At 42.7% G+C, this 71,025-nt stretch overlaps 3 protein-coding genes across 3 annotated transcripts; 2 read left to right on the forward strand and 1 right to left on the reverse strand.

Annotated features, from left to right (window-relative positions):
* The first annotated feature begins 15,128 nt into the window (after positions 1–15,128).
* On the forward strand, positions 15,129–33,772 carry UBE2L3 (ubiquitin conjugating enzyme E2 L3). Its single transcript, XM_082491593.1, has 4 exons — positions 15,129–15,191; positions 23,881–23,976; positions 27,971–28,157; positions 31,621–33,772. The coding sequence occupies exons 1-4, from the start codon at positions 15,165–15,167 to the stop codon at positions 31,773–31,775; spliced, it is 465 nt and encodes a 154-aa protein (XP_082347719.1). The 5' UTR covers positions 15,129–15,164; the 3' UTR covers positions 31,776–33,772.
* Positions 33,773–33,853: 81 nt separating this feature from the next.
* Positions 33,854–51,622, reverse strand: YDJC (YdjC chitooligosaccharide deacetylase homolog; the record flags this gene model as incomplete). Its single annotated transcript, XM_082491592.1, has 6 exons — positions 33,854–34,195; positions 36,736–37,066; positions 39,278–39,455; positions 40,418–40,517; positions 41,265–41,424; positions 51,465–51,622. The coding sequence occupies 5 exons, from the start codon at positions 51,620–51,622 to the stop codon at positions 36,736–36,738; spliced, it is 927 nt and encodes a 308-aa protein (XP_082347718.1). The 3' UTR covers positions 33,854–34,195.
* A 10,830-nt stretch (positions 51,623–62,452) lies between these two features.
* Positions 62,453–66,902, forward strand: SDF2L1 (stromal cell derived factor 2 like 1). Its single transcript, XM_082491411.1, has 3 exons — positions 62,453–62,637; positions 63,446–63,642; positions 65,538–66,902. Exons 1-3 carry the CDS (start codon positions 62,469–62,471, stop codon positions 65,814–65,816), a joined length of 645 nt encoding a protein of 214 aa, XP_082347537.1. The 5' UTR covers positions 62,453–62,468; the 3' UTR covers positions 65,817–66,902.
* The last annotated feature ends 4,123 nt before the right edge of the window (positions 66,903–71,025 follow it).

Here is a 71,025-nt window from a genome sequence, read left to right on the forward strand (position 1 = left end):
TTTCCAGCAGGTCAGACCCTAACCTGTACTGGTGCATGGGGTTATTCCTCGCTAGGTGCAGGACCTTGTTGAACTTCACTAGATTCCACTCTGCCCAACTCTCTAGCCTGTCCACAGCACAGCAAGAAACAATTCCAAAGTGTCCAAATTCCAGTGAGAAATGTTTCAGGTTATTTCCTCTTTGGTAAACAAATAGTAATACTCTGAATCTACCATGAATAACAGTTAAACTAATTTTTACTTTTTGGCTCTCAGGTTTTTTAATTTGGTTCTCTGGATTATTTTCAGTTTACACGCGTAGGGCTTGATACCCAGAAAAGTTGAGCATCACCAGCAGAGCACGGGATATGAAGCACTTCACAGTTTTCATCTTTGTTTACTTTTGGATGGCGCCATCTTTCCATTTCACTTAAGATGGCATCCAGCAGAATACATGTTCTTTTAGGGGTTTTGAAAAGTTTGCTGATGCTCCAGTATCCTGTTTTCTAACATTATAAATTAAGCCTGTTGTGAAAACTCCAAAGCAATGAGACAGTTGATGTTCAGAATTGTGCTTAGAAAAAGACATTTAGAGACACGTGTCACCCTCAAAACCACAGCGAGCAATGCTTTGTCTGCAGCTGGCAGAAAAATGACATTATTTTATATGACTGTCAGTGTTATGCCACTCACTTCTAGATGCAGTCACATATCTATTGGCTTGGCTGATCTGTTCTGATTGTGCCCTATCAGAATAATAAAGATACTATATTTACAACATGTGCATGTCAACACTCGAAAGTATACACACTGGTGTTGGGAATAATGTAGAAAATGGTTATTGCCATAAAATTGAGCTTATTCCCACTCATCAATAACAAACATAGTCATAGAAAGTACTTTCAAAAAGTAATCTATCAATCAGCTCTACTTTCACAGTGGCTCTGAACATTTGGAGTCAGTAATTGAAGTAAAAATGAAATTTCTTACAGAATTTACTTTACAAATGAAGTTTAGCATTTTCATTCGGAGTATCTTTGATTGCCAGAGCTATCTTTATTAAAAGCCATTCAGACAAATGCCAAAAGCCTAACATTTCAGGATAAATCATATTGGGCACAGATGAGTAAAGCATGAGGATTAAAACAAATTTGCCACTGTTCCAAGCTCTGAGGATGAATCCTGGTCTGACTGAACTTGCAAGTAACAGGCCCCTGGGTTTCAATGAGATAATAATTTGATCCATGCGATTGCTTCTGTCTCTTTCTTTGATATTGCTGTAATTGCCTCTTCTTCTTTAATCCAAAACAACTGAGATAGAAAGGAAAAGCCACATATGTTTTTATACGAAAAGGGCTATACATAATGTTAAAAAAATGTTTCATCAAAGGTGCAACCATTTAAAATGCAAAACAGATACTAGAGAGGTGACAAACTCAAGTTCTTAGTGGTTTTATTTAAGATCTTTCAAGTATTCATTTGCCAGGAATGCTTGTTTAAATTTTTTAATGTATTCAGTTAGTTATATTCAGTTCTCTTTTATGTCCACTTCTCATGAATCACTTGATAGATGGACTTCTACAAGCACATCCCTCTGGGGAAAGTAAATTTTAAGTCATAATAAGAACATAAGACCTGCCATACTGGATCAGAGTAAAGGTCTATCTAGTCCATACCCTGATTCTGGCAGTAGCCAAGAGCTGTATATTAGATTTTAATGGTAATGGCTTTGATCTTTCAGTGAGTATTAAGTTGGTGACTAAGCAGAAAATGAAAAGAAATCCCAAGAGCAGAGTATTCCAAAACTCAGAAGAAACACCCGGTGAAACCATTTCCCCCTGTGCCTCAATCCCAGCTCCAGGCCTCTGTCTCACAAGAAATAGGTATTGGGCTGATCAACCGCAGCAAAGGGACTACCCTCACAGGGAGCACCGGAGTCACTGAAACTTAAACACAGTGTTGTGTACCAACGGCATTTATTTGTTTTGTTCTCTTGCCCAGCTAGATACAACTGCTTTGGGGCCCTATGCTCGGGTTTTGTGTTGCAAAATGAAGTATGTAATTAAACTCTAGCAACGCGAATGAAACAAGGAGGGAAAAGAAATGGCTGGAGGAGGGAAGAATGCAGAGCGGCCACCAGGAGGTCAGTGCAGATGCAGTTTGAAGGCTAGCAGCGGTGAGTAGTTCTGCCAAAAGGGATGGTTTGGGTTTAGGAATTTGGGCTTGCACATAGTACATTGACAATATCTAAAACCTGTTCTGCTCTCATTTCCAGAGTAAGAGCTCCATTTGTTCCATGGAGATTGTAGTTAAAAGTTCTCAGGGTTTAGCTCATCTTTTTAATTGCTGATGTCCCAATTAAATTGCATCTGTGATAACAACAGCCCTCCTGGAGACCCAACAGGAACTTGAACACATTGTGAGTAAATTAAATAATTGTGTAAATTATAAAGTTTACATGTACTGATTATTGCATAAAAAACTGCATATAGAGCACATACTTGTTGTAACCTTCCTGCTTTAGGAAATCTTAGAAAAAAGGCGTTTAGCCTGCCAAAAATCTACAAGGATCACTGATAATTTGTTGATCAGCGTTAGGTTCATTAAATCTATGCACTTCATTATCTGATTAATTCAGAGGCAGGTTTGTAATCAGTGATGAAATGTTTAAGATTCTTCTGCTCTGGCCTCCACAACCTCCTGCAGCTCATTAGAAAAGCTAATCAGATTGAATTTTCCACCATGCTGTTTATTGTAACCCTAACGGTAGACAATCACTTTAAAATTACACACTTGGCAGGTAATTTCTAAAAGCCCTAAGCCATAGAAGCTCTGTTCTCCCTGGGCTCTTTGTCTTTCTTTACTAGGGTAAGGTAAGTAATGGTGATTTCTGTTAGAATTTGGAGGGCTATGTTGCAATATAGAACACAATGTAAATGCTGCTGAAAAAATATTTTTTCTTTACCATGTTTTTTGGTCACCTGGGGACCCTTTCAGACACTGTCAGTAATGTGTGATGAGTTTGTTTTAAAAATCAGATGGCATTCCTACTGTGTGATTTGATTATTCAAAGCATTAAGAACTTTCTTCACATGCTCTTATCTTGGGATGAATAGCATTAGTAAAAAAACTAGCACAATGTTTTGGCCCTCGTGTTTCACAGATCAGTTATAAACCCTGTTGTGCTGGAGCTTTCTCAACTAAGTTACTAGTATGATCTGAAGGAAAATTATGACAACATTTAGTGATGAAGAACCAGAAATTAAGGTGACCTAAAATATAAGTATTCTGAAATTTATAGTAATTGAAATTCTATGAATTACAAGATGAAGGGATAGCAGAAGTTGATAGTTATCTTTTGCACTAGCAATACTCTGTTTTTCTGAAGGGCAGCTGAATTGGGGAATGCAGCAGGGATTGTCAACAACTGAATGAGAAACTGTTATTCCACCTATTTTAGAAAAGATCCTTTCAGTCAAGTGAGTGTGAAGAACCACGAACTGGGAGCCGGATCCAAGGTGGCAGAGCAGTTCCTCTGGCCCGCTCTACTGCTTCCTCCATCACGTGGACAAAAGTCTGCTTGTGGTTCAACTGTCATATCTGTTAATCTCTTCTCTTAATACACGAAAGGATGGGCTCTCCTGTGACTGGACAGGCACCCATGGGCTGAAACCTTGGGCTGAAAAGGCATTTGTCCTCTACCATGTAACCAGAACTGATCCTGTTATATGATGGAGGGTGCCAGCATTTTGGCTGGGGACATGCTTTTGATCATATGGTGGGGGAATAAGTGACAAAAGAAATTATTTCCTTTAGTGATTTATCGTAAGAAGATCCCAGTCTAAACCTTCCCTGCTAAATGATGTTCATTGCATCTTTACCTACAAGCAATAAGAGCTGAAGGCATAGCCATAGAACACGATGAAGTAGGTGCACAGTTAGTAGAGATTAATCTCTTTGTCGGCCAGGATGCTGTAAATGTGCCAGGCTCAAGGGCTGGATCCTACTTTTGGGATCGGTCTTCTTGTCATAGGCCTGACTCTGTGAATAAGCAGCAAGTTGCAAATGCCAGCCCTACTGTCTCCTTCTACATGGATGTGACAGCTTGAATAGCAAGCACCAGTTGTGCTTGGGTCATAAGAATGAAATATGCTGTGCAGGAAAGGTCAGGGTAAAGGTCATAGCAAAATATATCCCTTTCAATGGATGACACTCCTGCTTTTCATTGGTTAGAATAATATTAGGGTTTTTGAAATACTGAAATCTAAAAAAAACTAGACTTGGCTTAATGTGATGTTACTCCACAGAGTCTGCTCCATCAAATGTGTACAGAGGTAACTGAACTAAGAATAGAGGAGTATTGTATGCCTTGCTTGGGAAGGGCACCTCTCAGTGCATCTCCAGCCTGGTCAGCTTTGCTCTAACAGAGTATTTCTTGGAGTGAGGCAAGCACAAGTGTTCTGGCTCCATTTTACCGGGTTACCTTGTGGACCACCCTGTGGACTGCTGTGTGTGTGTCTGGCAGAGCCACTCATCCAGCAGTCACGTTTCACACCTGCATGCTCAAAGGGCTGAATTTCACCCATGCCTGAGCCCATGCCCAGAAGCTCACAGCCTGAACGGTAAGGGCACAGGTATAGGCAAAGCCTCAGCTGAGGAGTCTGGACCGTTTTCTCTGGTTTTGTGCAGGAAGCGTGGCTCCTGAGAGATGATGCCTTTCTTCAAAGTTGATTTATTAAAAACTACATTCAGCATTCTGGTTCATACTATTACCCCTCAATAGTTCGAATTAAAATCTAGGTGTGAATGAAATATGCCTTTAATGTAAAGTTGGGGGTTTATGGGCCTGTTTAAACATAGAAATTAGACAGGAAAATAATAATCAGTCATCTAATGCCATCCCCCTGTGAAGATGCAGTTGCTTTTGTAGTATTTTGAGTCCTTTTGGGTAGTCTGGCTTTGTGCATTTTGAGAAAATTTCAGTTGTTTTAATTAAAAGCAACACCTCCTGGGGTGTAAGACCTGCCAGTTATCCTTTCAACACCCTTGAAGTCCATTGCTAAATGATATCATCTCTGTCCTTCATCTGCCTAATCTTTCAGCCAATTTGCAGGCCACGTGTGGATGGTGATATCCAAGACAACTGTACTTTGTGGTATTTGTGATGCCACAGCAAAATCCAGTGTTACCTTTATTACTGTATTACTTTGTTTCAGCCTGGCTCAGCACCGCTCTGTGTGATCCCCATCTAATGAGCCAGGATGTGTCCTCCACAACGGCGGGCAGCGCACATCGTAGCTAATACTCAACAGAACAGAGCCCAGCTCACTTCTCACTAGTTGCTGCAAGTTGGCGTCTGACCTGATTTGTGGCTGATGATCCAGAAGGTCATGGCTGAGCCAGGCTTTTGGCAACTGTACAATGCCCTCCCTCCTTCCCAGTGGGTGCTGCTAAACATGTCCTCTCCTACCATCCCTGTGGCTTCCCCACAAATGACACAGAAGCCACCTCCAAGCTGTCCCTGATACTGCCCCCCCTTTTCTTCACCCCTGACTTCACCAAGCCCTTCTTCAGGACCCTTGCTAGCTCTAGACCACTAGATTATTCCTCTATCTTTTGTTTCCCAAACTTCTACCTATACAACTAGAGAAACAGCCTTTTGAGAGTTCCCTCAACCCTTTCCATATTGCTTGAGTTCACACCATCTTTAGTAAAGCTGTTTGTGGTAAAAGATTACTTCCGCACACGTCTTTTTTTCAATTAGGGCAGTGAGATACAAACTTTTTTCAGTCATAATGAAACATACTTTTACAGTTGCAGGGGGAAGTATAAAAGTATTTTAAGGATTGGAAACAATCTCTCAGTAGTTTATATGCTGTAAAAAGAGCTTCACTTTTGCTTTTAAGTGCCTGGAGTCTTGTAATCTGGTCCCTTCCGTTATGTTCAAGTTTAGATATTTCTTTGTAACATTGCAAGCATTAAAAACAAAGCAAAACAAAAATCCAAACAAAAAAAAAAACACTGCAGTGAAACAAACAAACAAAAAATCCCAAGTCAAAAACAAAATAAAATGAACCTTTTAAGTACAGTAACATTTCTGTAATGAAGTATTCCTAATAAACTTGTCTGAGGAATGAATGCTAGAAAGTCAAGTTTGGTTTAAAATTGAGGCTTGCTTTTAAACAAGCTTTTCCAAAGTGGAGGCAGACATAAAGATGTGCAGAAACTAGAAGAGAAAGAAAAATCACTTCTCATAAAATAGAGATCTGATTACTGTTCAGATTATTGCAGCTGCGAGAAATACAAAAAGTGATGTAACACATAGATGAAGAGTATGTGTTTTGATGAGAGGTCTTTTTAAAATACGCTGAAATCAACGCAAGAGCCATTTCGGACAGAAGTGATTATTTAGAGCAAAGACGGCCTTCGGGTAATGCTGCCAGTCGAGTAAGTACTCGTTTCGTGGGCTCTGCTGCCATCTCATGGTTTTAGCTACATTTCTGAAGTCAGGCAGTCACTGAATTGTTTGCTTTCTGCTTGGGCAGCACTACTTTAATAGCAAGTGGTTTTTTTCTTTTCTTTCCTTTCCTTTGTTTTTTATTTTTTTTCTTATTAAAGAGGTCTAGAAAATACCGTTTCTTCTAATCACAGAGCAGATCATTTATGTTAGAGCACAGGGTTATGGACTATTTCTAAGACACCTAGCAATAAGTAAGAAAAGCATCTTATGCCAGTAGTAAGCTTAAGTTTTCTATAGTCTACACCTCCTTGTAAAAGTACCTACGGCTGACAAATTTAAAAGATTTAAAAAATCATATTCTAAATTACTGATGGGTCTTTAGGTATTTGTACAGGGCAGGACAAAAGTCAGAACAGTTCCTGGGACAGTGTTAATGTATACGATGTAATCGGCCCACAGAACTGTCCAGCATCTGGGAGGTACAGACTGGGTTTTCCACAGAAATCAGTAGAACCCACATTAGACCTGTCACCTTACACCTGCAAAATCCCCTTCTCATCAAAAAGATTCATTTATGAGTTAACTGTAGAACTAAATACAATGCAAGGGCAAAATAACTTCAATAAGGTTTTACAATTTTATCCTTCACTAAATGGTGGTTTTAAAAGCAAATGCTGAAAAAACCAAGAAATAGGTTGTTTTAAGCACTCCTTTATTAGAATAAAGCAATCTCCAACATCCGTGTTTTCAAAAACCAAAAACTAAACAAATTTGTATCTTAAGACAAACGATGGGATAGGTACAGAGACCAACAACGCTTTAAAAAACAGTAAACCTTCCACTGGTCTAAACAAATTACCATTCTAAAGGATTATATTTAAATTTAAATATTTACATATTTGAAAATAATTCACATATAATTTAGCAGTGAGTCACTCTTTACAGCATTTATAGTCAGAGCCAATCACACTAGAAATAAGGCAAGTATTTATATATGAAAAAAAACCACGAAAGTTAACGAGTAAAACAGTGTAACATTTCAAGCAAACAAATCTGTACAAGGAAAAGTATTTAATCAGTTACAGAAAACAAAAACATTTTTATTATAAAGTGCACAAAAGGTGACTGATTCTGGATGTAATTTGAGGTAGGGGAACTTCCACATATGGGTGGAATTGCTGCAAAACTGGATCCTAAGTGCTAGCTGAGCAGAATCCTTTCTTTTAAAATCTGTGCTAAAGAAAGTTTTACATTGAGTATATGTAGTCCTTATAGTGTGCAAAGTTGTATTCTGCTAAGATATACATTAAATGTTTTTGGCAGTCACTCATCTGTGTATTATCAATTAAGACATACGTATTTATGGATCAAATGTCTGTATTGATATAGAGACAGAAAAGAATTGGTACATTAATCCCACACTTTAGGAGTCAATGAAAAAACTACTGAATTCAATTGGAACAGGAAATGGTGCACCTTTTTGGTTTTCGAAATACAGAAATACACTATATGCACATCTAATGGGGGAAGAGACATTTGTGTGTTAACCATTAAAGTCAAAGAAAGTTTAGTGTTGTGGGGTTTAGTTTTTTTCATTAAATACAAATTTCCTAAGTTTTATCCAGATAAAATGAAATGTAGTGAGAACAACTATGTGAGCTTTTGGTTGAAGAAAGGAGTGTCTTCCAAAATATTAAGATCTCAGATAAACCACCAGGGCAATTTCAGTGTTGGAGATTAAACTTCTGTCTCTCTTTGTCCACCGATTTACACAGCAGTTGTATTCCTTTGGAAGATCCTCCAGCATTGACTATCCCTGATTGTCAGCTGCTAAGCAAAACATCCACTGATGGGCCAGGCTCCGCCTGAACATCAAGTGGAGCATGAAATAGTTGTGTGGCTAGAGTAACAAATCTCGTTGTTGCTGAATTTTTCTTCTGCTTCTCGTGGTTGATGCGCCATTTCATGTCTTTAGGCCACGCTTTCACTTTTGCTTCTTGCTGAGTGTCACGTTGCAAGCTTTGTAAAGTCGACCAGTAGACCTCTGCCTTTGCCACACGAGTCTCTTTCATTAAGGTACGCAGGTACAAATAACTGCTGCTTGGCATCCGAGTGGCCTCTGTTGAAATAGGAATGATGCTCCTAAGTTACAAACATTTTGGAGCTATTTGGCAGTCCATCACGACTGGGATAGTGTGCTGCCTCTTATTCGAGTTTCCTTTTTCTATTATGCTTCAAACCAGAATTTGGTAGGTCTGATTTTTAAAAAAAAATCCAAGTCTTCAATCACTGCTTGAGTCTCTGAGCTAAATCTCACATTCTGGCTATATAAACGACATTTGGTATCTACATAAATGTTACAGTTCTGCACCTCCTCCCACACAACTAGCACAAGCAGAGGCTCCCGGCCAATAATAATACTTCTTGCAAATTGTTTGATTAGAGTGAGATTTCTCAGATAAGGTACTGCTGCATGATTAAGAGGAATCTCTGTGTCTCCTAGTCCATCAGCCAACGCAATGACACAGATTTCTTTGTCAAGACCATCCCTTTTTCCTCCATTGCTAATACTTCTGCTGCAAAATCTCTTTGTGACCTGCATTCTGCAGGAGATCATTTGGCTCTGGAGGCTCAGTTGCCATCATGTTATCCTTTGAAAATTCTGTCACATTAGAGGAGACCTGTCCTCCTCTGCCATCAGTCAGCTCTCCATCAAAGAAACCATGCTCATCCATGCCTCAGAAGATAGAAACCCTATTCTCCAGTAGTTAGAGGAAGCTCTACTTCAGGGTGCTTATTAGGACCATCAAAAGGGTCATAGCTATGTCAAGCTAAGAACACTAAATTTCGCAGGTTGTTGTCTTGGAGACTCTAGGATTAAGGAAGTCCATTACTGATTTCTCTGTCTCATTCAGTGTCCTCATCTGAAAGAAGGCAAGACTTGACCACCTTGAAAAGTGGTCTCTTGTAGTTGCTTGGATCTTTCTTCCAGTTGCTTGGTAGTGGAAGTGGTTTAGCATTCTTCTGCTTGAGCTGCTTTGCCTCCTGCCGTGCTGCCAGAGAGTTTCCCTTCCTCAGAAGGCAGTTCTTACTCTGAAGGACATTGCATAGTCTCTCCAGGCCCTTTAGGGCGCTCTGGGGGTGGCTGTCCCTACTGCCCGGCAGCCATCCTCTTGCTGCCCTCCCGCCTGCATACTGCTCTCCCCCCCAGACCCGCCCCTGCCCACCCTCCCTTCTGGCAGGGGGTCCGAGCCGTGCAGCACCATGTCTTCACCCACAGGCTCTGGCACAAACTCCATGCTGTTCCCTTCCTCCTGGAGGTGAGCACCTTTTAAACCCTTGCAGGCTTCCCAGAGCCAGGGGAAGGCAATATTTTCTGTAGCGCTGACTGGGAAGACTGGCTGCTGGCTAGATATTTATTTTTTGCTTCATCTTTCCTTTGCTTATTGAAGTCTCTTTATCTTGACCCATGAGCTTTCTCACTTTCGCTCTTCCTATTCTCTCCCCCATCCTGCTGGGGATGCAACGCTGCTCTCAGGCCCTGTGCCCACGGGGAGAGGTCGGGCAGGGAAGGAGAGCAGAGGTGGGATGTGGTGGCTCGTTAACAAGTCCAGGTAGTGCTGGGTAGTACATGGGCACGGGAGTCTCTGTGCGCCTGGGTATTGTTTAGCCCCGTATTGGTGAACTACTGCACTGGCTGTTTCAGTATGGATAACTGTTCTACTGATTGGTATTTGTTACTGTGCCGTTATTTAGACATAAACAATTTATCTGTGAAGCTGTTGGTCTGTTGTTTGTTACCATATCCTGAACTGTAACTCAGCAGGGCCACCTAAACCCCTCAGGTCAGGACAGCCCTCCCACCCCTGAACTACGGCAGCTCCTCAGGCGCTGGGACCTGCCTGGCCTCGGCGTTCAGAGCAAGCCTCAAGATATCTGCCATTCCGTGCAATTAAACGGTCTTCCAAGAAATGGCACGCATTATTTATCACCTGTCCTATCGCCTGGGTTATTTGCAGAGGGATGCACCACTGGCTTCTCAGGTTTTTTCAGTGAGAGACAGTCTTTTTCTTAATGCGATATTCAGAGTTTCTAGCACTGTGGGACCTGATAGAAGCTAACACAGCATGAATAGAAAACTCACATACTTGCAGCATAAGTTCATAGTATAGTTGCTGTAATACTTCGTACATTCCCCTCGCCATCTGTATCCGTTTCCAGCAGCACACTTGAACAGTTGCTGTTGCAACACACTGTATTTTGGCAAAGATTTTATTAAAGCTATTTTTAAATGTTTTTCTACCAAAATTTTGTCAGCACAGTTATGAAGTTATGAGAGAATGTTTTTCGAAGTGTTTCACAGCGCTGGGGAGCTGTGGGGATGCTGGGCCCAGGTGAGGTTCGACCTGAGCTCTCACCCGCTGAGCAATTCTCTGTATTTTCTCTGCTTCGTGCCTGTTTGTGCAGTGCTGACCAGGGCCTGGGCGCGGGCTCACCCTTTCTTTCATGCTGCCGTGTTTCATTAAAAGGCAGCTAAAAACATAGTGATATGCGTGACTTTTCTACATAAGCAAATTCCTACAATAGTCTGTTGGGTGTTATGTGATCACAGATGGAAGGGGAAGCAATTCACAAAGTTAAGAATGAAAGAAATCAGTCGTGACCTGGGATATATCCACAGTATTAAGAAAGCTCGAGAATCTGCTAGGGCTTGTGCAGTGTTAACCTGCGCTGGAGTCTGTTGTATTTTTACTGTTAGTACAAAGGAAATCAACAGAACACCCTTTTTTCTTTTTTCTTTTTCTTGGAGGCAAAGGGGACTTAATGTATTTAGTTTTTCATAAACAGTAAAGAAATATTGCATTCAAGAGGAAAGGGGTCTGTACAGGACAGAATCACTGTAATAAAGTACGTGACATACAAAATGCAGGAGGAAGAAAATGAGTTTACAGTTCTGTCCTGGATACTTACCAGACAGAAGAAATGTCAGATAACAATCATTATAAGTAATTAATTGCTTTAAAACACTTATCATTAGAGATCTAAGAAACTGAAGGAACAAGAAAACCTATGTAAAAACTTTATAATTTGCTGGCAATTTTACAGGCATATAGGATGAAGGATTGTCAACAAAAAAAAAAAAAACAAACTAAGCACATCTTTAATTATTTTTTTATCCATTTTAGCTTTAACAATTCCAATGGAGAGACATATACTGATTTAAGGCACTAATTAATTTTTATAATTTTTTATCTCAGTTGCCCCTGGAGATGAGCTTTGCCCTTGTGGATTACAGGTAGATCCCTTTAATGTGTTTTGAATGAATTAGAATCAATTTGAAATCTGAATTCTGTCTATATTCTGCAAACCAGCATATGCAAGGAATCTTGAGCGTAAGGAGCGTCCTGTTGGACCAGAGCAGAGGTCCATCTAGCCCACTGCTCTCTTGCTGTCCATGGCAGTACAGGATGCTGTATTTAGGGACCAGCATGTAAGCCCATGGTCTGTTCATCTCATACCCCCAAGCATCCATAATTACGACTAGGCATCAATTAGAGATGTTAGATGATGATTCCGTGCCTATTCTCTTTTTTTATCTGTTTATAGAGCTGTTACCCAGTTTGACTAGTTTGTTTTTGAACCTGCTGACTAGTGCCTTTACTACAGTCTGTGGTAGGGAGTTCCAGACGTTAATTACGTGCTGTGAAAAAAGGTACCGTCTTTCAGCTGTTAGTAATGCCTGATTAGTCTCACTGTGTGCACCTTCGTTCTAATATTGTAAGATCTGATAAATAACAACTTTGTGTTCACCTTAGCCACTGCCTTTATGATCAAGGCTTACAAAATCATATCTTTCCTCAGCCTTCTCCTCTGCAGGTGGAAGAGCCCCAGCCATTTTAGTCTCTCTTAATATGGCACTATTCCACCCTCTTGATCAATGGGTCTGCCCTTCTTTTTACCTTCCCTACTTCTGTTGTATTCTGCTTGAGGTCTATAGATCTATCCCTCTTGTAAGCAAAATGTGGGGGTACCAAGGTTTCATACGGCAACAAAATTATTCTTGCCCTTTCCTCCTCCCCTTCAGTTATCATGAGTCTTTTTGTTTCCTTTCAGATGGCCATTTCATAACAGTAAATAAGCAAGGAGATATTTTTCTTCCTAAAGTTTTCAAGGCCTGGGCTGTGTTGTGGCTCACCTGTTCAGAAAGTCTGTTCACACAATTTCTTTTCTTGAAGTTGAACAGTTATTTTCCTTAAACCAGTGGAAATTCGATAGAAAGTTATCTTTGGGAGTGGGCAGGCATAAATGTAGTATTCAGTCCCTTGAAGATATTGCAGGATAAGCACTGGACACTCTTAATTGTCAAATAAAATAATGGATACAACCTGGAAACCACACCAAAAAACACATTAAAAAATGCAGAACCATCTGCAAAACTCAGTATAACTAATGGCCCATGTCTTGCTCCTAACAGGAAAGTAAGAGGTATAATTGATAAAATTCTGTCTGAAAGGAAAGCTCCTGCTGCTTCTTCAAGGCTGTACAACAGCATGTCCTGACTGCCAGTAACTGGCACCCAGGCGAGATCCAGCGATGAGTATGGCTGCACAGCCCTTGCTCATAAACAAGATATGCATCAGTGCTGGCATCGCAAGCTCTGCTTTGTACCCCATCTGAAACAAGACACTGAAAGGATCCGGGATACTGGCAGCAGGTAGTGAAATATGCCTACTTCTGTGTAAACTTCTCAAACACCCTGCTGTAATAAAGGATTTCAGCATTAAGTGGCAATTTGTGAGGACAGCTACACTCAGCAACAATTTCTTAAGAACTGGCTGGGCTATTGTTAGTTATAGTGTGGGTGGTATTTTTTCTTGTCAAAGGAAATGCGGATTATTTTATAATTATCCCAGATATTTCTGACACTCTCTTACAAGCTACAAATTCATGGATTAAAATTACAGATAGTAAATTCAGAATTCTCCGTGGCGCTTCTAGTATTGTCTCTTGTGTGTGGCAGCAATGTGTCTCAGTGCAGGTATAAGCGAGGGCCTGAATAACTGTATTTTGAGGGAAAAAAAATGGTTAGATAATACTCCAAGGCACATGGTGGTCTTGGAAAAGTGTGCAGTCAAATTCATCTCCAAAAGAGGAGATGAAGATATGAATAGAGTTTTAGCAAATAAAGAAATCGAGTTAGTATCTGAAGCAGCTTGTTTTTCATATTTGTAGACATCTGGATAATAAGTTATAAGAACTGTTCTTCCAAGTTACCATGGTATCAGATTTAGGTATTTCCAAATTTCAGAAGCATATAATCTGAACTAGCGCTTTTATCAGATGTCAGCATTTTTAAATCTTTACCACCAGCGTGCCACTTCAGCAGCACATCACAAATTCTCAGAGTCTCTGCAGCTTCTGTTTCACACAACGCGTACCTGCCTGGCACGCGTGTAACTTCTCCGGCCAGTCAGCACACGCGCTTGCCTTGCGTCTCCCTGCTGCGTCACCGGGATGGTCTGCCTCTTCCATTTTTAGTTTCCGTGAGTGAAATAGACACAATAATATTGAAATGTTTAATAGAATTAAGTTATCATAATATTAAACATGTTTGAAGATCATAATATAATTATTTGCAAACCGTTTAATAATACCCATGTGAAGTAGGTGAGTGCTGTATAGCTTACTTCATTAACAAATGTTAATTGAGATTTTGAGCAATAAGCACTATATTAATGCAAAATATTGATTATCAAATAACTGTTCAGGGAATAATTTTAAGTTGGCATATTAGAATCCTGTGCTTCATAATTAACAACTTTTGTTGCCTTTTTATGAGTTTTTGAAAGTCTCTTATAATAACAGCATTTCCTTTTTCAGGTTATCTGAGTCCGTAAGGCTTATTTTGGAGCTTAGAACTTTTTCAGGTGACAACAACAGCTTTTCCATAGAACAAGTGTCAGATCACGCGAGGACATCAGGAGGGAGAAAGGGGAGATAAGGCCGCAGATCGGCAGAGAGATAGCGGGGCGATTCCGCCGGCTCAACCAATGTGTTAGGGAGCGAGTCAGGTGCTGGGAGACAGACGTCTGGTGGCATTTTAGATGTTATGTAGTCACTTAGTTGCCTGCCGTATCTACTAGCCCTGTGTCTGGCACCCCGGGGCACCCGAAACCACAGCGTGTCCCCGCGGTCGGTCACCCGCACCGCTCGGCCGTGGCCCAGCCGGGGCGGGTCAGCGCTGGGGAGCAGCTACCGTTAGAGCTCCTTTAAGGTGCTAAAAAGCAGATGGCAAATTACAGTCTTGATTAATGCCGACAGGGACCCGATCTCCTCTTCCGCAACTTTCTGTTCCCCGGCGGCTGCGGCAGCACCGCGGGCTGGAGGCTCGGCCGAGGCCGGGCCCGCCGTGGGCCGAGCACTCCCGGGGCAGCGCCCGGCGCTCTCGGGGCGTTGGGACAAACTGAGAACACGAATGTTGCGACGAGCTCCGAACGCAACGGGGTCTTATTTGATAAAACCCGGAACTGCGGGTCGTTGTCTCCTTCCCTACAGAGACGCTGATACCGGACGCGGGGCGGTAGTGGCGGCAGCGGCGGGAGCCGCGCGGAGCAGCGCCACCAGGGGCGCGGCCCGCCCCGCCGCCGCCGCCCCAGGAAGCGCAGGGCTTTAGCGCCCTGCCCGCCGCCGCCATGCATTGTGGGGCGGCAGCAGCAGAGCCAAGATGGCGGCCAGCAGGAGGCTGATGAAGGTAACAGGCAGCGCCGCGCCGGGAAGGGCCGGCGGGCGGGCGCCGGCGGGCACCCCCACACCCGCCCCGGCGCCCCTTCGCGTGCCGAGGGTCGTCTCCCCGGCCGCGGGCCGGCGGAGCGGCCTCCCCCCCTCCCCCCGGTGGCTCCCCGGGCCGGAGCGACCGGAACGGGAGCAGCCGGCACTTAGGCCGCGGCCGTGAGGGGCCTCGCTGTCTCCCCCGTCGCCGCCCGGGGCGCCGGCGGTGCCCCAAGGCCTCCGACCGCCGCCCGGGGCTGGGCGGGGGTTCTCGGTGGGCGCCGGGCGCTGCCCCGTCCCGTCCCCCTCCCCCGTCCCCCTCCCTCGGGGGGCTCCTGCGGTGACTAAGCAAAGAGGAAGGGCCGGGGGGGAAGGAAACGCCGCTGCCGGGACGCCTCGGCCCTCGCCCGGGGTCGGGGCAATCCCCGGGGTGGCGTGAGGGGTCGCCCCGCCGTCGGCGGTGCCGCAGCCGCGGCGCGGTCCCCGGGCCTGCCCGCGGGGGGGGCTCGGCCGGGCGGCGGGGAAGCGGCCTCCTCCCGGCAGGGGGGTCCGCGCCCCCTCCCCCCCCACCCCCCGTGCTCTCCTCGGTAAGAAGCCTTCCCCGAACGGCCGGGGTGAACTTGCTTCGGTGTTTGGGAGAGGAACCTCTTCCTTGTGTAAGAGGTTTATCACGCTGAAGTATGGACCTGGGTTCAGAAGTTTCCCCATTCGCCGCAGCCGCGGTGGTGTTTTTGTCTTCACTCTGTTTGTTCTAAAGCGTGGATGATACTTGTAAACGTAAACTCGGCCTCAGTTGGGTTTTAACCGAGAGTGTGTATGGTTTATTGTAAAATAGTGCTTGGGATTATGTTTCTCGTCGTTTTGCTTGAGGAGCAAGGTACTTATTAGGAAGAAAATGATAACCATTGCTCCCAAAACATACTAGTTTGTTTTATGTCTTGTATATAATTGCCAATTAACGTTATAAACTGTATGCAGTGGGGTTTGTCTAGGACGTGCATACATAGTGGTGTAAAATTTAGTCATCTGTAAAATGCTATGGCAATATCATACGGTATTTGCATGCGAAGCGGCTGTAACGTAAATCAATGGACTGTACAGGCTAGTCCTGTGAAACGCCGGGGAGAGACCCCGTAACTGTCAGGCGATGCTGTAGCCTTATTACAAAACCCGTTCCTGTGGGGTGCAATGTAACCGTGCACTGGGATTTCACAGATACACGGACGATTCTGCCAAACTTAGTCTTTTAATATCAGATTTGCAGCTGGCTTCAAGGACATGGACCCCTAATAGGGCTGGGATTTCGCTAGAACATGTAGATGGCGTGTTTTGAAGTTGCATTTCCTTAATTGTGCAGATGCATAATTAACCATTATAACTCGGTCATTTCTGAAGAAACCAATAGCTCAGCAGTGCTTTCATAAGGCTAGTTCTGTTGTTTTAGACATGCTATGGAGCGATTAAAAATTAAATGGTAAATACATTGCATGCAGAGTCATTCATATATATTAAATCAGTAGGCATAAACCTGTAATTGTCCTTAAGGATCTTGATGAGATGGCATTCATTTTTTTTTATTTCATTTTTGATAGCTGTTATGTTTTGTCACAGCTTTAGCGTCATAATCAATATGTCTGCTGCCTTATACTCAAATAAGGTTCCCCTTAGTTTTCAGATAGTAAACAACCATTTATCTTTTTGTTAGGCAGCCTTTCTGCCTGTTTTGAAAAAATCCATTAATTGTTCAAAAGCCCATCACTACTACTCTGGTGGGAAAAAAATATATTTCCAATTATTTTTTCTTTTAAAATAGAACATAAAAATCAGAAAGGCAAGCAAAATTGTTCTTAATAGCTGCAGTGCCTCTTGCTTTTCAGCTTCCCCCTCCCCCCATCCCCCCCCCCCCCGCCCCCCCCGAGTTCCACTGTACTTCTAAAACATCAGTACTTTATAATCTTTTACTAAAATGCTGCAGAAACGGGTTTTGGCAACACGACCTCCTTTTCTAGAAAAATGGTGTGGCAGTTGCTTTTGAGAGGGAGTGGTGTAGGAAGGAAGGAGACATTGGTAACTCTTACATTTTTACTTTCGTTTTTATTGCCTGATGGTTGTGGGTTGCGCATGTTGTATGCGTGTTTTATGCCAGTTCAAGAGCTGTGAGATGCTGTATCACACAGCTTGTGAAAGTTATTAAATAAGCAGCTACCTTCCTGCCTTTGGAGAGTCAAGTCACCCCAAATGGCTTTGGGTTTTGCCATTCATCTCAGCAGGAACAAAGTAGAGCTCTCGTACAGATGATGTGATCTGGATTGCTGCAGCATGATGTTTTGAAGGTCCAAACTCGCATGTGTATCAACCTAATAACATTAAGTTCTGCATTCACAGATCTGCTTTAAAAAGTCTTTCACAGTTGAAGTTTTGCAATATAAAAGAGTCTGCAGTGTGTCTTCCCCGGGTCATGGAATGATGAGTGATTACAACTGCAGGAAATAGAGTTTTTCAGTTTGTCGCTCAATTATGTTTAAAATAACTTAGGATCAGCATTAACTGTATTTTCTTTGAGCTAAATATCAAGTTTGTCCTGCGTAAGTGAGAATAAACTTTGAACTTTTTATAGGTCACATAAAATAAAGCAATTCCCATTTCTTTAAGGTCTTGCCAACATTTTCAAGTACTGCATTTTTTCTGAACTTGTGTCATAATCATAGTTATTCATATTAATCACAGTGGCTCAGAGAGACTGGATGTAGTAAGTTCATAATAACGCACTGTCTGCCTGCAGAACATTGGGAGTATGAGTAGAGTTTCCACCTTCCAGGTGGAAGTGGGTGTCGTTTTCAGATTGTGGAAGCCGTTTGTGTCTTCAATTTGCCAACCTCTTTGTGAAAGAGTTATTATGAGTTTTGCCATTGTGCTCATACAGTTCAATTTTAAACATGAAGTCAAGTTATAACAAAAATAAGATTGTCTTGTTATCTCAGGCTCTGTTTGAGCAAATTACATTTCCTAGGCCAAAGACCTTATTTATGTCCTATTTTTGCAGAGCTTTATACCATCAAATAGTGTGTCTAACTGAAGTTTTCTCTACTGACTTATAAAAAGCCAGAGGAGGTGTGTTCTTTCCAGGTGCACACCTAGGCTAGCAAAAATGTGAAATAAACATAGTAGTGAATCCTATTCCGGTGACATCTGAGGTGGAGTTTTGATCTATGAGCCACCATTACACTTCTTCAAAGAGCCACAGCTGTCAGATCTTGACTCCTCGTGAAATGTGAGAGGTGGGAATAAAGCAGTCTTTGTCAAGGCTAAGTTGTTGTGGACAATCTCTCAGGGTAAAAACAGACAAATATTGAGTAATTATATTGAGGAAAGGATCTAAGGCTTCTTAGATCTACTAAGAGCTACTTTGCTTCGTGTCCCTTTCTCGTAAAAAGCAGATAGCCTCCAAACATGTATGATTTGGAACATAGATCTCCAAGAGACATGCCAGAGATTTCGGTGAAATGCTTTTCACAGTTGCCACCCACTAATGTAAACCAAGCCGTTTCCCATGCGAGATGCGTAGCTCGGTGGGGTGTGGAGAGGTAGTGGGTAGTTGCAAAGGGACAGCTATTTCGGTGCTGGGTAGTTGCAGTACTCACTTGGTGATGTAGTAGTGCGTGGTGCTGAGGTGTGCCTCCAGCCAGCGTTTTCAGGTAGTATCTGGGAAGGCTGTCCTGGCCCCTGTGCGGAGCTGGTCCCTTCTGCGTTGATCTGCGATACAGCTGAGCTAAGTTGTCTGTAAAAGCCGCACTTCTGTTTCCTGGCTTTCAGCTGTTCAAAAGTATCTTTAGTATTAAAAATTGAGAATAGATTTAAAGAGTAAATAGCACTTTGCATATGACATGAGGTACATAGGCAATTATTTTAATCTTACTGTTTTTACTCTGCTTCCATAATTGCATAGTCAAACATTTAAACAACTGTTGAACTCCATGATAAAATACAAACACAAGGCCACACCCAGGTACCTGCCGTAGATGGCCTGCAACCTCCAGCGTGCTGTGGTCTTGTAAACTCCGTAGCCCTTCCGAGTAAAGGGGTTTTGAACACCTTTTGTATTTGAAAAGCAATTCTAAATTGATCCAAACACCCGTTCTCAGTAACAAGGGAAATGTGGTTTTGAGCAATGTATGATTGCCCTCATGCAGAAGTGAGAATACCGATTCATTTCCTCTTTTTGAAACTGAGAATTGACAAAAGGATTTCTAATCAAATGAAGATACTTTGCCAAAAAGTAGAATTACTCAGTAAATAAGCCGTGTGAGTATACAGGGTTGTAATGTTGCAGAGGAAACTTAATAATAGCTCTTATAAGAGCTATTTGTTCTTTTGGTAGGTTTTGTGTTGTTTTTTTTTTTTTTGTAAAATTATATTTTATTTTAAGGTCTGTTAACACTTCTCTGTACTGTATGAGATTCAGAAAGTAAAATTGGTCAGTTCCTTATCAGTGTCTTGGAGCCTGTCATGCTTCTTTTAGAGAATGTGTTTATAAACAGGTAAACATAAATTTTAAATGGTAGGGAATCATGGTTTAAAGTTCTTTATGTAGACTTTTGTTTTTCTTTGTGCATTTAATAGCATTTTGGGCTTGATGCAGAACTTACTGAAAGCAGTTTGAGTTCTTATGCTTATTCCCATATTCTTGGATTGCACTCTTACAAGTGTCTGTCTTCGCTGCATTTTCCTATCTGGCTTGGTTTTTTTCGGAGAAGTCGTGAAACTTGAAAGATGCATGGGCAAAACAGTTGCAGTTGCAGGGTTTTTAAAAGACTTAACTACATTTTAAGCTGATGCTACTCTTGTTTTTCATTTCAAACATTTAACTTTTGCTTTGAACAGCATAAATCGTTATATGATATTGAGAATAAAAATTTTAAATCCTTAATGATTATATGAGAGGTAGTATGTAGTTTTGTGACTACCTTCAGCATTATACTTGAAGATCAGATACCACCTCTGAAACAATGTGTTCTCCATTTCATGTGCTGTGTATAACACTTTCTCTGAACATATCCAGACTACACACATCATGTCTCAAGAGAGCCCCGTGAAATAAGACATTTCTGTTTCACAAACGGGGAAACCAATGCAGCAAGGTCACGTGCAAGGTTGATAACAGAGTGGGGAATGAAGGCTGATGGAAATTCTTACTGCAGTCTTCCAACCTTTAGTTACGCTCTTCCTGTGCTCCTTTAATTATGCTACTTGACGAAATTAAGGGGTGGAGGACAAGAGAAGGAATTAATCTATTTACTGTCTTCCTAGACTCTTAAGTATTATTCTGAAATAAATATCTGGGCTATATCCTTTTATCTCAAAAAGTAATTTTTGTCCCTTTGGAGTTGCTCAAGCCTGTGTTAACACAGCATTGACTTTTAATCTGTGCTGTTTGAAAGTATTTAGTAGCTCATTCACTTTTCTAACAGTACTTTTGTACTGTAGTTGCGTCTGCCTCTGTAGCTCTGAGGCAGTTAGATCTTTATTATGGGTTTTGGCAGGTGCCAGGAAAACAAACCAAACCAAACCCTCTTTCCCCCTTCAATTGTGAATGCTGAATCTCTTCCCACTCCTGAGGCACTAGACACAAAAACCCTAAAAGCCTGACTTGGGAGTATAGTATTATATTGTATTTGTGGGGATAGTAATATGAAAAAAAAGCTATTTGTAAATAAGTAACATGACATTGATTAATTTGGAGTGGCATATGAAATCTTAAACACTTCTAGTATAGGAAAAGTAATTCCTCTTATAAATTGGAATCTGTCTTAAGTGCATGGTTCAGACAAGTCCTCTGCTAAGGTAGGCTTGATTCTCCGTGACCTTTGCAGTCATGCCTGCGTGCGAGGAAAATAATTGCCTGGTTTATCCCCATCTATCCCCTTCTTCGGTTGTCAGTTACTATGGCCGGACCTGAGGCAGCAGAAGGAGAGGCACAGAATATAGTCCTGATACACCGCAGTAATTTACCACTTTTTTTGATTTTGATGGTAAATTCCTGCAAAGGCTTAACGTGTCAGTTTAAAGACACAGATGTCCTGAATCATCTTCAGCTACTTCTTTAGTGTCTTCTGGGCTGTTTAATTCCCTTTCTCCTGTGGTGGTGGACTTGAGGGAAAATAGGGAGCAATTTGCATATTTGTTTTAAACTTTTCTTTGCTTTCATACAAAGTTTTACAGTTTTTTAATGATCTCTCTACTGGATTCTTGCATTTCTAAATTCAGCATCCAGTTTTTTAACCTGAATATAATTATAAAATGTAGGTGTTTAATTTTCCAGTAACGTGAAGCCATGCTTTTCTAATTTGTTTTATTAGCTTAATAACATACCTGAATTACAGAGTCGTAGTCCTCCCTTTTTCTGTGTCTGGGCAGTTGTTCTCTGGGCCAGCAGCAGTGTCACGCTGTCATCTGAACCTATGATAAAAGCTTCTGCATGGAAGCTGCGCTCTCACTGGGACATTATGGGGGAGACTTCTATTGTATGTATGTTTTTAATATGGTAACTAGAAAATTGTCTAAACCCATTTTCCTTTCCTTGTTTTAGAGTAAAGGCACTTGTGATGCACGTTAATTCATACTTAAACTATCTACTGGTTAACTAGCTTATTTTGTTCCTGATGTTGGATGCATTCTGTCTAGTGTGTAATGGGATTTATCCCTTACACCCTGTGGAATAGAGCTGTGCCAGGACTTCACAGTTCTGGCGTGGCGTGTCGAGAGCGAGCCGCTCAAAACGCTCTTCTGAGTGAGCTGCTCCCCCGACCCTCTTGGGGACGAGTTGGTCTGGTATGGGTCAGACTCCCTGAGCTGCTGGGTGGTGCGCTGAGCACTCAGCGCCAGCTATAAGGCACTGTGTGCATTTGCAGTTTCAGTGATTGTAAAGGATCTCTTATAGCTGTGATAATAAAGGTTATTTTCTTTTGAATATTTTGGTTTGTTCTGTATCCCTATAAATGTGCTTCATGGGATTATTTTTGTGTCGTTTTTGTGGTTTCCTGCTCTAAGGAAATTGGATAATCCTCTTGCCTTTTTTTTTTTTTTTTTTAAAAAAAAAAAAAGCCCAAACTCTCTGATATTGAATAAATCTAGCAGCAGTGGAATTTGGAGCTTAATCCACAGGTCTAGATGAAATAGTTGGTTTTAGTGTGGTGAAGGTTGTGTTGGACATTAATTCAATGTCCAAGAAGACTCCAAGGTTAAACTGTATTCTGAGTACGCTCTTGCTTTCATAGGTGCAAATGGGAATGTAAATGTTCGTCTTCTGATGTGTGGCTATCATGATTTTTTGTTTCTTGTGCATTTGGAAATCTTGTTTTCCTTTTGGGTTTGCATTTTATCATGATGCTAAGTTTATGCAGGGGTTCAGCGTGTGTATTAAATCTTTGCCAGTTAGATGCGAAAAGGTTTGATCTAAGATGAACGTAGAGCTATTTCAGAAAACAAAAACGTGGACAGTATGACACTTGTACCAAGAAAACTGATCTTTTTTGTTTTTTAGTGCACAGTGCCTTTGCTTGTCATTGGTGTTTTTATCATAATAATGTACAGTCTAGTTTTGCAAATACAGTAGCACCCAGTGAAGAACTGTCTGCTGGCAGAGTGCACCAGTGTTGCTGTATAAGCAACATTTTTCCTAACCTATGTAGACATGCAGGCGTGTGCTTCAGTTTTGAAAGCACTGGGAAAGTTTTATGTTTCACTGGGGATGACTTTTGAATTTGAATTCAGTTAAATACTGTTTCAAGGTAAAACTGCTGAATTCAGGAGCAGAGGGCTACAATTGGGGTGGAGGGGAGTGGAACCTTGAGGTGTTTCTTTTTAGGTCTTAATAAATACTCCAGGAAACAGTTTCTACACTAGGACTTATACATCATTTTAAATATAAAAGTGCCTAAATACCTGTTTTGGTGGTACCCAGATCACTAACTCATCGAAAATGGTTTGACTGGTGACTGATGCAGAAAGATACCTTGATCAAGAGCGATACAGCAATAAAGAGAGGTATCTTAATATATACTGGTAACTTTGAAGTACAAAACAGAGGTAAAGATGTATCTTCAAGTTATTGGTCTAAATAAGGCTAGTTTGGCTTAGATTGGTATTTTTCTGAGTTAGCATCAGTTTAAGTTGGTCATGCAGGAATTGGTTGGTTTTAGTTGAAATAATTGACCTGTTCAGTGACTTTATCTGTGTTTAAAACTGTTATGAAATAATTCTTCCAAATCACTATTTTCCTTCAGACAAGTTCTAAGATGCACTCTATTTCTGTGCTTTGCAGAGTTACCAGTTGTCTGTTACCAAAGGCACTGATTTGCATTTGAGATATAAAAACATTTTTAAATGCACTTTTTTAATACTTCTACTTCATTGTGTCTGTAATGATGTTAATAATAAGGCTTTTTTCTTTTTTGCTGACATATTAAAAAAAAAAAGGTTGCTTTAATACCTTGTCTCCGGGAATTTTACTTCTCACAGGTGCAAAATTTTCTTTCTTATTTGTGTGGGTTGTCACCACTAAAACCTCAAGCTTCTTTAATGTTCAAGAAACCCACGCTGACCTTGAAGCGTTTTGAAAAATAAACACGAGCATCTTAATACTGTTATTAACTTACACTTTGCTTGTTTTTCAGGAGCTTGAAGAAATCCGCAAATGTGGAATGAAAAACTTCCGTAATATCCAGGTTGATGAAGCTAATTTATTGACCTGGCAAGGGCTTATTGTTCCTGTGAGTATAGACTACTCCTTATTCTAATGAGCTTTAAAACAGAATGAGGATCGTTTGTATCCCATAAATCCACAGTTTAGTAGTGCTGCTAGTGACCATTAGATAACTCTTGCACCCTGACAAGAATCTCTCTTTTTATTATTATTATTTATTATAAAACCTGACTTTCAGAGTTGCGAGTTTGTGCAGAAGCTAGTTGTTTATAAATGTATCGTAAGTTTATACAGATTATACTGCAGCATCTTAAACGTACTCTGGGCCATGAAGTGTGGTCCTGGATTTAGTTCTTGTCTGTCTTCAGACATCTTGTGTAATCTTCAGAAAATAGTGTAATCTTCCTGTCTCAATTTATTTGAGTGTCTTTGTTTTATCAAAGTCTGATCATTTTAGTAGGTGTTTTTTGTAACTGTCTGAAGAAAAATCCATACGTAGTTGAAAGGCATTCTAGACTTTTCTGATCGATACCTGCCTGGATGCTTCATAGCTGTAGGCCTGGTCCAACACAAGGCTGCAGCTGGCAAGAGCTGTGCACCCAGTGATGGCACTGGATTACTTGGAAGAGGTGTTGGAAGGCGAAAGCAAAGGAAGTTTGTAGTTTATTACATTAAGCTTAAAGTACAAAGTCTACATCATTTTAGGAAAAGAGAACTGAGGTATGAAATATTTTTTTTTACGTCTTAATAGATTTATTTTTTTAAATCAACTAGATTTATTTCTAGGATAAAATTGAGTATTGGAAAAAGTTTGCAAGGAAAAGGTTTGGATTTTCAGAAAGTGAGCTCTTTAAAAGGAAGTTTTGGCATTAATTAATGCCCAAAAAACCCCATTCAATTTTTCAAGAGCACTACAATCTTTTAAGAGAATGTTTAATAGAAGTAGGTAACCGCTGTATTATTCAAACAGAGAGGGATTTGTTACGAAGGGGAAAGCAGGAAATAGAGTATGTTGAATTCCTTGGTTGAAGTCACTTGGATTTTCAACTCCTTTATTTTCCACTGGCTGCCGTGACCCACGCTCCCTTCCTTACGTGAGCTACTTTTTAAGTCTGCAGCAATAGAGGCTGTGCCAGTAGGGCACAGCTTGTCCTTGGGTGCTACCTAGACGGTCCCCCAACCAGTGCAAATCTGTCTCTATTATATGACTTTGAAATATCTCTTTAGCAGTGCCTCTGCTTTGCCAGTGGGAGGCCGTTCCCGAATTCAGGTCATACAGGCTGAGATAACAGCTAGGCCTTTGCACTCAAATACTGTAGAATACGTTTAGTTTACTCTGTTTACTGATATTCCTTTCAAGTAATTCCTTTATTTGCAAGAGCAGCCTCAACCATTTAAAGCAAGCAGGATTTTACATTGAAATTTGATAGAGCTGAGAAACAATATGCCTTCAGCGTATCAGCCACTCTGATATTCGTGGTTCACGTGTAATAGTTTACTACTCTGATAATACTTTGAAGCAGTATGAGGTTGGTAAATGTGACTAATAAAGCAAAACACCAAAATACTTGTTTATTCCTGTTAAAATTAGCAATATGTGGTGTACAGCATCTATTTTTAGCAGTTTCTGCTCACCAGAGTGTGTGTTTTGCAAAGGCTCATAACATCACAAGTGTTTAAACATTGATGCAGTGAACCGTGCTTCACACCTGCCTTTTGGGTTATAGTATATCCCGATACAAGGGGAATAGCCTTAAATTCACTGCTGGTATAGTTAAGAGGTAATTTTGTCATGAAATTATACTTCCTATGGTAATAAAGTGCTGTGTAGTACATAATCAAATAGTAGTATAATTTATTATTTTGAGGATACTCTATAGAAGATGCTGTAGTCTTAGCATAATGTTTTTAACTATTGCAATGCTGGAGATAACAGCTTAAAAATGTAATATACAAGCTGGTTGCAAGTTTGGGGTTTGTTTTTGTTGAGTTTTTGCTTCTGAAGTTTTGCATACTGTTTCCAGTTTAGAAAATCTTCTTGCTTAGGGTTTAAAGCCATATTAATCATACTTTAGTAGGACTTCCCAGGTACGGATTATTAAACTATAACTGAGCATTATTTTGGCCAGCTGCTTAATTAAAGGTGTGAATGATACAAAGGTTAATATTTTTAACAGTGTTCATACAGATTTACTGTGAAAGCTAATGCTTTAGAAGTTTTTGTTGTATGTAACATACTTTGTTCTTCAGAACAATTGTTACTTTTTAAGGGTGTTTGCTCAATTGAAAAGCAAATTGAAGACAGCTTGTCAACTTTTTTCCTGTTCTAAATTGTAGAATAAGGTAGTTTATGTACTGTGTGTTGAAAAGGTATACTATCTGTTTGATTTCAACATCAAAATGAGACCATCTACCCCAGGCTCTGTGTTCTTGTAAGAGGGGCTGTTGGTGTACCATGAATTTCATTTCACTTAATCAAATCTGCTTGCTGTGGACAAATTTGCAGAGCAAAAATACTCCAGGTGAATGAGAGTCGTATTTGTCGCTTGTGTTCCAGTATTTGTAATTCTGCTTCTCTCCCTTGTCAGTGTCAAAAAACGTACAACAAATAATTAGAAATTAATTACTTGAATATTCTGTGTTTTATCTACTTAAAACACGAGCATCACTTTACTTACATTTTTGGTTCAATTTATTGGTGAGTTATAGTGAAGAACTGTTCTGACTGAGAGTCAAGCAGAAAATGAACATTTTTAAGCCAGGTCAGTTCCCGTATCAGTTCACTGAACATCCTCACAAATTGCAGCATGTGATAGAGGCAAGAACAAGTGAGCCATGGGGGGAGAGGGCAATAACTGCTTAAGTTGTCACCACCACTAAAAGTTATTGGTTAAACTTCCAAAGTTTTTAGGATTGCTTGGATAAAAAGTGATTTTAAAGTAATACTAGTTACCTTTTCCCTTGACTGCAGAAATTGTGCTGTATTTCTTAGAAACACACAACCAGACTTCTCCATATGGATTAAACTAAAATTAAATGCTTTCTGTTGAATAATATTTTAATAGAACACTGCCCACTCCCAAATATTGGTAAACCTTGTTTAACTTTTGGAGTGGGTTTGATTGCAGGGAATGATCTGGTTGCTAATGAAGAATGTGTGTGATTATACTTTACACCAACTGGAAACTCTCATCCTTTGATTCTTGTTCCCAGAGTGTTTGGAAAGGCTTCATGCCGCAGTTACTGTTTTCAGTGCAGAATGTTATTTTCTTAAGCTTTAAATGTAGCAGTGGTTTATTTTTCTTCTGCTTTTCTTCTGCAGTTAGTATTTGAAGCACTATCAATAGTCTATCGTGTTTCCTAAATGAGATTCTGGGCATTGTTTTTTCTGTTTCAGCATGAAGAACTACTTTGCTTACTTCATGGTTCTCTCATCATGCTCCTTCAAAAATGATCTGATAAGAGTGGGTGCTAAAACTGCATACAAATTCAGAATGTTCTCATCAGCAGACAGAGTGAATATCTATCTTTAGTACCAATGAATGCTCAGCAGATTTTTGTGTAGTCAGCACAAGAACGTTCTCGGAACATATAGGGAAATCTGACAAATCAAACTGCTTTGCTGTTCATACCACCATGTTGTGAGACACGTAAAATAACTAGGTTTAGAGAAACCAATTTTCCTTGACAGGCTTCCTGTTTGTGTCGCGGAAAGGGTTTACAATGTTTTTTGAAATACAAAGTTGAGAATAAAGCTACTTACTAGATAGGACCTTGAGTTTGGAGTAAATGGGATTGGATGCTTTCTTAACAGTAGAAACGTCAGCCAACTTCACAACAATGGTAATCTGCTTTTCCAGGTGAATACAAATGCTGTAGATAGAGGTTGTATTGCCTCTCTGTTACCAAATAGGATTTGATGTTTCCTGACACGTAGACATGGCAGTATGTGTTGGAAGAAGGTGCCTTTAAAAGAGGTCATTTGATATATCAAAGTCTGGAGTCTTAATTGAATCCATTAGCATATGCCAGATTCTTGACATTCTGCCTTCTTGTTGCAGGACAATCCTCCGTATGATAAAGGAGCCTTCAGAATCGAAATCAACTTCCCAGCAGAATATCCATTCAAACCTCCTAAGATTACATTTAAAACAAAGATCTATCACCCTAACATCGATGAAAAGGGGCAGGTTTGTCTGCCAGTAATTAGTGCTGAAAACTGGAAGCCAGCAACCAAAACTGACCAAGGTAGGACTCCATGTGGAGAAAGAACTGGGTATCGAGAAGCTCTGTATTGTGTTTCAATGTAAAGCTAACAGCATTTCAGCTTGCCAGCTGGTCACTGGTATGGTATATTTGTCCCTCTTCTGGTATATTCGTTGTCATAAGGTTTGTGTCATGAATCATGTGTTGTGAGCACAGTGTGCAACTCTTCTGGAATCTCATTTTGTTATTAGAAGGTAAGGTAATGACACTGACGCGTGGCATTCCCACCTCCAGAAAACCACAAAATTAGTGACTGAAGAGTTTATTTAAGGTAGTGTCCTCAGCATACTTAAAAATTCTGGTGGTAGTTTGTGTGAGGGTTATTTTGAGTTTCCTTTTAGACAGTGACTTTATAATCCAGAGGTGTCCAGTACTCTTTTGGATGTTTGAAAGAAAGGGTCTAAAACCTCAAGGCTTTCTGTATTTTATAATCTCTGCCGTGTGGTTCAGTGATTTGAACATATGGTTTGAAGCATCTACAGAGTCATAAACAAAACTTGAAATCATAACACAAATTAACTCTCAGTTCTTAAAAGATCACTGCTGTGAGGCTTACTGTGTAGAGTGTCTTTGGATAAGAATTTAAATATTTTAAGGAAAATAGTTTCGTCAGGTTCTGTGGCAGACTGTGATCCGAGTAGGTTTTTTTTCTGTTGTTGCTTCCATTAGTTGTTGGGGTGAGAATTTCATGTTTTCTGGCAGGTGATGATTAGTTTCATATTAAGCACTTCTTATTGTACATGCAGAAAGAGCAAACATCCTTGCAAAAATTGCATATTTTCTTAATAGTAATGTTTCAAATGAGTAGCAGTTCAGTGTCACTGAAGCTCTTGCACTGGACTAAAGCGTCTTGCTTTGTAGGAGAAAGTATTTCATTCTTCCAGACTCCTCTTTAAAGTTGTTTTCACTTGAACTGTGTTCCTGATAGTAAACAATGCTGTACTTAAGATTTCTTTTTTTTTCTGTGTACTTCTGTACACTAATAAAACTACTTGGAGTTTGCATGATCTGGCCCCAAAGACAAAATAGAAAAATTCCTGTAGTTGTGTCTGAAAAGATCAAGTGGTTGAATGCTGGGGAAAGCGGAGGGGGCAGCAAAAAGAACCTGTTAAACTCACATAGGTCAGTGAAGTTCTTGTGATTTGTTGTTGTTTTATCCCAGATCATACAGGACAGAGATCCTTGGGAGAGACGAAATGGAAGCAGCGTGTAGACGGTTTCTGTTAACACCTTGGCAGTTTTCTTAATCTTGTGAGCCTTCTCTAGTTAAGTAAAGGAACGACATGTCTCTACCTAGTTTGAAATGCAAGCTGGCATTAGTTGGAACTATTGAAGTGATCGTTTGCGTGCAGGAAATAGTGTCTCCCTGAGAAGTGGCAATTCCCTTTTTATCTTAGAAAATGAATAAAAATTATGTTAAATCAGAATTTGGAACAAACTCGGGTGCCAACATATTGCAAATCTCTCAATTTCTGCTGTTCTGTGGTCTTTCATTTGTCTTTTTTCTTCAAGAAATCATTTTAGTGTGTACGCCTGTTACTACATCGCTGTATGAACCTGCAACAATGCTATTGCAGCCCTGCTTACGTGTCTGTTCCTCTTCCTCCACAACTCTTCTGCACTGAAAAGTAAACCTCTGTGTTTGCTGCGTAGGCCTCTCTCAAGGAATTAATGCGACATTATTAGTACAGCATCGAAGAATGTCGTTACCTCACCTTTCGTGTACTAAAGGTGCATCTTAGTGCTGTACTTTTTATTAATTTTTGCTTGATATTAAAACAGACTGCTGTGACAGGATAGTTTTAAAATGCTGTGAATATTGAGACAACTCCTGTTACGACAATCCTAATTTTTTCTGGCTTGTGTGTTAAATAACCTTAATAACACAATAATGCTTTCTCTGTAGTGTTTTAGTGTGTTTTACAGAGTGAAAAGGGATTGTCACATGCAGTATTGATGCTAGTTTGATAAGTAGTCGTTAATATGATGCCAGTTGTCATAAGTCCAGGACTGGTGAGTTAATGTGAAGTAAGCTAGTATCAGTTCTACATTCCTTAAATAGTTTGTTGCAGTTTAAACCCTGAATTGTGGTGAGAAATGTTCCTCTTTATCAATATGCGACAGGCGTACTTCTCGGGATTTTGAGTATTTGTTTTGAGGTATGTTCCCCAGTCCTGTCAAGTAAGGGTGGAAAAGAGTACGAGCATGAAAAGATTGGTGCTCTGAAAGAAGCCACTCTGGTATTCTAGCACTACTGGAGTGGTAAGTATTGTAAGAACTTACGATGCAAAACTAGGGAGAATCCAGCTCAACTGCTAAGTAGCAGGTTCAGAACAAACGCCAGGCTCTGACTTTCCGCGCAGCATGCGGCGGAGTTGTGGAGCTGCCTGCGCTGGCTGCTGCAGGTGTCAGCCGTGATGGGAGCTCAGGAGGGGCAGCTGGCTCCAGAGTGCAACGCGTGAAGTTCAAAGAGCTTTGTTGTGTTTGCTTGAAGAACTCTTGGGGTGCTGCTTTGTATTACTCTGGGTAGCCCAAACTTACCTCAAACGGAATATTAATATTTTCATACAGCTAAATGCTTTTTCTGTGTACCCACTTTCTGTAGACTCGCCTAGTTACGCATATACCTATTAGTGGATGGGTATGAGAACTCCTGATTCTTGTGACCTGTCCAGCTTTAAGTGGTCGTGAGAAAGTATATGAGGAAAATGCAGCAATAAATGTCATTGTAGTATGTGAGGTTCACTGCATAAATGTCAAGTACAGTTCAGTTATTTTAAGAATGACATTTCCTTTGAAAGTGATAGGGGAATGTTGATGAAATGGCTGTAAATAGTGGGGTGAAAAGCATCTTGCAGTTTCTGTCCATGTGTTTGCCTGGTGTATGTCTACTAGTGGATGTATTTGGCAGTTTAGAATAAAGGGAAGAATTGTCTGCTGTTTACACCCCTGTAAACTCTCACTTCCCCAAGTGAGAGTCAGAAAAATAAAGCTGAATAAAAATGTTTCCCAAAAGCAGGCCCAGTTACAACTGCAACGTTGTGACAGATGTCAGGAAAAAATGTTTCATGATGGAAATTCTATCTTCACCCAGTCCCTTTTAGATGAACCTGTCTGTGAAACTTTAGTTTCTTTCTTAGCCATAGGAGAGTATTTTGGATTGGATGCCAGTTACATGGGAAATAATTTGTAGTGCATTTTGATCTCTATTCAAGTTGATTTTGTTTACAAATACGATTTTCTGGTGTTCGTTCACGGTCATTGAACTAAATCTTGGCATATTGCTATAGCTTATTCATGCTCTGCTTTTGAAAAGATGGTAGATTTGTGGGGATGTATTTAAATGCAGTTAAAGCTCTTTTCTTAGTGGGGAATTTTGCTTACACTTTGATTTTTAATAATTAACCATCTTAGTCTCTGACGGTATTTATACTTCTTTTGACAGTAATCCAGTCCCTCATAGCACTGGTGAATGATCCACAGCCCGAGCATCCCCTTCGGGCTGACCTAGCTGAAGAATACTCTAAGGACCGTAAAAAATTCTGTAAGAACGCTGAAGAGTTTACAAAGAAATATGGTGAAAAGCGACCAGTGGACTAAAATCTGACACGATTGATGTCAGCAACATATGATAGAAGATCGGAGCAGTGCATTTGAGACACCCCGTAAAGCAGGACTCTATGGAAAATTGACAAGTGCCACCTTTCGGTGTTAACTTGTGGCTGTTACTAACTTTCTACAGTTTTCTTAATCAAAAGTGGGCTAGGTAACCTGTAAAGAAAGGATTAAAATTTAAGATGTTCTAGTTCTGCTTTCTTTGTTTAAAAATCACTGCTTCAATATACTTTAAAGTATGCTGTTTTCTTTTTCTTGTCAGAAATTATCAAAAATATCTTAGACTTATATTCTGCCCTTAAATTGAAAAGGTTGTGGCTGTCATTTCTTATTTTTCCTTGCAGTTCCCACTATCTTGAGATCATTTAATTCTTCATTGAATTTTATCCGCCTCCCCAAACTGATGTCTTAGAAAAAATATCCCAGTTCTGGCAGAAAATGATTGAGTGTTTGGCAGTTTTGTTTACTTTTCTTTTTAAATGTTGCACTGTGCTTTGTGGGACTTGTTGCAAGTTCCCTTTAACTTCAGTTTGTAACATAATAAACAAAAAAAAAAAAAAAACCAAACCCCACAAAAAAACAATCAGAAGTAATGTCCAGGTCTTATGTAAATCTGGCTGATGTTACCACAAAATGTTTATTAAACGGGGAAACCCAAGTTCTTGTGTGCGTCATTGAATTACAATATGGCTTATGTCCTGCTTCCGTAAATCTTTGGGGAAAAAAAAAATAATCTGTAGCAAAGGAGTAGTGGAATGTGATTACAAACTTCTTTCACTTCTGTTCTCAATACCTGTGCAGAGTAGCTGGGGAAACATGCACAGAACAACATTGCAACCAGTTTAGAAGAGTTTGAGAAATTGGGCACCAAGAGGTACCAAAGTGACAAACAGGTTTTTGAGTTAAAAATCAGTATTTTTGGAAATGTTAATTTTTAATTCAAGTACTAAATCTGACAGCACTGCTAGTCATCTTAGCACATTTTTCTATTAGAATGCGTATGAATCATCCATGTTTTATAGGATGGCACTCGTGCCGTTTCCCTGCCCAATTGCTGAACAGTTCTTACTGAAAATGGTATGAGAAGTGGATTAAGCAATAACCTGTAATAGAGTACGCTTCACTGCTGCTGTTCCTGTGTTTGAAAAACACACAGGTTAGAAGATTTAATGAGTAATTCAAGTATCATTCTAACTTAATCGGGCAGAGCTATTTCCCCGTTGCTCCAGGGCACGCCCACGCATGCTGAAGGAAGCCCTTTCTGTTCAGAACTGAGCCTCCTTTACTATGTCTCTTGCTTTTCTCCTGACTGCCTGTCTTTTTTCCCCCAGCCTAAAGTGTGATCATAGCTCCACAGTCAAACTGCCATACAATCAAACTGCCGTCTCTTCCCCACCTGTCGAACTTGGGTATGTTATTAAGCAAACAGATTTATCTCCAGAAATCCACAGTTACCTGGGAGCACATATCATTTTGATGTGCAGGAAGTTGAATTAGAAAATCCCTCGCACCCAGATGGTTGTCTGTACTCCTAAATTAGGTTTTAATACAGCCTCTGCCTTTGCAACCTTTCAGAACTAGTGTGTCAAGCAGTAGGTCCCTTTTGGTTTTAATGTCTTGTATATTTGCTATTTCTTCACTCATCCCTCTCATCCAGCTTTCGTTTCTGATTTAGTGTAAACAATGACAGCCCAGTACCTCACCTCTGTTGAAAGTAAGTTTTTGGTTTTTTTTTTTTATAAGTTAGGGAGCTAAGAAATTTTATGTTTAAGTGTTCTTAGACAGATTCTTTGGCAGGTAAATAAAGTTAAACCACATTCACCTTATTTACGGAAACTTGCATTTCCTAAGTGTTTTCAGGCTTGTGAGAGCACTGTCTATTACCAAATTTTCACATCTCTGTGTCTTCATTTGCAGAAAGTTGGTACTGATTTTGTTTCATTCACGCTCACTCAGATTCATAATAAAATAATGCCAAATTATCTGTCAAACTGAAGTGTGTGTAACTTCTGCATCACATGAGTCACTGTACCTTTTGATCATGTCTGTTGGCATGGAAACTTGCCGTTCTCTAAATTTTATTTTCATTTAAAACAAAACTGTAGCACTAGTTTGCTGCCCTCGTATCTTTCTGGTTGTAAGCCTCTCAGGTTAAAGACTGCATTTATCTGAATCAGTGTGACTTGGATGCTCTTGAAAGGGAACTGAAGGGCTGTGTAATTCACGGAACTCCAGTCGATTCATACGGGCTACAGCGGCGCTATACCAACTATGCCGATTTCATCTGCAAAGGTCGCGTAGAAGAGAGATATTGCTATCAGTTCTCTTTGTGTGTTCTTCATAGTTCAATTCCTAAACTACGAGATGTGTAACCTAAGCGATGGCTTTTGTTTGTAGGCAGCCCTCTGAAAAAAGATAGAGATCAGATACTGTGCTGTATGGCTGAAGTCTGAGGACAAAAAAAAAAATCAAAGTACGAAGTCCTATGTTAACTCAGGAAATCAAGCTCTTGTTCTCCCTGGTTCCCTAAGCCATGCTGAATTCTAAACGTGCAGTTTAATATCCAAAATAAAAACAACATACTGGTGAAACTACACCCAGGAGTACTGGTATAGGCTTTCTGCAATTCCATTCTGCTACCCTAATAAAAATTGCTCTTAAAGGCTTTGTGGCATGGTTTTATTTTCAGAGAGATCTGGGGTTTAGACTTCTTTTTTTTTAAGTATCCTGGTGCAATGACATTTGTAGGTAGTGGTCTGAATGTGATTTTAGTTTCAACTCATTGCTGTCTTTAAAGCTTTCATAGAACCAGAGAAACTTCCTTATCTCTGTACATTTTATGCAATTGGAAGGTTCCTTATTTAGAAGTCTTTTAGTAGTTCTTTATTTCTCCCTTTAAAACTCCCTTGAATTAAAAAAAAAAATTGGCGTTTAATGCTGTTTGTTTAAAAATATGGAATTTGCAAAATTTTTTTGGTTTTGTTCACAATACAGAACTAACTCAGGTAAGACTGCCGCTGTGTTTGCCGTGGTCAGCTAGCAGAAGATGCATACGACAGTCAACGGGTGTGTAACATCCCAAGGATCGTGATCAGAGCAAAGTCATCGCTTACAATATGGAACAATTTAAATGTTAAAAATAAGGTTAAAAAGTAGCCATCAAAATACAATTTTATTACAGAAAAAGCTGAGATCTGGTATTAAATAACTGGTGTTGCTGTCAGGCTTATCCCTGCATGTGAATAAAATATCATCAGTCACTAGATGGCACTCACAGGTCAAGCTGTGCTCTGGAATGTCAGCTGCTTTCTGCGGGTCTGATGTCTCTCGGGGTTTTGTATTCTCTCTTATTACATAGCAGGAGCTTTGCTGCCAAACACCGACGGGACAAGCCTCGGAAATCAAGTCGTTCCAAAAGGTAACTACTGCTCTCACCTGGCTTGGCTGTTTGGTGTAGCACTTGCACAGTACAGTGGATGGGCTTCTTTAAAAACATACTTTACTTGTCGTATATCAAATGAATTCTGTGATAATAATTTAGGAACGAACTGGAAAAAAAATCTTCGATGCTGTTTTTCATATTTGTGCAGAACAAAACCTCCTCACATGTTTTATAGGGAAGGTCAGACGGTTCCCATTAATGATAGAAAGAGATGTGCTTTCGGCACTGCGCAGGCAGTCGCAGGAGGAGCAGACAGGTGGGTGGTGTTTGCTCTCCAGCTACAACTAAAGGCAAAAGCCTCCTGAAGCATTACAGTAGAAAAAGGCCTGAGTTTATTTTTCATTTAAAAGAATGATAATCATATTCAAATTTGTAATATTAAAAAAATGGTTGACCAAAAATGATTATGTTAAATAGATCACTTTTGCACAGAAAATGAGCATAAAAAATCTAAAATATTTTTTTCCCTGTGAATGTTATATGTGAGTGATGGCTACAGTTAAGAACACAGTTAAAGGTATCAGTATTAGTAGGGCTTATTGAAGTTCAAATGCTTTGATGACAGGAATAAAAATGGACAAATACAAGGACCTTCTCCACTTGAAAACTTGCTCACAGTTGGTACCCAGCCATCCCCCACATTCTTCATGAGAGGCAGTGGGCAGTGCAGGAACAGTTGCTGGTGATCTCTCATATGCAGCAGTTACCGAAATAGCAGATGGGTCAACAGTTGCTGTTCTTTTAAAGTCATCCAAAAAAAAAAAAAAAGCCACTCTGAAAGGGCTGTGGCTGATGTTACTTTCCTACGGTGGCTTAATGCCAAGAGGCAATGTAAATAGGAAGAGCCATAATTACTGCTGGCTGAGGTTGTACATGGAATATGGCTGCAGACCGGTGATCCAACTGCTCTGGCCAGAGAAACGCTCTGAAGTACCGTGCCCCTTGCCATCGAAGAGCAGGCACGAGTGGAGGCAAAGGAACCATGACTGGGTACTTAAGAAAATGAAATGCTGGAGGTTGCCAGGCCTCCTGTAGGCAACACGCACTGAGTGGTTTGCTCCAAAGCATGACTGGCTCCCCGGCATGTTTCTCTTCTTGCAGCTAAGTCCAAAAAGAGAAATGATGAGAACCCTCAGGGTGGTAGTGTGCTCCTTGGTCTCGCAGCAAAGCCCGTCTGTGCTGCTCACCATCGGGTAGGCAGGAACTGAGGCCCGGGAAGAGGGCTGGGACTTGGCTGGAACAGTGTGTGAGTAGGTGATGCAGAAGGGGTTTGTCACGTTCAGAGCAGAGGCTGTGGCCTAAAAACTGCCAGTCGGGGCTCTGGGGTGCTGCCTGTCACTGCTCACAGGGTGCTGCTCTTCCATGAGCATCCTAACGCCGTTCCCAGAGCCTGTCAGCTGCACCAGGAGGTATTACACTGATAACAGCGGTCTGGCTTCTCAGGACATTAGCGACTGCCTATCTTCAGAGTATGAATAAATGTATGTATGTATGCTTGTTTACCTAAAGATCTTTGAATGAACAAAGCTGAATGTTCCGGGTTTTGTAATGGCTCTGCAGCTCTGGCTTAATTAATGTCTGGAGTTCATGGAGGCGCTCCCAGGACTGTGAGAAGTCATCTGGTCCTTCCCCGCAGCCACCGACGGGTGGGACACTCGGGTACCCTGGATGCACCATCAGTTCGATCGTTACTGTCCTGCTCTGTGGTGTTGGGTGTGCAGGCAAGGGCGCCTTGGACGTGAACTCCACGATGGCAGTATCGATGGCACTCCAGATGCTACTGACAGACATGTTCTTCCCCATGGTACTCAAACCTATGTAAATGTCTGGCCACCTGCAGCCAGAGGAGGGAACACTGATATTAATGCCAAGGAGGTAGTTATTATGAGTGTGTTATGTCCAGTGGATTAGGAATAAAAATTTACCTAAAACTTTAAATAGAAAAAGGGGAGGGGGATTTTAAAACTTTTAACTATAAACAAAAAAAAAACAAACCCAGAACTACAAGCCAGTAATGCTTTTTCTTTCCTTATTAAAACCAGGATACTATTTAAAGCAGCAGTTCTTCAGCCTGACAGAAAGTCCCAGCAAAGCCCCTGTACCAGTGCTGTATGACAACTGTATTTATGTGTACTGTGTCACAGCACAAGGTTGGTTGGAATCTGTGAGCTTACAGGTGCATTTTATTGGCACAAAAGGGAAGAGCAGAGCTAAACTGAGAAATGCCAGACTATCAAAATATTACTGCCAGGCCATTGCTAGGCTAATTAAAACCTGAATAATAACTGCCGCTAGATAATAACCCTCAGCTAAAGGGAAACAAAAAAAGAGCCTGAAATAAAATTGAAACCATCCTGCTAACAAATCATTCTGCTAGAACATATCAAAGAGCCATAATAAAAGACAAAACACTGGACAAAATGCTGTTACTGCTAAAGATCATGCAGCTAAGAGGACACCAGCTAGAGGCTGTTTCTGTGTAGCTTCAACACAATTATTTGTTCAAGTCTGGCTACAAACCTCAGTTCTTCTAGCTTGGCATGTACAAGCCCAGGAGGGTTGTAAGTGTCCGTGAGGGCAGAACGAGTAAGTTTTTGGAAGAAACCAAAGCTGGAGTCATTACCTGCATGATCGAGGAAGAGCCCAGCTGAACACTCAGCTCTGAGAAGTGTTTGCAGGACTTGGGGAAAAAAAAAGTTTAACCTTTTTTAACTGTAAACTGACTAAACTTCCTAATGCCTCACGTCTATGCAGTAAGCACTGTCTTGTGCTCTCCAGTATCATAAACGGAACTCCAGGGGCTGTGTGGTGCCTCTTTGCAGAGATGCTGAAACTGAGTTGCAGATTTGGGCTCCCTGTGATTTAAGCGGACTGCACTCTTCTCGCTTTCCTGGGTTTCCTCGTGGTACATGTTTCTTTTTTAAGGGTTTTTCCCTCCTCACCCCCCCTGATGCCAGGAGACGAGGTGCAGCGCGGTGCATGTCTGACCGGCGGCCACAGCCGCAGGGGTATAAAGGTGCAAGTCCCAGCGTGGCCCTGCGAGTTCCTCCCTGCATCCCTGGAGAGGTGGGTCCCTGGAGCAGCTGCTTCTCAGAGGCAGATCGACACCACCCCTGCCCCTTCGATAGCGCAGGGAGCCCTGGAGCGCGCGGGGTTTCCACTAAGGTCCCCTGCTCTGTCCCTATGGTGAACCTGTCCTAAAAGGAGAGTTACTGTCTCCTGATGAACTGCTCTGAGTTGCTGTACCCTCCACTCCCTTGGAAATGGGCTGTTCAAGTACAGTCTCTGTGCTCCAGCTGGAAAGAGCACAGGGAAATGCCGGTCTGCTGCTAGCATTGAGAACAACGGATACCAAAAAACATCCAAGAAAAGAACTTTTTCAGTAGACTTAAGAAGTAATGAAATCTGCCCCAAAGGACAGGTGACTACAACAGTGTCAAATGAAATGTCTTTAATGCATAAAACACTATCTGATTTAAGATTTTAAGAAAGGTATGTTACTGGGGGAAGGGCTGAACTTTTTGGATTTGGTCCCCAAGATGCAGGGCACTGACAAGACCATTTGCTTAGAGCAGTGATCACCTGCTGTGGCACTGCAAGCTCTCTGAGCTTCTTGCCTCCCCTTAACAACAAACACTTGTTTCTAATTAGTCTCTTTCCTGCTACTTAAAACCCATTCTACTATTCCAGGGAGATGAAAGTTATTTCTTCAAAACTTGCCCTAATTCTTACTTTTATAATTCCAGTGTTGATACAGCAGTTCTGCCTCCTATGTCCGAGATGCCAGGCTAAAGCTGCTTCGCTAGAAAGGCTGAGAAACATAGCCTGAAAAGAACAATTTCTTTTAGGTGGGAGGTGAGTCATCTCTCTTCAAACAAAACTTCTTACTAAGCCCTTGTGCCCCCAGCACTTCTGTACTCCTGAACCTTCTTGTAAGCCCCAATGTGGAAAGAGAAAGGTGGTGTTCCCTTCTGAAAAGAAGCTGTAAGGAACTGATAAGATCTTAAAGCCTTACTACAAAAAGGATGAGTAATGCCTGTCTTACCTTATTCCATGCCTTGTAAATACATCCACTGTGTTAAAAGAATCTTCTTCTACTCCCAGATAAAATTCCATCAGGGATGGTGGAATCCAGTCACAGTTATGAAGGCCTGGCTCTATTGGGACACGTGTATACTTAATCCCATATTCCTCTAACACCTCTGCAAATACATGCCTGACTTCTGTAAGTAAAAACAGAGACGCTTCAGTCAGGAATCAGATAACCAGCTCATCACATCCCCTGAAATCTGTTAGCACAGAGAGGTCTTTCCGTGTTTAAGAAAACAGAATTCCATTTGGCTACTCTTCTGCTGAGATTGCTTTCTTCATCTGGATGGGAGTCCCCTTCTGTACTGGAAACATTACTCCCTCAAGCGTCTGCTATAGGTGCCTCGTCTCCCCTTCTGCACTGAGCATTTAGTCCAGCAACCCCTTCCAAGTTAGTGGCTCTGGTCCTAGAGTGCACCAGAGGTGACTGCACTGTCAGGAACAAGTTTTTCATGAAGTCCCTGCACAGACAGGTTTGTTGTGAGGGTAGATTGCCAAGAGTGATGTCATCCAGGGGCAGCTGAGTGTTGGAGAGGGGACATCTGGATTTTTTTTGCTCATTCAGTTTTCCAACTCTATACCACAGTGACCTTATTTGCAAACATAGAGGGACAAAGATACTTGCCCACCTCTGTAAAGTAGGCTGAGACCTGCAGAGAGAGATTGGTGTGGAAACACAACTGACAGGATGGGAGTTCTCCTAGCACCCGAAAGAGCTACCAGCTTTCCTAAACTCCAGCATTCCAGTTTAAACTGCCCGGTCTGCTGCTGCCCCTGGTCTGCCTCCTTCGATGCAAGCAGCAGCATGGAATTAGGATGCTGAGGTGAATTACCAGCCCTTGCAGGAAAAGGTGCAACCTGGGCCATTTGTGCTGTTAATACCTTTGTAATGCTATGGAAAGAGGCAGCTCACCAAGCAGCCAGTTTGGGCGGGACTGTCTCCCCAGGGCCCAGGTGGGACCATTCAAACTGCAATTGTAGAGCAGGTATCTTACGGTGAGGCTTATTGCCCAAATGGGGAGCCATGGCAGGGGGAGGCTCCTCAGGGCTGACTCTCTCCTGCTCAACACTGAGAGGAAGAGGACTCTGTTCTTACCTGGGAGGACGTGAACGTGCTGGTGCCCATCCATGTGAGGAGGTAGGTGACCTGTCAGCTCATGGAACAGTTCGACCTGGGCCTTTAGCTCCTGCTTCACCTGCACAGCAGAGAAGGGTCAGAGCAAGACCTGACAGCAGGCAGAGATCAGGAGAGCATAGGGGGGCTGCTGGAGACCCTGGTGGCCAGTGCTTGTGACCTGGCCCTGGGAGGCCCAAAGAGCTGTGATGTACAAGCGGACACACAGTGCTGCTGTGTTGCCCAGAATCTTCCCTAGGCATGAGTCTCATTATGCTACTAGTTATGTGGATGGTGCTAATGCTGGGATTTTCTAAAATACCTAGGATATCTGAATACCCATTTCACTGTAAAATTAATGGGGAAATTGGTGTTCATATCCCACAGGCAGTTTTGATTGCCTGAACATGTTCATCCTTGTTCACGGGGCAAAATCAGCCATCTCCACAGAGAACAAAAGACTCTCACAAAGTGATGAAAAGCCTACTTAGCATTTCTCTGGCATTTTGCCTTTACTGATCTCTAGGTTCTTTGTAAATATCTGTTCCAATGCCTCCTCTGCCCCCTCAGATAAGTAGTTAACAGGACATTAGTGTATGCAGGCACAGAAGCAGGGAGAAATGAGTTCTCAAAGGCTGCAGAGCCTTCAGCAGAACCACGCCTAGGACCCAGAAAGCCAGCTCTAGCTGCCCAGGCAACATGGTCGAGAGTCACCTCTAAGCTTACAGATAGGGCCTGGAAAGATCTTCAGCTGTTATGCGGTGGGATAAGTGCAGGCTGATCTGCATTAGGAAAGCAAGTTGCATGGTTGTTTGTGGCTTTCTCCTACCTCTGACATATTCAGGAGACCTTTTGATAGAGCTGTTCTGAATCCCATTTTCCCATGGAAGAATCCATCTTGGTTGAGCAGAGAAGAGTTTGTCTTGAGCACCTCACATACAGGAGAGCCCTCAGAGAGGTTGGCATGCAGGCCTATTGGGATGTTGTATCTGTAACAGGAATGAAATATCTGTTAAGCTTTGCACCTCTGCCTCCCTTAGTGTGGCCAAAGGGGGCAATTTCAGTGAAAGATCTAAACTGATCTAAAAAGTGGTGGTATACTCAACTGGAGTACATCTTCAAATCTCTGCTCTTCTACAAAGTAAAGCAGAACAACACAAACCAGAGCAGAATATCACCAGGTGATAATCCTGTGCAGTCTACCAAGGGCCTGTCTGAGACTCCCCCAACTCTGTTCTCACCCTGACTCCCGTGGAAAGAGCAGACACAAAGTGTCTCAGATTAAATGCTGTAAGTGCATTAAATAACTGCACTAAATGTTCTAACTGCATGCTACAAGTAACTGCCCTGCAGTCACTAGTGACTAACAGAAATCTGGACCTTGCAACTCTTTTCTAAAGCACTTCATTAGCCCTCATAGGTATTCCCTTGAGTTGCTTACTCCATTAAGGATGCTACATTTACAAGACATTTGAGTTTTACTTGACAACTTCTAAAGCTGCCCTTAAGTAGAATCCAGTGATACATAAACAGTGCCCAAGGCAGCTGTTACTGCAACAGGATAGGCTACAAGTGTAAATACTGAGTTTAAGGGTTTCCTGATCCAAGAGGCTGCCACTGAAATTGCCCGCAGTGGCCAGGTTTCTGTCTGCTCCCCGAGTGACAAGGCTAAGTCCTACAAAGTAGCATATCTCTGTCAGAGATGAAGGATTATTGCAGGGAGGTCGGCAGTGTAAGTGTAGAGTCTGACTAAGGAATCTCTTGGGTCCAATTTGTTAACTAGTTGCACTCTGCAAAACTGAAAAAAAAAAAAAAAAAAAAAAAACAACAACAACAAAACCAAACAAACTATGGAGCTAGTGTATCTGCAGAGGTCCTCTCAGCCACAGAGCTTTGCAGAGTGTTGGTGTTTCCTTCTTGGTCTGTGCTGTGGATTCCGCTACAATAAAAACAGGACCTGTGAGTGCTCAGATTTATGATGAGTTTCATTAGCACTTCTGGAAATCCTCAGAATCAGTGGCCAAAATGATGCTTTGAAACTTTTTCCAAGACAACCCCTGGCCTCTGGCTGACCCAGTAAGCAAATGCAGAACTGCAATGTTCCTTCTGTGCTGCCCAGTCTGAGTCATGGTGCAGAGTTAATTTCAAGGCAACAAGTCTGTGACGCTTTAAATCCTTCCTGGAACTTCTGCATGGAGCTGCCAAAACTGGGCACGGTCCGTCCCTGTTACAGTGCTTGTACCATGAAGAGGAAAACGAAAGCACTCTCCATTTATGCAAAGCATGCAAAAAAAACCCAGATCTTCCCCTTCTGTCTTCTGCCCTGAAGCTGACCGGTTAAGCACCAAGTTACTGGGGACAGGATTGTGGGCGGATTGGACCAAGTCAGAGTCATTTAGCTCCTTCAGGTCTTAAGGCTTTGGCCCTTGCAGGACTGAAATTCTTATTTTCCTGGCTTCTCTATGTCTTGTGCTCCAGATGGATGGTGTAGTCTGTTGCTAGATACTGCTCCTTGTCAAAGACATAAAAGTTGAGTCAAGTCATGAAATGAGTCCATGTCTTTCCAGGCCACTGTGTGATTAGGGAGCTTGAATGTTTGCTTAATGGAGCAAAACAGCTTGTGGAGAGAAAGGTCCTTTCTGGCTTTTCCGATTTGGTGAGTTCTCTGCAGCAGGGCCTGATTGTATAATTGATGATAAATGTTCATCTGGTTTTCATACAAGGGACCTGAGCACACGATGTGCACACCTTGCTAATAAAGGAACTGGAGGATGCTGTCATTGGGAGTGGGGGCCCTTAAGCAGACAGCTGATGGTGGGGCAGGGAGGCAGCTACAGGGCAGAAGGGGTGCTGTGGCAGGAGGACTTCTGCTCCATCCTGTGACCTGCTGTGTAACCTGCATGAGCCCAAAGGCACAGTGGGAGCCTGTGGTTTTGTTTTGGCTTTTAGAAATCCACCCCAGATTCTTTATCGTGTCTCTGGGAAGCTCTGACTGCATCAGCTGACAGCATTATTTGTACCACAGCCAGTGCTGTCTGCAGGAAAAAGGATTCATGTGTTACCATGAATCAGCAGATGAAGACATTTTTTGTTGAGCACTCTCCTTCTCATGTGTTGTGGGAGGGCAAGAAATGAACAGCTGAGCCTCTCAGTGTTGTCTCCCAGGAGCATCGAATGAACTACTTCCAATTGTGCAGTGCCTCAAATGCTGTAGGGGAAGCTATTTCCAGGAAAAGGCAAGCCCCTCTGACAGGTGTGGGACACCAAGGAGCCAAACACTGCCCTGTGTAACATTAGAGCTGCTCCTCCGCCTGAGCTGAAGCCAGCCCCAGCGCTGGGGAATGTGCAGAATGTGGAAGTGCAGAAAGAGCTGGCCTTGTTCTCACTGTAAGGGGAGACTCTGACTGTAACATTAGAACATCTTTCAGAGCTTTGGCTAACACCAGCTGAATATCTTAATAGTTTTAGAGTTAGTCCTGGCTGGTTTGACAGACTGTCCATGCTGGGGCATCTGAAGAGGAACTGCTAGTGTTTTAACAGCTCTGGGATACAGGGACTGAAACCAAAACTCAAAATGCAACATGTGAGAAACTTGCTCAGAAATATTCATCTGTGGGAGGTGCACAGAAGCAGCCATGCTGGGAAAGCTGTAAAGATATGGGAAGGAGGGCAATGCAGGTCTGGTTTGACAGACTGTCCATGCTGGGGCATCTGAAGAGGAACTGCTAGTGTTTTAACAGCTCTGGGATACAGGGACTGAAACCAAAACTCAAAATGCAACATGTGAGAAACTTGCTCAGAAATATTCATCTGTGGGAGGTGCACAGAAGCAGCCATGCTGGGAAAGCTGTAAAGATATGGGAAGGAGGGCAATGCAGGTCTGGTTTGACAGACTGTCCATGCTGGGGCATCTGAAGAGGAACTGCTAGTGTTTTAACAGCTCTGGGATACAGGGACTGAAACCAAAACTCAAAATGCAACATGTGAGAAACTTGCTCAGAAATATTCATCTGTGGGAGGTGCACAGAAGCAGCCATGCTGGGAAAGCTGTAAAGATATGGGAAGGAGGGCAATGCAGCAGGTACAGCAGAGTTCTGCTGCTAGCCAACATTTTCCTGTATCTAAATATGTGTTTCCTCTGGGTGCAGTGAGCCAGATGATGCTCCTATTCAGCACCAAATGTCCTGCTGCCTGGTGTTCCTTCCTAACAGTCCTGACACTGCATGACTGCATGAGTATCTGAAGTCCTACGTGCAATGAGATGAAAACATGAGCAAAACTTAAAGCATTAGAGTCATTAGCTGGGCTGTACCTTGGGAGACAGGGCTCTCATCATGTTCTGTCCTGACCAGAGGCTGGGGCTTTAAGACTGAGCCAACAGGCTTTTTTCCCCACTGACTACTACACCCACTGGACAGACTCTTTAAGTGCCTCTCACCACTGAAATGTAGCTTCTGCAACCAAAGAGCAATGCCAAGGCATGCTGTATTGTAAAAAAGGCAGGGAGAAAAGTCAAGTTATGGGAATGTCCTGGAAGGGCCCTTTTTTCAGAGGGAAGATGATTGTTTCTGCTACACAAACTCACTTTGTAGTTGCCCACATCTTTTCAAAGACTGTAAAGTATCTGCTACTTTATTGGCTGAAATATTGAAGCAGAGACCAGCAGCTCAAGCAGCTTATATAGCATGTGATGCCACACTGGAAACAGCTCAGCTGTTGTGGGTTTGGCATCATACCCAATCCTCTGCCTAAGTCCTTTATAGATAGGACAGGGTGAGCCCTGCTGGTCAAGTCTAACTGCTCATTGCTCCACCCAAGATTCAAAGTAAAAGGATTGGCATTGAGTGTAGTTTCTGCAATAAAAGCATTGCAGTAACAGCTATGTTGCCAACACAAAATGATGCTGAGGAATCTGCTTAGTCTCTCTGAATTCAGTTTTGGTGGTTGTTTTAAGCAGCAATGGCCCTTCCACAATCCGTTTGGAGAAGCCCATGTCTAGGTGTTTGCAAGTCTGTCCCATTGCCCTGGAGAATACAGAGACACGAAGCAGGATTTAGTTCACTCCTGATAAAGCCAAAGGACAGTGTCTACAAGTGTGTGTTCTTATAGCACAAGGAGCATTAGACTGGGCTGTCTGTGAGCCTCTTGAGAAGAGGTTCAGGCCAGGAGCTTCTGCAGCCACTAAGGTTAGCAAGCTGTTTCCACTGAGAGAAAGCTGGCTGTTAAAACCAGCCTGGCTCTGTGGTTCTGTGCTCAGCATCCCCTGTAGAGGTGGGGGGAAGAAAAAAGTTGACATGCCCAGCCCAGATATCAAATAGAGGAAATACAATTAGCTAAACTGCTTTCTTTTCAAATAGTTGCTTGTTTTGCCACACAAACATCTCTGCTGAGGCAATGGGCTTTTGTGCAGTTGCAATCCCTGTTCATTCATACCCTTAGGAGTAAAGGGTCCCCTGGAGAGTTGCTATATTAAGTCAGTTTTTAAAGTGCCCACCAGCTTTGCACATTTCTGAGCTTGATGGATGAGTAACAGTGCCCTGGGTCCTGTCTGGCTATGGCATGGAGTCTGTGCAGTCCCTGCGTTCCTGGGAGCACTTGCAGTGGCTGTGGGAATTATGTGATTCTCCAAGCATAGTCCCAATTGTCTTGCTGTAGGCCGCGTGCTCTGGCATAAGCATGGCACTTACCCTTTTCCTTGATGGGTAAATAGATCCCACCTTCAGCATCCTGTTTGTATCCTTATCCAGGAAATCGCTGTTCATCAGGTTTCAGCCCAAGTGTGACACAATTAAAGGCCTCATGTAAATATCTGCATCTAGACATCCTGCTTCAGTAATCCAAGTGTCTGAAGCCAGACAAAGCAAGGCTGTGCTTTGTGCAAAAAAGCGCACCTCTTAGTTTCTGCCATATTGGCATTTGCATAGCTTTTTTCTTTTCCCCCTTCTTTCATCCTTTAGCAAACTGTAAGATCTAACTGTCCGTCATCAAATAGCATCTTGTCTTGCTCCATTACTGCTAAGGACTTATTTCTGCTGGAAGAAACACTCCAAAGCCTCTGCAGTGTTAAGAACTGGTATTGTAACATAGCTTAGGGATGTTACTTTTTTTTTTTAATTACATCATTGTATCAACTGAAGCTTCTGTGTCTGTGACCTTACATCAGCAAAAAGTGCTGTTGACAGTAAAGTTAATATGATCTGGGCTTCTAGTTTTAAAGCCTCAGATTGGGCCCCACCCCTAATCCAAACACAGTTCAGCAGTGGAACTGTCTGCTATGTGATTAACAGTCAGATAAAAGGGTGATGAGAAAGCATGAGAGACTTCTGGATTAGTCAGATGTTGACTGGGAGGGTCAGAATTAAGTCACAATTTACACACACATTTTGCAATTAGTGTTGATGGGAAAGGAAGTGAAAACATAGACAGCAATTAAATGTGGTTTTGTTAGATTCTTCTGTTAAATGTACCCAGATGTTGCAGAGGCTTCAGCTTTGTGTAGCTGATGTTCAGCATTCAAACAGAAAAAAAAAAAAAAAAAAAAAAAAAAAAAAAAAAACCAGGAAGATGGAGGTTGTGTTGGCAAAGCTTTCGACACTGTCTCCCACATCATCCTCACATGCAAGCTTAGGAAGCGCGGGCTAGATGAATGGACAGTGGGGTGGATTGAGAACTGGCTGACAGATAGAGCTTAGAGGGTTGTGGTTAGTGGCGCAGAGTCTAGTTGGAGGTCAGTAACAAGTGGTGTCCCTCAAGGGTCAGTACTGGGTTCAGTCCTGTTCAATATATTCATCGATGATCTGGATGAAGGGATAGAGTGTACCATCAGCAAGTTTGCTGATGACACTAAACTGGGAGGAGTGGCTGACACGCCAGAAGGCTGTGCTGCTTTACAGCATGACCTGGACAGGCTGGAGAGTTGGGCAGAGAGGAACCTAATGAAATTCAACAAGGGTAAATGTAAGGTACTGCATCTGGGGAGGAATAACCCCATGCATCAATACAGGTTGGGGGCTGACCTCCTGGAGGGCAGCTCTGTGGAAAGGGACCTGGGAGTCCTGGTGGACAACAGGATGACCATGAGCCAGCAATGTGCCCTGGCGGCCAAGAGGGCCAATGGCATCCTGGGGTGCATCAAGAAGAGTGTGGCCAGCAGGGCGAGGGAGGGCATCCTCCCCCTCTACTCTGCCCTGGTGAGGCCGCATCTGGAGTACTGCGTCCAGTTCTGGGCTCCCCAGTTCAAGAAAGACAGGGATCTGCTGGAGAGGGTCCAGCAAAGGGCTACGAAGATGATTAGGGGATTAGAACATCTTTTATACGAGGAAAGGCGGAGGAACTTGGGTCTCTTCAGGCTAGAGATCTTATTAATGCTTTCAAATACTTAAAGGGAGGATGCCAGAGGGATAGGAGGAGTCTTTTTTCAGTGGTGCCCATTGATAGGACGAGGGGTAATGGGCACAGCTTGAACATAGGAAGTTCCATCTTAACATGAGGAGGAACTTCTTCACTTTGAGGGTAGTGGAACACTGGAACAGGCTGCCCAGAGAGGTTGTGGAGTCTCCCACTCTGGAGACATTCAAAACCCGCCTGGACACTGTCCTGTGCAACCTGTTGTAGGTGACCCTGCTCTGGCAGGGGGGTTGGACTAGATGATCTCCAGAGGTCCCTTCCAACCCTGACTATTCTGTGATTCTGTCTTAAAATATGTCACTCTTTGTCAAGTGTTTGGATGTAATCATCTGGAAAAGGGTCCTAATAGTCATAACTGAGCTGGTTGATAAAAGGGGTGAAAAATATAGCAGCAAACAATCTTAGGTCTCTCTATTTCTGCTATCTCCATATTTCTAAGGAAAAATGAAGGGACCTGTTCATTCCAGGTAGCAAATAACCCTTCCAATCTCTGGGAAAGGCTCTGCAATAATCACCAGGAAGACTGGCTGACTTTAAGGTGGGGCTTGATAAGTAGAAAATTGAGATTATATCATATGAATAACCAGGAAGTTGCAGTCAGTCTATGCCCTATGAAGAGAAAAGTTTTGAGTTACTGAGAAAAAAAAAAACACAATTGAAGTCTGTTCTCCCATCTGCCATGCTGGTTATGTGCTGCTCTAGCAGTTGCTATCAATAGGTTTGTCGTTCAGTGATGAAACAGGCCTCTGCTGAAACTTCTCTTTTGCCTGAAGTGAGTGGGTCCCTTCTTTTAGCCCAGTTGTGACAGTGAATGAGAAAGGCCCAAGATCCAGAAACAAGATGTTAGGGAAGGTGTATTATTTACTGCTTGGTTCAGCTGTTTTGTAATTTGTTTGTGTTAGAGCTGGTACAAAGATCTGCTGACTACCATCACATTGCTGCCAAGGCTTCTAATAAAAACATGGGGCAACAGATGGCATACCCAGAAGCCTACAGAATTATTGGGAAAATGAAGGGAAGAATGACATTCCAGGGGAACTGTGTTCCTTTCTGAAGGATGCTGAGTCCTAATATTGCAGGGCAGCATGAGGTGCTTAAGAAGGACTATCCTGCAAGAAAAGTTGTCTTGTTACTAATTAGCTTTGCCCATGTCCAATTAACTGAAAACCAGGTGGAGAGAGAGAGCTCAAAACCGGCAGTGAAGAGCAACCATGTCGTAGACAGTCAATCAAGAAACACCCAGATAATCTCCACAAGCCATAGGAACAGTCCAGTACTCTGACAGTCCTGGCACCATGTGTGCAAAAGACCAGATCCCACAACACTGGAACGCACCACAGGAAAGAACAAGCTACTTGCTTCAAGCTTCTTCTCTCAGCTGGTGATAGATCCAGTGCTTACACCACTGGTCAAGGCTGAAGTGTCTGCTATGGAATTAAGCATATATGCATGTGTATACACATATATTGTATATATATAGTACTTGCTTAGTTGGGTCTCTGTGGGGGAAGACAAACACGGGGAGAAAAAACAGGGTAGACTTTCATTCCATAAAAGACAAAACATTGCAAAGCCTCAATGTTCACAGTGGGATGGGAGACAGTGGAGGAAGAGGGAATAACAGTGGCAAGGCAGTCAAGCAACAGTGATACTTTCCCATTTTTGCACCACAAGATGAGGCAGATTCAATGACATTTGTAGTAAGTCTGACCTATTATGACATCTGTGTCTAAAAATAATTTGCTTGAACCTTTGCAATAGAGGAACAAATATCTTAGGGCTGACACGAGTATTTTTACATGCACAGGTGCCGATTAAGTGCATGTGTACTAGCAGCACCTGAAGCAGGGCTGGCATTAGAACATGACCAACCCTTTTTCCCACACCTGCAAATGTTTTCCCCATGCATGGGTAGGGCTGAATGCAGCTACAGAGTTACACAAATAAGGGCCTGCAGAACCTAGGCTGTTGATCTTCAGTGCTGATAGATGCTCCCAAATTTGCCCTGCTTATTTTCTCAGAAATAGATTTAAATCCATTTCATTCACCACCCAAAAGACTGAAATTGTAGCAACAGGTTGCAGCTTCTGCTGTCACCTGCCCTCCAGCCTGGCTTTTCACGCCCATATCGGCTGTCAGCACAAGTGTCACGACCTGGATTCAAAGATGCTTTTTAAACCTCTGATTACATGGCCTAGTTTTTGGCTAGGGAAATGAGGCCAGGTGGATTCTATATTTAAAAGCCTGCTAAAGAGCACGGCTAAAATAGCTGACAACATTAAGAGAGCATTGGGGCTTAAAGGGTTTCATGGTGCCTGTGTTCTGAGAGAAGTGCTTGGCTTTATCTCCTTATTTTACATTTCATTTACTCACAGGATTCTAGGCATCTCAACAGCATTGTGTCCTGCTGCCTCTCCCTTTAACATCCCAGAGGCAGTTCCTCTCTCAATGCTTGTCTGTGATCTCTAACCTTGTTAACAGAAGACCAGTTTGCCACTAACACTACACCCTGGCTTTCCTGCACCACCCAACACCAAAGAAGCTACAGGCTGCAAACAATTTCCAAGTACTCCTAAAATCACAGCCAAACCAGGGAGAGATGCTCAAGGAGAACAAGGACAGCATGACTCATGTGAAACTGTCCCCTGCAGCAGCTGTATTTGAAGCATAAGGTCCCAGTTAGTCTAGTAGCAGTACAGCTCCTCCTTTTCTGCTTTCCTAAATTGTTTCTCAACCCTGCTGCTCTCTCTTTCAGGACATATTCCTGCTTCCAAGTGTCTGCCGACACTGGAGCTGAAGCATTAGCTGGGTTTTACCTTTTAAATACACGTAATGCTTCCTGTTAAAGGATTTGCTAGGCTAGTCCATGAGAACAACACATAGCATTTGATCTGCTACAGAGCCAGCTGTGCCAGCAACCTCTGAAAAGTTCCAGCAGAAAAGCATTTACCAAGTGCTAAGAGTGCCATCAAGGAGTAAAGGTGGTAGGTACAAGGCAGGTAAAAGGTATTGTGTCTCTCTCTATGTATGTTTTTTTACAAATGGATTTATCAAACCTAGAATTAATAGAAATATTGAGGTGCTTTTTTTAAAGGTTTCTGGGGTGCAAAAATAAAGTTTTCCACTGCCCAGATTTATAACTTAGCCCTTGCAGAATCACTCCTTTCCCTGATTCTGCAGTGAATCTGGCTGACATGCGTCAAATTAAAAGAGATTTAAAGATTTGTGCTTTTATGGTCTAATAGTTTTAAGGGTAGCAGCTTGGTCTGGGTATATAATGTGGACTTTGATTTTGATGGTCCATCTTTTAGAAGTGTGGGAAAAGAAAGTCGAACATTCCCAAAGTCTGTTAGTCAAATTGCGTAAGTGGCTTTCTATCCAAAGGGGAAAAAAAAAGTGCAGTGGCTAATACCAGAGAAAGAGCCATTCTGGGTATGGCTGGCAGGTCACTGGTTTTACCATGAAGAGTCTTAGTAAATATGCCTGGAATCCAGTCTTCTACCAGCCTGGACTATGATACAGTGTTTATACTGGGGCTACAAAATACTAAGTTTTACAGGCTTGGCTTTCCATGGGTAGTCTGTGGAGGCCGTCCACAAAAGAGCTAAAGAAAGTAGCTTACCTCCTCGCCAGCTTGGCTGCATCTGCTGCAGCACTTCCATTGACTAGCAGGGACACGTTAGATACCGCACCAGCCAGGAAACAGTCCACGATGCCTTGGTTTCTCCGAGGACAATAGCCAAAGTCATCTCCAGTTACTATGAGCTTCACCTGAAGCATCCTTAGAGGTCATCCCTAGCAAAGAAGAAGGGAAAATCGGAACAATCAGCAGTCTGCAGATCACAGGCAAACAGGAAAAGACGAGCTCAACAGGGGCGAACCCAGCCGTGACTCAGCCCCTGACGAACAACTCCTGCTCCACCTCAGCCTGCCGCTGTCTCGCAGCTCGCACCGCAGCCGATCCGCGTGTGGGGGCCCGGCCCACACCGCCCCTGTCCGCTCCTGCGGTGCAGCCCCGGAGGCTGCCGCTCCCTGCGGGCGCTCCGTGGGGCGGTAGTGGAGTGTGCAAAAGGTCAGGGACTTCGTGGGCTGATTTGATCGACTGGAGAGTGCGTCAGGGTTCAAATTCCTTTCCCCGCTCCACACCCTCGCCCGCGGTGCCCGGTGAAACGGCGCCGGTGCGAAGCACCCAAGGCAACCCCGCAGTCACCGATTCCCGGCTCCATCCAGCGCGGCCGGGGGCGGTGCGGGCCGTGGCGCGGCAGACCCGTGTCCCCGGGGAGAACCGGAACGGAGCGGCCTGCGGCAGCCGCGGCTCGGGCCCGGCCCTGCCCTCCTGCTACGGCGGGGCAGAGGGGGCCCCGCCAGCCCCCTCCCGCCCGGGGCAGTGCGTACCTCCGCTCCTGCCCGTGCCCGGGGCCGCCGCCGCTCGCGCAGCGGTCCGGGTCGTCGCCGCCGCCCCGGGGGGGAGGATGCGCGGTACGGGCGGAGCTCCGCCGCCGGGGCCAGCATCCCCACCCCACCCCCGGTGCTGCCGAGCAGCCCCAGCCGGGAGCTCACCCGCGGCGAGCGGCGGCCCCGCCGCAGAGCCCGGCACCTCCGCAGCGCCGCGAGCACCGGGGCGGCCGCCCCGCCCCGCCGGCGGCCCCTGGCGGCTGCGGCTGGCGGCGCCGCACGGCACGGCCCGGAGGGGGCTGACTGGCCGGCGGCGGGGCTCGGCCGCCGGAGGGGGGCTGGCGGCAGGCAGGGCGTCTCGCACGGATGGGGCTTCGCTGCTCCAGGCGCCCCGGGTGAGGCTTGCGGCTGTAGCTGCAGGTGGGATAAGCAATTCGTGTCGTGTTCTTTGGTTGCTTCAGAGCAAAGCGCATCATCCCAACAGCGCCATGAGTATATAATCCCTCAATTCGTGACCTCCGTAGTAGCCACTTGCTTGTTGTTCCCCCGCTTGGTTTGCCGGCAGCGTGAACTCGGTGTGAGCTGAGAGCTGCAGTTCAGTAAACCCCGGTGAGGAATTCCCCACAGCTCTTGATGCTGGGCAGGGGAAGGGCAGGGAGAGCAGAAGAGAGCTCCAGGGAGGGCAGCTTTTACCGTGCTGGCGTTCAGCGCTGCATGTAAGCCTGTTCTCCATCAGGTTGCATGTAAAATCCTCTTTGTCCTGGTGTTGAACTGCTGCTGCTTCTTACTGCAGAAAAGCTATTCTTAATCTACCAGAATGAAAGTGAAAGCACTGAGTAGGTTAGAACTGTTGTGTGGGAGATGATATCAGCCTGCATTTTTCAACTGTGGAAGAGGATAAAGTTCTATCAAAGTAGAACACACCCTTTCTTGGTCTGTAATGTTATCCTAAAATATTCACCCAGTCCTGCTATTGCAGGAGAAACAACAAACTGATGTTTGGGGTAGGGAGAGAAAGCGATAGTTCCGAAGGCACTAGGGTAACATGTCCATGGATTCAGGGTAGCTGTCTTGATGGTTGCTGTTAACTTGTCCCAGGAAGCAGGAATCACACTGGGACTGGGACCCTTGCATGGATGATGGTGATTTCCATGTCTGAACCTGTGCCACCGTGGAGGTAAGAGGGCTGGGGAAGAGAAGAAACAGCTGTCAGGCCAAGTACAGGCTTCTTGGAAGAGCAGCTGGGGTGGAACAGGTTGGAAAAGGCTTCAAGGTTTGTTTCTGTGGGAACAGGTTGACCATCCTGCTGCTTAATTCAAGGCTAAGGCAAAGTCATTTGGGCTAACTTTGCCCTCTTTCAATTGCAACCGCAACCCTGTTCTCAGTTCTGGGCAGTCCTTGCATAAAGAAACTAAAGCCTCCAGGTGTTCCCTCTTTCTGCAGAATTTGAATTGCAAAAGACAGTGTACCCAAGCCTCAAGGTCAAGGAGATGATGTGCAGGCACAACCGAGACTGACTGTCCTTCTCAGCAAAGGAAGAACCATCAGTTTGTGGAGACAAAGCAGCACAGTTCAGTGCAGGGACTTCCACCACTTTCACACCTGGAGCTGAGGTATGAAACATCTGTATGTGGGGGCGTGAACACTTGTGTAGCCACTGGTTCTCCACATCTGTTTCATCACAAGGAATTTGGAATCAGTGAACCAAGGTAGGTTGTGGGCCTGTTGATCTTTAGGCTCTGGTGGCTTGCAGTCCATGTAGCAAAATGCTAGGGGACTTTGGGAGGGGGATGCCTCTGCCTCCCACCTCAGATCGCTCTGCAGCAGTAAAAATGTTTCCATTAGCCTGAGGGCACTTTGCAGGGGCAGCTAAGATTTGGACAATCTTTTATAAGAGTATTTTGATACTTTGAAGGAGAAAAATAGAAGTAAAATGAAAGGTAGCAATGATATTAATGGAAGAATTTAGTTCTTAGGCTATGCTCTCCCTATAGGCCCTGAAATGGGCAGCACGGAGACTTGTGCTGGATCTAGGATGGACATGAGCTGTGCATCACTTTCTAGAGCTTACTTTCCCCTGGCACGTAAATGAACACTGACTACAGGAAATCACTGTGAGAGCTGGAGACAGCCTTCTGCCCCCTTAGTGACTCATAAAAAAATTATATGGAATGAAATTCCAAACAATCATGCTGAAATAATGTAGAGAACTTTCTAAATCTTCATTCTAGCAATTCCTGTGAGCGTTTCCATCATTTAATAGTTGTAGGTCTCTGTTACAGAAAGAATTCTGATGCTCTGTAAGGGTTTCCAGTGCCCTTGGCATTTCAGAGTGGATATTTGTGCAACTGCTACTTGCTTCCCCTTATGGGACATGAACCTCACAGCTTGCCCACGTTCCCCCACAGCTTCACTTACTGGTGAGGGCTATTACTGTAACAGATGAAGTCAGCACAACTCTGAAGTAATGTCATGAATCAAACCCAAGTATCTCCTGCCTTTGCCAATGCAAACTCTGGGGTTTTCTGCCTCTTTCTAGTACTGTCAGTGCTGCTTGCCCCTGCACAGGTGAGAGGCACTACATAAGAATATTAGACAAAGTTTGGTTTCGCAGCCCTCTTAACCTTAGTATGCATTTAATGCTATTAGCAGTAACATCCTTCTTAAATATTGAATGCAGTTCCTGGAGGCTTTTCTTTTCTGATTTCATTCCTGTTTATCCAACTCTCTTTCCTGTGACTGGAAGCAAAATCTCCCCAGCAAGAAAATCTTGCCACTGTGCCACAACCCCCCTGGATCCCAGCATGTTTCCTCTGCAGCCTGCGTACCCCAGCTGGCTGCCAAAATAGCCCTCGCAGCCAACCCCCACATAGTCTGGAGGAAAGTCTCTTACAAATTCATCCTGGAGCTGAAAGACAAGGCAGGCTTCCTCTGGCTAGTTTCTCCTCTTCAATGAAGACATGAATGAAAATATTGGCCAGCGTTTCTGGTGGAGCTGCATAAGCCAGGACATGTATTAAGTACAGGCTGCATCTTCCAGTTTAACTGAAACAAAACACAGCCCTACCTTATCTGAGTCGCAGAAGCCAGCAGGAGCTTTCCCCAACCTCAAGCGCTTCACTGGTTTTGAGCTTGAATTCCTTCCCTGAACTTTGAGTTATTCAGTAGCGGATTTAGAGGTTTCCTGTATTTCACAAAAGCGTTTCCTAACAATTAATGCTTCCAACAAGCCATCTGTTGACATGTTGACACAAGAAAAGTATTTTCTTTTTCTTGTTCCCTTGGCTGCAGTGAGTTAGTTCATTTGGGATTACAATGGTAGCACAGTAGGACTTGGTTTGTCTTTTCCTCGCATGAAATTTTGTTGAAAGTGTGAATTGTAAAAGATATTTGAATGAAACAAAGTAAAATCCATCTTTTAAATGAAAGGATGTTAACATTTTCTTCTCTTCCACAATGTCAAAGATTTACAAAATCTTGGAAGTTCAGTGGCTCCTGTAGAAATGCTTAAATGAAAGCCTTTTCATCCCACTACTGAGGCCAGTTTTCAGAGGAAACAAGACATTGGTGGTCACTCTGTTGGCGCCTGTCGCAGTCTCCTCTCAGTAGCAGTGGGATGCCTTGGCCAGTTCCAACTCCTTTGCAACAGAGATGGAGGGCCTGCAAGAAGCCAACGCAGCATGTGGCTCTGAGGCTGCAGTCCCCAAAATGACCTGTGGCCAAGGTACAAAACTGGCTGGTCAGTTGGCCAGGCACTGCGGTGAGGCGTAGTGCAGAAAGGAAAAGAAAATGAGTGGGCTTTTGCAGAGGTTGGAGATGGGTGACATGCAAGAGTGCTGTAGGTGCATGCGTTCATTAGCTGTAATTTTCAGCATCTGAGCTGAGTGAACCTGAATGGAAGTGAAGAAATGGGACTATGAGGAGAGCTGGACTGCAGGTGCGCAGACTTCCTGAAATTCAGACAGGATCAGCGTTGGGTGAGGCAGAAAAGCAGGTGTCCTTGGTCTTTCAGGAGACTTCTGTGCTATGTTGGAGCCAGCGCAGGGATGAGGGTGTGGGCCAGTGCTCCGAGGGCACCGGACCCAGGGTGAGGATGTAGACTCGCTATGGGGCACAGCTCGCCGGGCGCGTCCGTGCCCGTGCCCGCTTCTGTCTGCCCGCCCGCACCATCGCTCCCGCCGTGCCGCGCCCGCCCGCACCATCCCTCCCACCGTGCGGCGCCCGCCCGCACTACAACTCCCGGCGTGCCCTGCGGCGGGGACGGCCGTTGCGCTTGCGCGGCGCTGTCGGGGCAGTGGCACCCAGGCCGGGGGGCGCCATTTTGTGGGGAGGGAGAGGGTCTCTCTGCTAGTATGGCTGGCAGTAACGGTAAAGAGAAGCCCAAAGAAGAGCTACACGTTCCTTTTCCCCCTCCCTACCAGCTGCTGAGCCGTTCTTTAACCGTGCGGGCTTCCGGCTGGGCGGAGTACCTGTCGCCTTCCCTCTGCCGCCGTCTGAAATCATCTGAATTTACACCAGCACGAAATAAGGTCCATACCCGACAAGGCGCATGGCGCTAGCAAGGCGGCAGAAAGTCAAAGGCGAAATTTGCCATCGTGACCTTATTATTAACTTGACACTTGCATTAAATTACATGGTACTGTTAAAGTACCAAACTCAGACACCCCCCCCCGATGCAGATAGCAGCCTCTGCTCTTCAGTGGTACTATGTATATTGCTCATTGACAGTGAATTTTAATCCACCTTCCCATTTTTCAGAGGGTTGTTTTCTCTCTGCTGCGTTTACTTCAGAACATCTAATGTGGGATTAACATTTGAATACGAACTAAGCTACAGCATCTGTGATTTTGATGGGGTTTAAGCTGATGCAAAGCCTGCCCATCCCTACCCCAGGTGCCTCTTTGCCTGGTGTTGAGGTCTATTAAATATACAAAGACGCCTCGTCATAAAAGTTGGGACAGGGGCTCCTTCTACTACACAATTAAATGTTGGGTCCAAAACAGGTACTGTTTAACTGGGGATTAATATCTTAACCTGGACTATCTGATTCCACTAACTGCTTCATTGCATCAAAACTCGACTTCAGTTTGCCCCCTCTGGAAGTTATTATGCTATATGGAGCTCATTTCTTGGTGTTTATGATAAAGGTACCTAGAGGTAATGATCTCTAGGCAGAATAACTTATTTATTGAGGTCAGAAAGGGGCAGATTTTATAAAAGTTGCATAGATGTTCACTGGAATTTTCAGTATTACACGAATACTTACCTGCCATTGAAACAGACAGATGTCTAGAAATTTTTCAAATCTGATTAAGCACAAAATTATTTTAAAAGCTGCCTGAAATGATGTAACCTACATTGCATTGTTACCTTCTTGTACTGAAATAGAAAGTTAGTCATCAAAACTACAATTCCAATCCATGTCTACAAATTCAAGATAACTTCCTCAGTTTCAGTTTACGCTGCCTAAGCAAGAGCAGAGTTAAGCCTGAATCTGATTTTGACAAATGTTGTTCAGGAGCCATTAAAATAAATTAAAGAGACTAGGGACAGGTCCTCGTGTTAAGGAAAAAGCAAAAAAAAAAAGGCTATATTTTACATATAAAGTATTAATGCATAAAATTTTTAATAATTGCCTTTTTTTGACAGCTGGAAATAGTTTGCACATCCTCTACTTCTAAGCACTCTACTTCCTACAGGTGTGGATTGGAGAAGCAAAAAAAGTAAAGTTGGGAGGATACAAGTTTTTCAGATGTCACGAGGAGACTGTTGAGTCTCCTGTTGAAAATGCAGGCAGACACACTTTTATCTAACTATGAAAAAATACTTTCAGATTAGCTTGGATTGATGGTTGTTCCTGTCACAAAGGTACACCTTGAGATGATGTTTCGCTTCAAAAAACTGAAGGGCAATAGCATAAAGCTATCAGCATGAATTAATAGTGCTGAAGCAAGGACATCTGAAGAGTTCTTATAAAGCTCAAAAGCTTACATCAGAAGTGGAGGACAAAAAGATTTTGCCTAAACAAAAAATTAGGATCAGCAAAGTAGAATTAACCAAGAAACCCATTAGCCAAAATATCCCTCCTCTGTCAAAGATGACAGAACTACTGCCTTCAAAATTCCGTGAAAGTCTACCATGAGAGGCAGAAGATTCTCTAAAGCAGGCTACTGCTGAACTTCTAAGAGATACAACCACCTCTAAAAAAAAATAGTAGTACAAATGAAAGCCAAGGATAACTACTTATTTTATCAGACATGGAAGAAGAGACCACTGTAAGAACCGTGAGTACTCCTTGTCATCTCAAAAGAGTTCCTTCTACAAAGGAGCTAGTGTTACCAATGAGAACATTGGGAACTTCTCAACAACATTACTACACTTGTAAATTAATCTGGCAGATCACTTACAGCGATTGTTGTCGTCTCCCAGCATCAGTGAAAGCACCTGGACAACAGCAGCTGATTGAATGGAAATGGATGATAATTCTTTTGGAGCTCTGAGGGGACAGTCCATCTTCTTGAAGGACTAGCATCAGTCAGGAGAGCAGTTGAGAGATGCTGACAATGTTACCGGACACAGATCGCCTTTTCTCTGCAGAACTTTCAGGGAAGTCCTTCCTTCCTCAAAGACTAGAAACAGAAGACAGCAATAAAAAATACATCAGCTCTTCTCCCCCAGATGAAAAATTCTTCCATTTAAATATGTATATGTTAGTACTTTTTTTGTCAAATGTTTTTTGCTTATTTACTTACTCTGCTTATTCTTACATTATGTTTACATCTGCTGAACACAAAAATCTGAATAGCTGATTCTGGGTCTCTAGTCCTTAAACAGTGTGGGCTGAGTCATAAGAAGCTGTGTAATTCTATACATTTTTGGCAAGCCACCTTTTTTGCCACTTTTATTTCTCCCTGGGTGACAGCATTTTATTGTTATTACTACTGTTTACTATTTGTATGATGCTTAGGAGTCACAGCTGGAAGAGCTCTGTTGTAAGGCATGCCGATGGATACAAATGTGAGGTTTGTAACTATCAGTTCACCAGTGTGGGGTGAAAGAAGGAGACAGAAAGAACCACAGAATGTTTACAGGCCTGATTCACTAGTGTTACTCCCTTGTTTTCAGTACAGTTCATCCTTATGGATACCAGAGAAAGGACCAGATGCAGAGAAAAGTCAATGGAAGAACTCATGTGGACTTATTTTTGTATCGGGTACTAATAAGTTCAGAACTGCGCCCTATATATTTTGCCTAAGGTTAGTGACAGTCTGAGAAAGAATGCAGACATTATTGCAGTGTTCTCCATAAATCAAGGGCTGTCTATACCCAAAAGATGCACAAGTGCTTTTTAGGTTGTAGGACAAGTTGCCTGCTATGCTACCTTAGTTATCAGTCACTGATTTTGTCATGTAAAGCAAACAGAAAGCTAAAGCATGTTTAGCAAAGGCCAATATAAACAGGAAAACCCTTTTCTATAATATTTTGCTTTGGGCCAGGATACATCCTCTGCATTTTTCTTGTGCCACAGATTTCTCATTCCTGTATGCTAAAAGCCTTTGGTGCTGCCAAGTCCACTAAAACCTGTGTTGCAGGGAGGGCCCGGTTATACCTACAGGTGCACCTTAGTGGAAATGGTAGGCATTTCCAAAATCCTTGAAAATCAAATGTGCAAAAGGACTGCGGGGCTAAGTGACTGAAGGTAGAAGGCATTCTAGTTCTATTTTACATTCTTCCCTTTTATGACACTGTTGAATTATTTTGTTTGTGTGCATAAACAAGAAACATGATGAGATTCCCATCAAAAAAGCTGACGTTGCCAGTGCGCACCATCACATAATTTCCAAGGCAAGTTTACCTGTAGCTTACAGCAGTCTACTGGAAACAATAGTGGGCCCTGTAGCAGTGAGGTGGCTGTTAATTGCCACGGGTGTTTGGCATTGATGGGGTTCTTTGTTGGCAACCGTTCTAACCCAATTATGTTTCTAAAGTAGGACTGAAAAGCATTGTAGGGAGCACCATGTAAATGGCAGTAAATGCACTGAGACTGAGCGACCTCCCAGAAAGATAGACAGGTGCCAGCTAAAGCCCCATATGATTGATTTTCCACGGCTAAAATGGCAACCACGGACATCTGGTTTTGCCCCATTTATAACAGCAGCAGCAGCAAATGTGAGCTGTTGTTTTAGTTAGAATAGCAAGGGTTCTTAGAATGACATAGAAATATGGCATTTGACTATCAGTGGGTGATCTTTTGCTTTTCTGTGAGCAAACATTTATACTTCTGGTACTAGCAAATGAGTTTTTAGTCCTCAGAAAAACACACTGAGTCTGTGTGTACACATGTGCACGTATGTGACTGAGTTTAGTACTCGGGCTTGTTTTAATGCAGGCCTGATGTTTAAGTTGGAGATTTTTCTTAGAGGTAGGTATAGCTATACAAAATGGGCTGAAGACAGCATAAAGAAAACTAACCATTCACTGAAGTGGTATCACATGGGTAGGAAAAAGCCTCACGGATCCAGGACTGATGGAAGAGACAGTCAGCTGAGCATCTTATGATGTTTCCACTAGCCAGCAACACTAATGTCCTTTCTAAATCATCCTATAATAGAAAGTGCAGTGCTGCAGTTCTTTGCACACTCAGAATACTGTTGTTACAAAGACTTAAGTCCCAAGGGAGATGCCCTTCTACCTGTTTCCTTGCTGCTAAGAAGGTCAAAAGCTTTTGCTCTGTTAAATTACTTTGTATTTCTGGGAGTGCTACATGAGACTCTCACCAGACTGTCTGTGATGTAATACAAGGGTCAATCCAATGAGCAGTTTGAAAGGAAAAAGCTAATAGACTCTGTAGGAGTTCCTCTGTCCACGGTTGCTTCCTATTGATAAAGGAGACTTTTTTTCTTGCTATAATTTTTTTTTTTTTGGGGGGGAGAGAGATTCTTCAGTCTGCAAAACTATGCAATGAAGGACAATGTGTATGTTAATTTATGCAGCTATCTTTTCTAGAGAATGGAGCTTAATAATCTCTTCTTGTTACAAAAACTTTTCACAAGAGACAATCACAGGTGATCTTCCAGATCCAAAAGCAAAGATGTGATCACTACAGCTTAATGATACAGCAGTCATTGTTAGTTCTTTGTATAGTATTTTTGCCCTGCCATCAGAAGCTCTAGTATAATCCAGCGATTACTGGACCAGCGGTATGTCATGCAAGACAGTTCACCACCATGAATTTCCTTTGTTTTTCAACATTATGTTACATTTGTCTGTAAATCCCCCAAACGGGGGTATATTTACACAACTGTAAGAGCCAGAACTGCAGGGAGGAACAGACCTACATGTGCCGCCAGCCAGCTCTGAGGGAGAAGTGGCCTGAATTGACCTACTTGTGCCAATTCCATCTCCCCGAGGATGTATCTAGACCATTGCCCATACCTGGGGTAGTAACCTTGTATCTTGTTTATGTCTGACAGCATTCTCTCTGTGAGGACATTAGCTCACCCCAGGCTCTGATGGCAATTGATGGACCAGTCCTACTTGCCGCGTGTTTCATCCCAGGACCCTTAACAGTCAGTCAGATTGACCCAGCTGCTATTTTTCTTATAACCTAGACTACAGTTAGACGAGAGAGCTGCTGCAACAAACCTGGCCTGCTCTCCTCCGACATAAACCAGTTCTCGGCAAGAACGAGCTCCCAGTGAGAGAAGCACGAGGATTCCTGTCAGCGCTGCCCCGGGGGCGCTCGGGGCTGTCGCCCGCTGGAGCACCCGCGGGTGACAATGCTCAGGTGAAAGCCCCCGGGCCAGACAACGCTCCGGGCTCGGGTGAAGGTCCCCGCGGGGATGCTGCGGGCCCCGGTGGGCGTTAGCCCGGCCGATGGGGCCGGGCCAGGAGCCGCGGGCCCAAGCGAAACCAGGGATGCGCCTGTGCCGTCGCTGAGGTAAAAGCGCGCGGCCCTCCTCCGCGTCCTTCCCTGGGAGGTGCCACGCCGCTTGCTCTGATTGGTCGCCTTTTCCCCTCAGCCCAATGAGCTCCTCCCGCTGGAGGGCTCCTAGCGGTGAGGTCCTGAAGCCGTGGCCCAATGCGAGAGCGAGACCGAGCAGAAGGCGGGCGGGGATTGGCCGGCCGCGGCGCTGGCGCGGGCCGATTGGCTGGGCCCGCTGAGGGGGTGCGGAAGCGCGCTGCGCTGAGGGAAGCGAAAGGGCGGCGGTGCCGGGTGGGCTGCGGCGCGATGCGGCGCTTTTGCCGCCTCTTCCCGCTCCTGCTCCTGGCGCTGCTGCGCGGGCTGTGTCACGGCAGGGAACCGGCGCCGAGCGCTGTTACCTGCGGCTCGGTGCTGAAGCTGCTCAACACCCGCCACAGCGTGCGGCTCCACTCGCACGAGGTCAAGTACGGCTCTGGTGAGCAGGGCTGGGCCGGGCTGGGGGGTGTGTGGCGCGCTGAGGCGCCGGGGAGCCGTGAGGGAAGCTGGAAAATGGTGGGAGCTGGGAAGCGCTGGGCGGCCGAGGCAGCGAGAGGGGCAGGAAAATGGCGGGGGGATGGGCTGTGAGGGAAGATAGGAGATGAGGGAAGCAGGGGACTGGCGGGGTGGCACGGAAATGGCGGGGGGGGGAGGTGGAGGAGGAGGAGGACACTAGAGGTTGCTGAGGTTCGCGTCCCTGGTGCAGGGGGAGCGGCAGGCCAGGGATGGGGTTGTGGGGCACTGGAGGCCTGGCAGGGAGAGCAGGATGCTGAGGCCTGGGGTACAGGAAGACGTGTTAGCTGTGCTCTGCAGGTCCCGGAGTGGGGATGTGACAGGGATGCTTTGCCCTCATCCCTGAGGTGAGCCCTGTTCTGTACCTGGGCCCTCAGTAGTAGTTTCCCAGCGTCTGTTTTGGCAACGAGGGTGCTGGTTTGTTTGGGGACACAAAGAACTTTGTAGTATTTTTGAGAAAGGCAGGGTGGTGTGAATAGTATCCATAATGGTCATGTGTTCACCATGAGCTTTGACAGCTTGCATTTACTAACACATACTGTGTTTAATTCTTCAATCTGAAAGATTATTAGGTACCTGCATTCCTACTGCAGTTAGTAAACGGACTGTGAGAATTAAACATCTCTTAAACATGAAGGCATGAGAACATTAAAGCAAATTTCTTTAGTTCTTTCAGGACTTCTTAAACTGGGTAAGTGGGTTAAGTCTCCTGCTGTTTAATTCTATTCGAACAGGAAGTGGGCAACAGTCAGTGACAGGAGTTGAAGCTTCAGATGATGCTAACAGTTACTGGCGGATTCGTGGGAAGAGTGATGGCAGTTGCCAACGTGGGACACCGGTGAAATGTGGGCAAGCTATACGACTTACCCATGTTAACACAGGAAAAAATTTACACACTCATCACTTCCCATCACCACTCTCCAGTAACCAAGTGAGTTGTATCAAATCTTAAGCTTTTGTATAAATAGTGCATGCTATTGACAATATTCTCTCCAGTTTTTCATGGTTTTGAAGAATTAGGCTTCAGCTGCCAGAATCAGTATGTCTATGCATTTCCTGAGTTCAAGTATATGCTTTTTTGTATCTTGGAATAATGTATTTAAGTTCTTGGCAGTGGTAAAATTTAATATGCACTAGTATTGGTATTTCACAGTAGCTTTAACAAATCTCCTTTTTTTTTTTTTTTATCCCACACCATTGTTACTGGGAAGATTGCTCTGAAATGTTTAGCACTTTCAAGGTGTTGGAGACTGGGCATCTCCCTCAACATTGTGAAGATTGCTCTAGACCAAGGCAACTAGTCATGTGTTATGGTACTAGGCATTCCTATATCCAAGTTCTTGGTGATCCAGTCTATTAGTCTCGGTCATCTTCTCGCTATCCCTATTTTAATTCACTATTCTTATTTATCTGTCCTCCTTCCAAAGGAAAAATGAATATGCTATCACAATCATATTTATTTATCATTTTGTACGTATCCCGAAGAGTGTAATTTCTAACTGTAATTAGGTCCCAGTCTTGTCCTTGAACAAATGCTTCTCCAGGATTGAAGCTCTCTCTTAAAATAAATAGTGCAAACTTGTTGGAGGTTTGTCATTAGTAGTCATTTTAGTTTTCCTTCAGTCTGTGTAGATAGGTCATTACATTCAAAGTTAGAAGACCTGACTCTTTGTGAAGAAGGTTTGTCTTTTACCATGAGTAAAGCGGCTGAAACAACAAGGTCCAGTTTTGTGTAGGGTATCTAGATGATCTGGTTATTAAAACAAAAGAAGTGATGGAAAAATAGCATTTCAGAATTATTTAAATAACAGATTGACTCTAAAACCTTCCACCAGTTCTCGTTTGTCAGTTTAGACAATTTTTATAACATTGTCATTAATGTAAAAATGTTCAGCAACTGTCAAGTGTGTCTTTGGTTTTGCTATGTGCTTGCACAGTATCTAAGTGAAAGTAAAGTTTCCATGACTTCCCAGAGATTGACAGGACTGTGACTTAGGACTTTATTGAAATGCGATGCAGTTATGAACACAAACTTTTATTTCATATTCTTAACAGAAGTTGGATTTTCAATTAGTGTGTTGTCTTTCACACTTTTTGGACTTTGTAAGCTTGAATTAACATGACCCTAAAATTTTAGGCTGCTAGGTACAAACTATTGCTGTTCTATTTTCAAGTTGTTAATCGCTTCTAGTTATCAGATTTTTAAAAATTAAAGGCTGTCTTGAGTCCTAAACAGTTGGCGCCTTTATCTTTTTTTAAGAGCTATTCAGCTATCTGTCTGAAGAAAGAGTGTAAACCAGAATAGTTGTTGACCTAATTGTAAGTTTGGTATAATTAAGTTAAAAATGAATATGATTACTTAAAAGGTAAATTGTTGGGATGTTGTGATAAAAACACATGCTGAAAAAACTGTTGCAATGGTAACTATGAAGATGGTCATACTACAAAACTAAATGTCTATAGTTACAAACTTCTTGAGTGGGGAAAATTTGCATGAGCATTAGTATTGTTTGTTTTGAATTTTTTCTCAGAAGGATTGTTCTGATCTCTGTGTTCAAGTCCTCTTTCATTTCATTTTTTGGGGTTTGTTGGTGCTTTTTGCTCAGATTACATGTTGGAATTTGTTGGCACTTTGTGTTCAGATTGCAGTGGTAGAAAGTTACTGCTTTTGGATTTGATAACTGTTGACAAAGCAACACAGCAACGCTTTTTCTTTCCTCTCTTGCCTTGCCTTTAAACTCTGCTGACTTTGTGGCTGATACTTTTGTGTGTGTATTGGAGGTGTTTGCTTACATTTTCACTTCAGGAAGTTTGTGTCTCTAACAGGAAGTAAGTGCCTTTGGTGATGATGGAGAAGGAGATGACCTCGATATATGGATTGTGCAATGCAGTGGGACTTACTGGGAGCGGGAGGATGCAGTGCGCTTCAAGCACGTAGGAACTGAGGTGTTCCTTTCAATAACAGGGGAACAGTATGGCCATCCCATTAGAGGCCAGCGGGAAGTTCATGGCATGCCTACTGCTAATCATCACAACTATTGGAAAGCAATGGAAGGAGTCTTCATCAAACCCAGTATGGACTCTGCAAAACATGATGAGCTCTGAATTGACAGAGGAACCAAAATGCTTCAGCTTACTCCAATGTTCGGAGATGCTAATCCTTGGTCTCTTATAAGTTCCGCCTTGCCTAAGTGACTGACTTTGTGTATTACTGAAGGGCATTAGTTCATTCTAGGAATGCAGCACTTCTGTGGGGAATGGCATCTGCCAGGTTCAGCCATTGAAATTTATTTGGTGAAATTGTTTCTGAATTTTCAAGCTTAATTGATGAAACTAGTTCATACATCTGTTAGTTTTCTTTGTCATTTGTTTTGTTTGTTACTTTTTCTCAAATTTGAAGGAAATGGAAAAACTGAATTAATACATTTCTGCAGTCCCAAGTACAACTAAAATTTGTATTTTGTAATCTTTTTCCAATTATAATTAAATATTTGGAAACTGATTTCTACTTAGTGAGAGAATTTTGTTAGTGAGGAGATAGAGTAAGTCTTGAAAGGGAAAAGTTATTCTCAAATATGGTGTCTTTTGAACGTCTTGAAGTCAGCTATTCAGCCTTCCAGAAAAAAAAATGTGGTCCATTTGAAAATTGCTTCCAATGTCTTTCATGAGTTTTGTTATGTACTGTATTGGAAGAGTGGAAATATTGTGTATGTTGGAGTAAGAAGACAAAGTTTTAATTTATTCGCTTTCTCCAAGAAATTCAGATTTTCTGGTAATGGTGATACTGCTAATTGTCAAATGGTGACACTGCTCTGCTCTATGAACTGGTGCAGAAAGCTACTGTTTGTTTAATTAATATTAGAATTTTATAAAATTCCATGTGGTGCAAAGGAACAGTTGAATTTGACTTATGTTGTACTTGCATGTCACTCTGCAAGATCAGTATAAGAATCCAGATGAATAAATAGTGGAGCATATACCCATGTGGGGTTTTTTTCGTGTGAATCCAGAAAAAGAGGAAAAGGAATCTTAGAGAGTGGTTTGGACCTGGATTTTTTACAGAATGGTATGCTCTGGAGTGCTGGCAATGAATCTTCACTGAATATGTTATGAATTTCTATATTCCTCTTCCTCTGTGAAAAGGAAAAAAACCTAATTCTTGAATGTCTTTGTTACATGGTGTTACTGGAAATACTGATTAAAATTCAAAGTACCATACATTTTCTATTTGCTTTAAACAGAAAAGCTCACAAAATGAGTATGAAAAGTCAGAAAATGCAGGTGTTCTTGTCTCCATGTGTAAATAGTTTACTGATTATGGTCTTAATTAGTCAATCAGTTAAAGAAGCAGGAAACTGATTTACTGCTTTTACAGCTCCAGTCATGTTCTGCAGTGCTAGAGAGAGTGTTGTGTTGAGAAGGTGCAATGGGCAATTGCAGTTAAGCTTTATAAATCCACCTACTGATACATGCTTCATGCTCTGATGCAGTACAGGCTAGCTTCAGGTTTTATTTAAGGGTTTGCTACTCGTGAAGATCCTTCGTACCCTATGGAACAAGGAACCTCTGTAATAGTTGTTTGGTGTACCTGATTATTTTTCTTCGAAGAAAAAGGTAAGACTGTTTTTCTATGAGTCTTAGTTGCATGTGGGTATTCAAGGATTATGAGCGTTTTGGAGAGTAAGTAGACTAGCTTTTGCTGTTTTGTATTAGAAGTAAACTTTTATGTGATGAATGTTTCAGGTTCACGGATATTCCTGACTAATTGTTATTGAAATGGTAGCTATGAAGGATAATTATTTAAAAACAAATCAAACATTCTGCATAAACAAGCTGACTTTCCCTTTATTAAAAATGAGATCTTTTCTTTTGAGGTTGGTATATGAGTAAACACAAAAAGAGTGGTAGCATTTGGCAGGAGGAAGAAACAAATTTGGTAATGAGTTCTCTGTCACTAAGACCTAAATGCTCTGTGCCTGAACTGTATGGGCTTAGTGTTTGTGCACTTGTGGAATACTGTGTCGGCTGAGAAGGTGTAGAGCTGTGTGGCTCATCTCGGTCTGTGTACCAGGTGCTATCCCTACCCAATGTTTATCTCTGCCTGGATGTTTCTGTCCCTAGCAAAGGGACAGTCTTATTTATTATGCTTGAGTGGGATCTCACTGGACCTTCCTTTTTCTGTTCGGATTTGAGCAAAATTGGTTTGGTGAGGCTGGGAAAGAAATGACTTTAACTTCTTATTGCTTACTCTGTAATGTTCTCTCAGTTTTGAAAATGCTTGTACCTTCTCTTTGTAAAGAACCAAGCTTCCACACACACGTATCCATGAATGCCTTATTTAAAGACATATTCAACAACATTTCTGTGAATTGAGTTTCCTTCACTTTTGCATCTAACCAAAGTGTAGCAATCACTTGACATGTGTCACATTACATTTTTTTCCCCAGCTCTTATCACTATAAAAGTTGTGCTGAAGGACCCTTAAATAAGGCCAGTTGAAGTGCATCTTACTCTGGAAAAGGTCTAATGTAGTACTAAAATAACTATTGGTACTCACAGCATGCTAAATGCAGAGTACAAAAGTAATAAGATAATATTGGAAGTGCAAAAGCTTATAGCTGTGAAAAATGAATGTGCAAGCGCTAACGTGCTTTCATTTCTATATAACTTCCAGATTTACGAGACTTGTAATCTTCAGAATCTGATTTGTGTGGTTTTATTTACTTTGGCTATTTACAGTTCAACTTTTCAGGCCTTCCCCTACAGCTGAGGACTAGAGACTTGGAGAATCCCAATTTTTATATTGCTGAGTTTTATTGTTGTTTGTTTTCCATATTACTCTTATCTGCCTAAAGATGTTGGGACTTCTGGGCAAAACATGAAGTAGTGAGGGATGTAAATATGAGAGTTGGCAACACTGTTTTGCTGCTTTTTTTCTCTTTATTTTAAGGTGATAAACTAGATTTTATAATACCTCTTGTCAAAACTCTCTATACGCTTCAAGGTTAAATTAAAAACTCTTTATTTTGGCTTCTGATTGTAGCAGAAAATGTCTTTCAAATAACTGACAGGTGCTTTCCAATTTCTTCCCACTCTTGCAAGAACTCTTTGAAAAGGTGCGCAGATGTTACTCTTCCTTTAGTAAACTAGAAAGGCTTTGGGGAAGAGAATTAGGGGATTTTTTTTATATATAATTGTTCTCAGTGGTAGTAATTGCTAAAGACAATTTACATACTTTAATCTTTCTAATTTGGAAAAAATGTCAAATACTCCATTATATACATATGTATATATTTACTTCAATGTAAAATGACAAGGAGTTCCTTAGGCATGTTCATTTCAGAGGCACGTATGTGTATACAAACACTTTTATTGTTTATTTCCTTAAGCTTTTTAGAGCTCAGTGTAACTGCTCAGCGTATGACCACTTGCCACACATCTTGACTTCTCAGTCAGTATGAATGAGAACTGGTTTTCGTGCTTCAAAAGTGGTAGAAGGGATGTACTGCTCATTGATTCTTCATTCTGAATGTCAAGGGTTAAGATAATAAATGAAATCAAAACATTGATTTATGTTTGGGAATAGTAACGCAGTATATATGTTCTTATTAAGTTAAATATGCATATTTTAAAAAATCAAAAGAAAAAAAACATTACAATCAAAACAACCCTTGACAGTGATGCTTGCTCAGCAGTATTTTAAAGTTAGTTTTGCTTAGTCTTTTCTCTCTTCTGCCTCTCTTCTTCAGCACTGAAGCACCAGCTCTCAGTGTGGATGTGCCATGTTTCACAGCTGTACCAGAGAGACGCTAAGCCTTAGAAACATCCCCTTCCAGCAGCAGCATCTTGCTAAGTATCTGACCCCCTGGTTAGCACATTTGCAGACTTTTTTGGTTAGGTTGCCTGCTGGCAAATGGGCTAAGAGCCTAGGAGAGATTGGTGTATGCAGGGTGCTGTGATGCCACCTGCCTCCCTTTCCTAGTTTTGAGTTCTCATCTGTGCCCTTTTGATTTTACTGTTCTCTCTTCAAACACATCTTCCTGTAATCCAGCTCTGGGCCACTATTCAGATATCTTTGATAATTAATTGCTTCATAACATGGCTGTTTCATCAGCTGCCTTTTAGGAACCCATGTGTTTGGGCTTACAAGACAGCACCCATGGTTGTGTCATTAAGCTTTTTAAGGAAACAGTTGTCTGGGTTTTTTTAAAGTTACTTTTAAACACGAATACTCAGACCTAAGGAAATGCTTTCTTCCTATAGCCTCCATGATTCTGTTCTGTGGGGTAGGAAACACAGGGGATGGTTTACTTTCTCAAGAAGGAATAAAGTATTCAACTTTACCAACCTGGAGTTGCACTGGAAACACAAGGCAATTCAAACTTACCTTGGACTATGTAGCGTTTATTATGTATGCAAGTCACAAACAGTAATAAATTTTAGGGTCCTCTGGTTATTTTAAATACTTAGAGGTATAAATATTTTATATTTTCTCCTTTCCTCCCACTGAGATTCTAAGCATTTTAGTGTTCCCATGTTTATAAATACTTTAGCAGGACCTTGCGTATTTATACCCAATAACTTATTTTTACACTATGCAAAAGATGGAGCACCAGAGTTAGCTCCTTCTAATCTGTTTCCTTAATCAAACTTGCAATAATTTAAGTGGTGTGAGGAAACCAATTGTGAGGTGGTCAACCAGTTCCTCTGAAGACAGAACTGAATTACTTTGGGTGTGTATGAGACAAGGAGGGAATATAGTGAGCACCTTGAAAGTGGACTTCAGCAGTTGCATGATTCGCATGGTTCAACACTTCTTTCTCTTTAAAATGCAGCAAATCTAACTGATTATAAAAAACTTTTACTATATCAGGTATTGTACTAATTCTAAATTAACATAAAGTTCACAGTGGAATCCTATGACAGCTCTGATACTGATTCAAGCTGCTGGTTTTTGAGGGATTCAGCTGTCTTCAATCCTTTGGGAAAATGGTGCCCTGCTTCATTAGGGTTAGAATTGTTAGAAACTGTCTGACATCTCAAGGGTACCAAACCATCATGAAACACATTACAAATTAATCTGAATGTGTGCAGGCTATGTAGTTGGCTAATTAGTTCCTATATGCTTTTTTTAACTATAAAAATAGCATGCAGGTGCTGGCTTTGAGTGTCTGGAGGACTGTCGAGCTTGGACTCGGGTCTAAGGCTCTTTGTTTGATCTTTGTGATGGTCATGTATTTATTCACCTAAGCTTCATTTTCTGAGAGTAATGATTAGTGGTAGAGGTGCATGCTGTGCTGAAAATGGAAGTAAC

The sequence above is a fragment of the Vanellus vanellus genome (assembly GCF_965231255.1).
Source record: "Vanellus vanellus genome assembly, chromosome: 16".
In the NCBI taxonomy this organism is placed as follows: Eukaryota; Metazoa; Chordata; class Aves; order Charadriiformes; family Charadriidae; genus Vanellus; species Vanellus vanellus.

Bases quoted from the DNA above. Each gene is read 5' to 3' on its own strand.
- UBE2L3 (XM_082491593.1), top strand. From the start codon at position 15,165: ATGGCGGCCAGCAGGAGGCTGATGAAG. The intron at 15,192-23,880 runs GTAACAGGCAGC...CTTGTTTTTCAG, and splicing joins CCAGCAGGAGGCTGATGAAG to GAGCTTGAAGAAATCCGCAA. The intron at 28,158-31,620 runs GTAGGACTCCAT...TTCTTTTGACAG, and splicing joins AGCAACCAAAACTGACCAAG to TAATCCAGTCCCTCATAGCA.
- SDF2L1 (XM_082491411.1), top strand. From the start codon at position 62,469: ATGCGGCGCTTTTGCCGCCTCTTCCCGCTCCTGCTCCTGGCGCTGCTG. The intron at 62,638-63,445 runs GTGAGCAGGGCT...CTATTCGAACAG, and splicing joins CGAGGTCAAGTACGGCTCTG to GAAGTGGGCAACAGTCAGTG. The intron at 63,643-65,537 runs GTGAGTTGTATC...TGTCTCTAACAG, and splicing joins CACCACTCTCCAGTAACCAA to GAAGTAAGTGCCTTTGGTGA.